The following is a 72,089-nucleotide window of genomic DNA, read 5'->3' on the forward strand; positions in this document are numbered from 1 at the left end:
AAAGTGGCAGAATACACTTTCTTCTCAAGTGCATACAGAACATTCTCTAAGATAGATTACATCTTGGGTCACAAATCAAGCCTCGGAAAATTTAAGAAAATTGACATCATATTAAACATCTTTTCTGACCACAATGCTATGAGATTGGAAATCAATTACAGGAAAAAAACTGTGAAAAACACAAATACATGGAGGCTAAACTGTGTGCTACTAAATAACCAAGATATCACTGAAGATATAAAACAAGATATTAAAAAAATACATAGAAACAAATGACAATGAAAACACAAGGACCCAAAACCTATGGGATGCAGCAAAAGCAGTTCTAAGAGGGAAGTTTATAGCAATTCAATCTCACGTCAAGAAACAAGAAAAATCTCAAATAAACAATCTAACCCTACACTTAAAATAACTAGGGAAAGAAGGACAAAGAAAACCTAAAGTCAGTAGAAGGAAAGAAATCATAAATCAGAGCAGAAGTAAATGAAGTAGACACAAAGGAAACAATAGCAAAGATCAATAAAACTAAAAGGTGGTTCTCTCGGGCTTCCCTGGTGGCACAGTGGTTGAGAGTCTGCCTGCCGATGCAGGGGACATGGGTTTGTGCCCTGGTCTGGGAAGATCCCACATGCCACAGAGCGGCTAGGCCCACAAGCCATGGCCGCTGAGCCTGCGCATCCAGAGACTGTGCTCCACAACGGGAGAGGCCACAACAGTGAGAGGCCTATGTACCGAAAAAAAAAAAAAAAAAGGTGGTTCTTTGAGAAGATAAACAAAATTGATAAACCTTTAGTCAGACTTATCAAGAAAAGAAGGGAGAGGATGCAAATCGATAAAATTAGAAATGAAAAAGGAGAAATCACAACTGACACCGCAGAAATACTAAGGATTATAAGAGACTACTACAAACAACTATATACCAATAAAATGGACAACCACAAAGGAATGGAAAAATTATTGGAAAGGTACAATTTTCCAAGTCTGAACCAGGAAGAATTAGAAAATATAAACAGACCTATCACAAGTAATGAAATTGAAACTGTAATTTAAAATCTTCCAACAAACAAAAGTCCAGGACCAGATGGTTTCATAGGCAAATTCTATCAAACATTTAGAGAAAAGCTAACACCGATCCTTCTCAAACTCTTCCAAAAAATTGTAGGGGGAGAAACACTCCCAAGTTCATTCTACAAAGCCACCCATCACCCTGATACCAAAACGAGAAAAAGATATCACAGAAAAAGAAAATTATTCATATTTCCTCCCTTCTTACACAAAAGGTAACATACTCTAAACATTGCTCTGTACTTTGTTTTTTCCTCCTGTTAGCAATATATCATGGAGATAAACTCATAGCAGTTTTTTTTTAAACTAATTAATTAATTTATTTATTTTTGGCTGTGTTGGGTCTTCATTGCTGCGTGCGGGCTTTCTCTAGTTGCAGCGAGCAGGGGCCTGCTCTTCGTTGTGGTCTTGCTTCTTTGTGTCCCACCTCTTAATCTCTTTTCTACTGAGAGTTTGCATCTTCTAAATTAATTTAGTACCATCTTATTGGCTTGAGGATGGAAAGGAGATGCAGTTGTGGCATTATTTCACCACTGTGATCCAGAAGTGCACCAAAAACATGTAGAGGGTGATGCTGAAACATTTGCAGGATATGAGGGATAGGGTTAGGAAAAGAGAGGATTTTCTAATAAGGGCTTCTCGGGACCATACATTAAGAGGTACTTTATGGTTTCTGAGAAACACAAGTGAAGGATTTGACTTATTTTGAAATTGCTTTTGGTTGCCAGATGGATGTATCATTGGCTGGGCCACCCGGGTTCTCAACACATAAAGGATTAACGAACAACTGAGTTAATTCTGAAAATAGAGCAGATTGCATGCTTAAAATTTGGGACCTGCTGAAATGTTTGATTCAGCCATCCTGTTACCTGACATACATAGAAGGCTTGAATTTTATTATAAAACAATAAAACAACCCTCCAAACAAAAAACCACAAGGCACCTGCAGAATTCTGTTACACTTCTGACAATTTGCTTGGGCCCCTGCATACACCATACATTTTCTCAGAGAACTTGCTTCTTCTAAGACTAAGATATGAAATGAACATTTGTCATTATGCACAATGCATGCCTCATTTGCACAGTCAATGATCTAACTACTGTCTATCCAGGGTCATAGTTGTATCAGCTTCTGTGCTAGGTACTGGGAACAAGACCATCCTTGTTGTCAGGGAATTTACAGTCTTTTGGGGGAGGAATGGGAGACAGGCCACAAAGAGATAATTATAAAATGTTGTGATATATGCTATTATAGTAGAATGTACAGAGGAGTCCAGGATTTCATTATCATAGTTAACAATGTACATTTTTATACATGCTCACTTTGACAGTGCATACATTAAAACTGGAGAAGTACAGAGAAAATTGGCTAGGTTCCTGAGCACAGATGACTTGGAAACTCATGAGGCACATATATTTTTGTGAAGCAGCCTGTTGGGGTGGAAATTTGTCTGTACTTAGTCTCCAAAGCTCTGGGTTTGATCCCCATTTCTACCTTTAGTTTGTATTAAACAAGTCCCTTCACTGTCTCTGGGTGTCAGTTTCCCCATTTTTAAAAACAAGGAGGAAGGTTAAATGATGACTGAGGCCCTTCCATGTTGAACATCCCAAGGGATGAATTCCAACTCTTCCCTGATGTGAACCCAATAGCCTGGTGAGGACATCACTGATTGCATTGCAGAGTTGGGCTAGATGTATCCAAATGACCAACCGGGGTCTTTGTTAGGTGTCAGGGTTAGATACACAAAGTGCCTTTTTGGAGGATAAACTTGACCAGTTTAACGGCAATGGGATAATGTTGCTCTTCATTTCTGAAGCCAGAGTTGCAAGGCTGTTTGGACCATACACACAGAGCAGAGAAAGTGCACACTCCCCAGTATTCATTGGCCAGGACAGGTTACCAACTGTTGGCTGTTAAACATCCTGATCACTCTAAATTTGTGGATGGAGGCTCAAAGAATGGTTGGGAACATGGTACTCAATATGATTTAGTCACTTGAAAGATAAAATGTATATTTTGGTTTTAAAAAACATTTTTGAAGATTGAGCATCTACCTTGCCCACATCCATGCTCAGGTCTATGGGAAACTCAGAGGTGAACCCAAGTCTATCTCATTTCAAAGTATATGCTCTTAAACATTCCTTAGTAGTCTAGTTGGGGCAGGAATTGAATGATGCTCTCGGTGGAGACTTATTTATTATTTTAAATTGTAGTAAAATACATGTGACATGAAATTTTCCATTTTAATCACTTGTAAGTGTACAGTTCAGTAGTGTTTAGTTGCATTCACACTGTTGTGCAAACTGTCTTCAAAACTCTTTTTATCTTGCAAAACTGAAACTCTATATCCATTAAACAATAAATGCCCATTTCTCCCTTCCTCCCAGCCCCTGGCAACCACCATTCTACATTCTGTCTCTGTGAATTTAACTACTCTGGTTACCTTGTGTAAGTGGCATCATACAGTATTTGTCTTTTTGTGACTGCCCCAGTTTCCACACTGCAACAGAGAAGAGAAAAATCTGCAGAGACAGGGCTTCCCTGGTGGCGCAGTGGTTGAGAGTTCGCCTGCCGATGCAGAGGACGCAGGTTCGTGCCCCAGTCGGGGGAGATCTCACATGCCGCGGAGCGGCTGGGCCCGTGAGCCATGGCCGCTGAGCCTGCGCGTCCGGAGCCTGTGCTCCGCAACGGGAGAGGCCACAAGAGTGAGAGGCCCGCGTACGCAAAAAAAAAATAAAATAAAAACACTTTCTTTAAAAAAAAAAAAAAAAAAATCTGCAGAGACAAAGATTGAAGCAAGCACAGTTTTATTTGGCCACTTCTCGAGATCCCTTTTCTACAGGGCTGAATGCCTTCAGTTCACCATTCCAGGCAGACAGCATGGGGTAAGGACCATCAAATCATTTACTTTATAAGATGTGCCATTATTCCTTCCAGGAACACTGGGGGCCATCTTCTCTTTGACATTGCACATTGCCAAAATTTTCCATTGGTCAGCCTAGATTTCTGGCTTTTTAAGGTTCAGTGTTCTTTCTACATTTTTACCCCATTTTTCATTGACAGATATGCATGAAAATACTAAAGGACAGGTGGACATGGTCCAGAGAAGCCAGTATTTCTGGAACAATGATTTAAGGGTATCTGCAGTGGACACTTGATACTCTGGAAATTCTCCTTTATCCCTCTTTCCCATGGCTACTTTGGGAGCTGCCATCCTGGTGCAATGTCACTTTCCCTGTGGCCACAGTGGATTGGTCTAGATTTATCTCCCAAGTTAAGCTGGGCCAGTTTGAGTTCTTTCCTAGAGAATTTCACTGGAGAGGCAGAAAGGATTGACGTTCTCTCTCTCTCTCTCTCTCTCTCTCTCTCTCTCTCCTTTTTTCATGTGGACCATTTTCAAAGTCTTTATTGAACTTGTTACGGTATTGCTTCTGTTTTATGTTTTGGTTTTCTGGCCCTGAGGCATGCGGGATCTTAGCTCCCCGACCTACACCCCCGCCCACATTGGAAGGGGGATTGAACCCACACCCCCTGCACTGGAAGGTGAAGTCTCAACCACTGGACCACCAGGGAAGGCCCTGACTCTTTTGTGAGGCTTGCTTGACAAGTGTCCAATCTGCAAGCTATTGGCAGCTTGGTGGATTAAGGGATAGAGGGGTTGATCTGTAGTGGCCAGAGGGAAAAGAGAAGCCAACATAAGCAAGAAGAGTAGAGGGTATATTTGTCTCCAAGGGCTGCTGTAACAAATTACTACAAATTGTGGAGCTTAAAACAATTGAAATGTATTTTTTCACAGTTGGAGGTTAGAAGTCCAAAATTGAGACATTGACAGGGCCATACTTCATCCAAAGTTTCTAGAAGAGGATCCTTCCCTTCCTCTCTTCTAGCTTCTGTTGGCAATCCTTGGTGTGTCTTGGCTTGTAGACACATCACTCCAGTATTTCAGTCTCTGTCTTCACATGGCATTCTCCACTGTACATCTTCACAACGTCTTCTTTCTGTGTCTGTTCTCCATGTCTTCTTATAAGGACACCAGTTACTGGATTAAGGCTCACCCTAACCCAGTGTGACCTCACCTTAATTTTAATTAATCACATCTCAAAGATCCTATTTCCAAATAAGATCACATTCTGAGGTTCCAGGTAGACATGAGCTTTGGGGGACACTACTCAACCCAGTACAGAGTGGGTGGCCTGAGGGCATCTGGAACCTTGATTCCAATGCGTTCACAAGATCAAAACCACACTCCACGCTTTGGGTGTTGTCAGACAGGCCCATATTCTGACAATAAATTCTCATTTGTGTTTAAACCTTGTTCAATTTGGGTGACTGTTACATGCAACCAAAAGAATTTTTAATATGCATAAAATAATACAGACCCCCATTGTTACAATTCTATTAGCTGCCACTATAAATAAAGTAATAAGATCTTTTTCTATGGGCCCCAGTAGGGGTGGGCCCCATATTAATCAACTTGACCAAGCACACATAGTGTATCACGCAGATGCCTGCACGCCCAACCTCAACTCAACCAGCGTAATAGGAGGGTCATAGGCAGGACAAACCCAGGGTGACACCGGGCTCCTGTTCTGCTTCTCTGTGAGTCTCTTGGCTTTGCACCTCTCCATGTGTCTGAACCATTCCTGGGCTGGAGTCCCTATGTGGTCACAGGGTGGCTGAAGCAGGTCCAGGCATCATATTCAGGTACAAAGTTCTGAGGCAGGAAGTGGCCATCTCTCCCTTAGGTCTCTTTATAAGGCCAAGGAGAACTGTCCCAGGAGTCGCCAGCAGGGACAAGTTTCCCACCCCTGGCCCGCCCCTCCCCCAAGTGACTTCCCCCACCCCAGTCCAGAGGCCCTTGACCCAGCCCTGTAGATCACAGGAAAACTGGGCTGAGGCTCCCCCTGTAGGGACTGGGTCCAAAGGAGATTCTCTTCCTGCTGCCAGGACTCAATGGCTTCCCACAAATTGACATAACAAGGCCTGGAGTATCATTGTGGTGGCTCATTTAGAGCCTCATTTAGATGCAGACTGACCACAAAGAACAGACAGGTTTGGTGGAACTTTGCATGTAACAGCTGCTTACCACCTGATTTTATGGCATTAAACCAACTGGCCTGATTGGAATCATCTTTTTGCCCAGCTGAAAAGGCAGTGAATGGGGCTTCCCTGGTGGCGCAGTGGTTAAGAATCTGCCTGCCAATGCAGGAGACATGGGTTCGAGACCTGGTCCGGGAGGATCCCACATGCCACGGAGCAACTAAGCCCGTTTGCCACAACTACTGAGCCTGCGCTCTAGAGCCCATGCTCCGCAACAAGAGAAGCCACTGCAGTGAGAAGCCCGTGCACCACAACAAAGAGTAGCCCCCACTCACTGCAGCTAGAGAAAGCCCACGTACAGCAACGAAGACCCAACGCAGCCAAAAATAAATAAATTAAAAAAATAAAAAGGCAGTGAATGGGATTTTCTGCTGAGGGGCCTACATGGAGGGCATCTGAGAGGATCTGGCCAAGGAAAGCAGCTGTTGAGTCCTTCAGGAGGTTGGGGGGTGCATCGTCTGGGTCCTGGTCCATGGACTTACAGCAGGAAAGTGTGCCTCTTATTTCATAGGTCTCCTAAAATGGTCTTTCACAAAGCCACTTCCAAAGTTATGCAACCATCAGGAAAGCTGACTGAGCTGTTTTTCATCCTTTATGCTACTGACATCAGAGGCACAGATCAGAACACTGGTGGGATGCTACATTCTGGCACTTCCTGCCAAACTTTGCCTACGACACATGGATGGGTGTTTAGGTGTGATCTAAAAAATCTGGTGGAAGGAGCCCTGCGGCCATACGGTATTTGGGGGCCATAAGCTTGCCAGGTGTAGCTGATACTGCTGGCTGCCCACTCGACATGCATTGCTCGCCCACCCCCTCCTCTTTGGATTCAGAACATGCATCTGTCCTCCTTCACTCAGCTTCAGGTTTCAAGGGGTGTTCATCTCAGCCCCAGCCCAAGGGGAAAATCCTGATAGGTCCAAGTCAATCATGGGTTTCCAAACCCTTTGTTGGTGATGTGTGTAGATACGGGCATATGGCATATTTTGGGCCAAAAAGACTTGAGAGAACATCTGCTGGGGACTCCTGGGACAGTTATAAAGATGTAAAGGAGAGATGACCCCTTCCTGCCTCACACTCCATCCTAGAGATTTCCTGCCACTCAGGAAAAGAGAAAGAGACTTTTCTATTGATCTCATCCTAACTGCCAATGATATGGCCGTACTGCCCTCAACCCTGCCCCACCAGTTTACATTTAAGGAGCCTGAGGTTCAGACAGGATGAGAGGTATACCCAGTTCACACTGCCACTGAGTGAATTCAGAGCCCATGAGAATCCTGAGAGACAATCATGTGATAGAAGAGGAAGGTCAAGGGAGACCTGGATCGCTACTTGGGAGGGCAGGCTGAGTGGTCCCCGAAGGAGACGATAGCCTGAAGGCACAAGAATTAGCAGGAGGCATTGCACTGGGAGGACGGAGGGGCAAGGAGGTAAACGGCGCCCTCCGACGTTCGTTTCTGGGAAAACATGGCACCACCAAGGCTGAGCTCTCTCACCACAGCAGCAGACCTATAGTTGGCTGGGATGTCAGACCAGCGGGGAACGGTTCTCGGGAAGCAGGAAAGCAGTAGGGGATGCTGGCAAGTGGGCGGAGTCTGGGTTGCAGTTACCTGCGGATGGGGGATGCAGTACTGGGAGGGGGAGGGGAGTCATGGCCGGGAGGAAGCCAGGTATGGTCAGGAAGATAAAAGCATGGATCAGATTTAAGGAGTGAGGCAAGGACGTACTGGGAAAAGGAACAGTGAATTGGAGGTCCAGTTGAGGAAGAGTTGGGCCAGCCAAGAGATGAAGGCTGGTCACGGGGGGCATGGAGGCTGCTTGAAATCCCCTCAGTATCCTGAGCAGCTGGGCCTGAGGATGCTGCATGAATCAGTGAGGACCTGGGCAGCTCACAGAGGGGTCCCCTTTGCATGTTTAATTTGAAGAGGTCTCATGATCTAGGGATCCAATTCTCCATTTTATAGCCAACTCTGGGTGGTGGGGGGTGTGGGCAATGGGGCAGGATCCCAGGGGCTCCCGCACGTGAAGATTCCACATATGTACAGACGTGAGCCTGTGCTGACCCCATCCCTTCCCCCACGTGGGAACTCTAGTGAGAGCTGGTGGGGTCTTTGGGCCTAAGAAGGCTGGCTTCCCTTATGATTGAAGCGAAACAAAGAACCTCTGGGCCAGATGGAAACTCAGTTCGTTTTCTGGCATTGCCAAGGGACACCTTTAATTGCAAATTTCAAGACCAGCCCTTGATGGAAATTGCAACGAGGCCAAGGCCGTATGGGAACATTTCTTGATGGAAATGAGCATCTGTTCTCTATAAGAAATGCAAATGACGCTTAATTGTGCCTTCAGAGGGATGTGTTCCGCCCCCAGCATGCTACCCACAGGCAGGGTAATCTGACTACCCTTCAAAGTCCTCCGCTCCATACCCACTAGATTGAGGCAGCACAAACCATATTGGACCAGGCAGCGCCCTCTGTTGATGGTCCATCCAAATACTCAGGGTACAGAAGGGGACCAATGCCTGCTGGGTTCCTACCACGTTCCAGGTTCTGGGCAAGGCGTTATTGTTTCATTTAATGTGGGCAACACCCACCCCCCTGCCCTGTGGGATCTGCTGCTTTACAGACAAGGAATCCAAAGCTCAGAAAATTTATGTAGTTTGCCTGATGTCATGTACTATGTGGTGGGACAGAATTACAGGCAGAACTGACAGTGTGAAAAGCCCCCCACAGTGTGCTCTAATATTTATTGAGTGCCTAGGTCATGTCTTTAGCAAACATTCTCTTATTCTGTCTGTCTCTCTCCCTTCTCACTTTCCTGTGAATGGCTGAATAAAGGGGGTCTGCAGAGGCAAGCGGTCTTCCTTCATAATGAACACCTCATTTCCTTCCCAAAACAGTAGAGATGTCTTACCCAAAGAGCACGTACAATAGGACAGGCAGAATGAAATAGAAAAGGGTTAAGAGAAAGCAGCCATTCCCTGCAGGAGGATGAGGGATAAGAATTTCTGCATTATCATCACCATCATTAGATTTGACGGGCGCTGGAGTCAATACTAAACCTTGTACTTCACAGGCTACAAGGAGCTCATGGGACAGCTCAGCACAAGTCCTGGCTCCGGAGTCAGATCATCTGTAAAATGGGATGATAGTTCCTATCTCAGGGGTTTGCTGCCAGAGTTAATGTGCTCATGTTTTTAGAAGACCATCTGACCCATGGTAAGTGCTTAATAAATACTAGCTGTTATTACTTTTCAAGATCTTACAGTTAGCCCTGCTCAGGGTTTGAAATGTCCCTGGAGGCCCTGGGGTGCAGTGTGGTTACTGCTCTTGCTTCTGCAATCAGAGACACCAGAGCTTTTATCTTTTATACACAGCAAGATAGGCTGCCTACAAGATATTTGAAAACTACCTTGGATTATAGGGGTCATATAACCTCTTTGAGCTCCCAGAAACAGTAGGGAATTTTTCTTACTTAGGCAGTGTTATGGGCTGAATTGTATCCCCCCCCCCCCAATTCGTATGTTGAAGCTTTAACCCCCAGCATCTCCGAATGTGACCGTATTTGAAGATGAGGTTTTTAAAGAGGTGATTAAGTTAAAATGAAGCTATTAGGGTGGACCCCAATCCAATAGGACTGGTGTCCTGGAAGAGACACCAGGGACGATTGTGCACGGGGATGACTATGTGAAGAAGCAACAGGACGGAGGCCGTCTGCAAGCCGAGGAGGGAGAACTCAGAGGAAACCAAACTGCCAATGCCTTGATCTTGGACTTGCAGCCTCCAGAACTGTGAGAAACGAATGTCTGTTGCTTGAGCCACCCAGCCTGTGGTAAGTTTTCTGTGACAGCCTTAGCACACTAAAACACACATCTTCAATGCCTAGAAGATGTCTGGCACGACGTAGATGCTCAATTAATCCACACCAAATAGGATGCAACCTCATTTTCCTTTTCTATGAAATGCAAAAGAACTCCTGGGTTCTAGGACTCGTGGCCCCTATAAGAGAGACGCCCTCCAGGAAAGTGTCTCATGCACATTCAGAGTCTCTGTGCAGATGCTCTGGAAAGTGGGTGCGAGACCCTTGATTGCTCCACTGTCCTGGGTTCTTCTCTACCTCCTACCCTCCCACCTTGGGCATGTTGCCTGGCTGAGGAGAGGAAACCAAGTCTTTCAGGAAAAGTAGACCCTGGTTGTGGCAAGGAAGCCAGTGGGAGTGGCAGGTGAGGCAGGAGGAGAGAGGAAGGGGCCAGTGTGCTCAGAGAGAGTAAATGGAGAAGAACCTCCAGCTGGCTCTCAGGAGGATGGGCAGATGTCCCTGGCTGGTGCAAAATGAGATCACAGTAAAAGAAGGGACTTTGTAGTAGCTGCTCCCCACCTGCCCAGCTTCATCCCACTGGCTACAGTTTGCGGGAGAAGAAATCATGGCATTGAGGTTACTGCTCGGGATGCTACTCAGGGGTTTTCCTGGAGCTTTGAAGACTCTGTACTCAGAATGTCATTCCCCAGGGACTTCCCTGGTGGCGCAGTGGTTGGGAATCCCCCTGCCAATGCAGGGGACACGGGGTCGAGTCCTGGTCTTGGAAGATCCCACATGCCACGGAGCAACTAAGCCCGTGCGCCACAACTATTGAGCCTGTGCTCTAGAGCCCGCGAGCCGCAGCTACTGAAGCCCATGTGCCTAGAGCCCGTGCTCCACAACAGGAGAAGCCACCACAATGAGAAGCCGCTGCACCGCAACGAAGAGTAGCCCCCGCTCACCGCAACTAGAGAAAGCCCGTGCGCAGCAACGAAGACCCAACGCAGCCAAAAATAAAGAAATAAATTAATAATAATAAAAAAAAGAATGTCATTCCCCAGAGGAAGGTTGTGGGGATGTTGGAGGTCAGGGTGGATTGGACACAGAGACCTCTCCTCCCCTTGTTTGCCCTGAGGAAGAGAATACTTCTGTCTTACAGATGAAACAACCAAGGCTCAGAGACGTTAAGTGACTTGTCTAGGTCACACAGCTAGGAATTTCAACCAAGTCTAGACGAAACCAAAGTCTGGGCATTCTTTTTCTGGACACAATACAGCATTGCCCGCTCTCAGACCCACAGGTTTGTATTTTGTTTATCAGGCTCTCCCTTCATGTATAAAAACCACACATAGAGTGAAGGCAAACCCACTTCCTGCATCCTCATGGTCTGCTCTGGGGCTCCCTGGACTGCCTCATCATGTGGATTCTAGTCATTGAGCTCCCCAGCCCCAGACAGCAGAGATTCGGAGAAATACAGAACTCATGGGCCACGGGGACTCATCTGTCCACCTGTCTGTGATTGTGAAATGGGGCCACATTTACGCTGATGCCCAAATGACAGAGGCCTCAGGCCGCTTATCTCCCCAAACAAGAAAGTTATCTGCTCTCCTCGCCCCGCCCCGTCCAAGTGCCTCCGGTCATTTTGGGGAGACTCAAAGGGAGCTTCACTGGTGCCCAGGCTGTCGGGGGCGCCGCCAGTCAGTGTCCACCCCTTTTTTCTTTCCTATTCTGGTTTCCACTTGCCCACTCCTTGCAGCTTTCCTGCTGTGAATTATTAATCATGTTATGGTTATAACCACGTTATTATTAATCATGAAAGCAGACCACCCGAAGAGTGATGTTTGTGTCAATGTCTGTGCCATTGGGGCTCATCCACTGCCTGGAAGGTCCTCATTCATTGGCAGAATCTCACAATGACTCTCAAGGGGATACTTGGAGCTCCCACCTCAAAGGTCTTGTCCAGAGGGCTAGGTGGGCACAGGTGGTCTGCCATTCTCCCATTAACCTCCAACCTCCTGATGGCATCTAGCTATAATCACACTCCCTCCCACGGCTGATCAGTGGATACAAAGAAATCTTAGGGGATGGTCTACACATGTCTCCAGAGTTTTTTTTGATGCACATTCCTATCAGTACATCTAAGAATCATGCACCCCTACAAGATGCCAATCTGTTTATTCATGTGTCACATACACATAGCACTGCATTTGCATATAATATGCATTAAAACCATGCACAAAGTAGAAATGTACAAGGATGATGTTTCTTCATAAATTAGAAACATTTATGCATTTCTGTGCTATGTCCATGAAAACCATATGTAAAAATTGAAATGTAAAGGGAAGATGTAGAATAAATATAAAAAAAGTTCTTATCTTTTCTTCCCCCCCACCCCCCATGCATCTGTTCCCCTCTGCACCCCAGGTGCATACACCTCATTTTAGAGATTACACTCTGTGCACATCTGCATGCTTACTAGACGCCCATTTCACATGCACGATTCAGTCGAGCTGCTGCTGCTCTGTGTTTTATGCATCAGATCAGAAGTCAGGCTCCAAGAGGCTGAGTCCTTTGGGACCCAGTGAGGAAGTTTGGAGCCTGAGGTTGACTCCTGCTCAGGCTGCTCTAACAAAATACCTTAGACCAGGTGGCTTAAAGAACGGACATTTAGGGCTTCCCTGGTGGCGCAGTGGTTGGGAATCCACCTGCCAATGCAGGGAACACGGGTTCAAGTCCTGGTCCGGGAAGATCCCACATGCCACGGAGCAACTAAGTCCATGCGCCACAACTACTGAGCCTGCGCTCTTGAGCCCACGAGCCACAACTACTGAGCCCACGTGTCACAACTACTGAAGCCTGTGCACCTAGGGCCCATGCTCTGCAACAAGAGAAGCCACCGCAATAAGAAGCCTGCGCACCGCAATGAAGAGTAGCCCCCGCTCGCCGCAACTACAGAAAGCCTGCGTGCAGCAACGAAGACCCAATGCAGCCAAAAAATAAATAAAGTAAATAAATTCTTTTTTAAAAAAAGAACAGACATTTATTTCCCATACTTCTGCTGGAGGCTGCAAGTCCAAGGTCAAGGTGCCAGCAGGGCTGGTTTCTGCCAAGGCTTTTCTCCTTGGCTTGTAGACAGCTGCCATCCCACTGTGTCCTCACATGGGCTTTTCTCTGTGGCTGTGCACCCCAGGTGTCTCTCCATCTTATAAGGACACCAGTCAGATTGGATTAGGGCCCCACCATTATGGCCTCATTTAACCTTATTAACCTCTTTAAAGACCCCGTCTCCAAATACAGTCACAATCTAAGGTACTGGGGATCAGGGCTTCGATGTATGAATCTAGGGGCCAATTCAGTCCACAACAACTCCCAAGCCTGCGTTCTGAGTCATTAGGCTGCCCTGCTTGACTGGTCTGGGTGTGTGACTTGGGAGCACTCACCCAGAGGGTAAGCTTGCTCTGACCCCCCAGGGGACAGCTCCAGCAGCATCTCCATGCTCCCAGTGGGAGCTCCTTCATGCCCACTTTCAGGATGCTGCTCCACCAATTCTTCTGCCTGGAATGCCCTTCCCTCTGTTCTCAACAGCCCCCTTCCACCCCACCTCCCCCATCTCCACCTACCAGTGTCCTATCTGTCCCTCCAGCAGACGCAAGTGCTTCTCCTCCATGAAGCCACCCACAGAGAAGCAGCCTGAGTCCTGCACCGGGATGCCCAGCTGAGAGGATGAAAAGGATGGTGTTAAAAGCCAGCTTGCTCCTTGTTTGCCAAACCCCGAGGCTATTACGCAGTCCATCCTCCTGTGTGGCTTGCTGTACGACAGGCCGATAAATCGAGAGATGAGTTGCTGGGGCAAGGAATGGCGACTTTATTTGGAAAGCCAGCTGACTGAGAAGACGGCACACTAGTGTCCCAAAGAGCCATCTTCCCTAAGTTAGAATTCAGGCTTCTTTTATACTAAAAGGGGAGGAGGGGAAAAGTCCTGGTACCAATCAGACTCCAGATGGGAAGGAGGGTTTGTGTTCATTTCTTCCCACCTAACAGCCAATCACAGGTGGGCCTGGTCAGGAGGTTTCCTGGGAGTCAAACAAAGGTATTTTAGCTTAACACGCATTACCTGGGAGGCAGTGGTTCCCAGAGATGGGCTATTATGTATAATTCAAGCTTGTAGGCAACATCCCTGTAATAGAGTACAAAGGTTCTTCCCTATCACAAACCCAGAGTGCTGGGCCTGTCAAGGTGGACTTCTTCCAATGTGCACCAACCTCCTATGGGCTAGGAGGGCCCTGAAACCTTGCAAGAAATGATTTTTCTCTCTCTTTTTTCATTTCCATAGAATTTTATGGCACCTCTTATACACAGCTGTATCATAGGAGTTTTGCACTTGAATCATCTTCCTGTCTAGGTGAGTTCTGAGCATGCAGGGATTCTATTTGTCTTATCCGTGTCAGTATAGTAAATCTTTTCCCTGTGTCGAGTCCAGGAAGTTCCCTACATACGAACCTTCAAGCTGCGAACTTTCAAAGATGCGAATGTGCATTCCATCAACGTCAGGCATGAGTGACATTGCAGCTTGCCCTCCGTCTCCTGTTGCTGACGGTCCTTCAGCTCTACCTTCTCCCACCTCCTCCCCCTCCTACAGTCAGTAACTCTTCTTGCCTGTTCACTCGATGCCAGCCCTTGGATGCCAGCTGTTGTACTGTACTGCTGTACTTTTCAAGGTACTGCACTGTCAGATTCAAAGTGTTTATTTTGTGTGTGTGTTTATTTTTTATATATTATTTGTGTGAAAAGTATTATAAACCTATTACAGTACAGTACTATAGAGCCAATCTTGTTAGTTGGGTACCTAGGCTAACCGTGCTGGATTTATGAACAAATTGGACTCACAAACACGCTCTTGGAACGGAACTCGTTCGTATGTAGGGGACTTACTCTACTTTGTCATTCATTCGCTCACTCACTCCATACATATTCTTGAAACTCAGCTGTGTTAATTCAAATTTGTTGAATGAACGTGCAAGTGAAATGTTCCCTCTGGAGCACGTGTTCTTCCCGTGTCCAGCCTCCCCAACCCTATCTGTTCTTCCAGCCAGTCTCCAGGATTGACCCCTCCCATAGAGCTGGCCTCAGGTGTGGGCGGGCAGGCAGCGTCTGAGGTGAATGAATGTGGCCATGCCCAGGGGCTCCTCTGGCCTCTTCGTGACCCTCAGGTGCAGGCTTTCCCCAGGCTGACCCGCCCTCCTCTAGGAGCACTTCCTCCCACTGCCTCACCCACCCTTCCACCTCCTAGGGTAGTCAGTTTGGAGCAGGTGAGCTAGATAGAGCCTATACAGTCCCTTGTTCCTTCAGAGGGTGGTCAGAAACTTGTGGGAGTGCGAGCCACCCCTTAAAGAAAGGAAATAGGCAGAGGCATCTTGGGGTGGGATCCTAGCTAGGAACAGATGCACCTCAGCTATGGCTGGGAGTTACTAGGAACTACCCCCAGCTGCTAGCCTTGGGGTGGGGGTTGGGGGTTGGGGGGGGCAAGAGGGAGGTGAGAGGCGGGGGGAGTGGAGAGAGAGGGAGAGAGGAGAATTGCACTCTGAGTTAAGAGAAGTGTGTTAAAGGTCCCCCATCACTCCCACCCTCCCCCCCAAAACCAAACAAAAAACAAACCAATAAGGGAATTGATATCGTTCAAGCCATTGCAATAGGTAGAGTACCCCAGATCCAAACAGAGTAGAAAAGTCCCTTAAACTTGTCTAGGAAGGAGCAGACAATTTATCCACGGGGTAATTGTACAGTCGGTGTTGTTTTGTGATCGGGGGGAGTCTCAGTCAACCAGACAGGATATGTTCACCTCTGTGTCTAGCTAGTTTCAGGGGGACCAATAGTTTGGGCAATCACTTCTGAGACAAAGAACAGGAGTCTGGAGGGACTGTGTCTGGCCTCATCACAGGTAATTAGCGGGGTGTCTGCGAGTCTTATGAGGAGTCATGGGAGAGAGTGGACAGCAAGTCTTATCTAAGTCACATGGGGAAGGTGGTCCTTTGTGGTAAGCTGTTTCCCAGAATGCAAAAGGATTAGGCGGACTTTGGAACACATGGGTTTGGGGGGGTTTCTTCACCATCTTTGTTTGTTGGAAGAACAGGCCTTGGGTAAATTTCAAATTGTCAAATTCTCCCAGTGACCTTGCCTGATGGGTGTTATCAGACTAATTTTATAACAGGCTTGGTAGGACTGAATAAGACCCCCTAGATCTCTTCTCAGAAGTGCTGGGAAATCACTCTAACTGGGAAGAAGTAGGGGTGGGAAAACTTAGGTCTCAAGACACCAGTGGTCTGAGGGACTCTTTTCTCTCTGCTTCTGAAGAGAGGGTGCTGGGAGGGGGGGAAGTTCTGTGTGGTGTTGGAGATGGGGAGGGGAGGGTGTTATCAGAAGCAGACTATGAAAGAGGGAATTTGCAGAAATGATGGCTTAGGTTGACTTATCTGCACATTTGTTTGAATTCTCCATTGACTTCACACTCTGTAGTCTTTTCCTTCATTAGCAAATAATTTTACAGAGAAGTGGAATGAAATTTCAGTGCAAGAAATCATTTCTTGCCACAGGAGCTGTAAAAAATTAATAAACAGAAACCTCAATTAAAATAGAGTCGGGAGAGCAGAGCGGGGAGCTCGTAGGCTCTGCGAAGAAGAAAGAACTCACTCTTCTTGCCTGCAGGAGCACAGCCAATGAGAGACAGTCACAACTCAGTCAATGAAAAGCCACAGACTCTGTTTACAGCCCTCCCACTTCCTTTTCCCTCTATAAAAGAGTGCTCCTCTCTGTTTTTGCTGGGGACTTGCATGTGGCTCACCATGGTTGCAGACCCTGAACTGCAATTCTTTGATGATCCTAAATAAACCCATTTTTGCTGGAGAAATAACTGGCAGTCTATTTGTTTTACATCAATGGAGCATAAAATCTCTGAATCTTAAATCAGACTTGAGAGAGTTTGGACTTGAGGGAGGATTCAAAGTGGGTTAGAAAGAAGCTTATAAAGGCCATTTGTCAACAGGCATCAGACACCTTGGAAATCTGCGCATCCTTCCACACTTTCATTTCTAGGAATTTATCTGAAGGAATTAATCAGATAATGTTCAAAGATGTTCATAGTGAGGGAACTACCCCAGCATTGTTTTTTTTTTTTTTTTTTAAACATCTTTATTTGAGTATAACTGTTTTACAATAGTGGGTTGGTTTCTCCTTTACAACAAAGTGAATCAGTTATACATATACATATGTTCCCATAACTCTTCCCTCTTTTGTCACCCTCCCTCCCACCCTCCCTATCCCACCCCTCTAGGTGGTCACTAAGTACAGAGGTGAACTCCCTGTGCTACCCAGCATTGTTTATACTAATGAAGAATTAGAAGTCCAATAACAGTTTGCTAAATAAATTATAGAAACATCAACATAATAAAAATATGTGACCATTAAAAAGAGAGCATGGATGTATGTTTGTTTATGCAGTGTAGTGTTTATGTGTACCTCAGTTGAAAACTAGGCATTGTGTGGAGCACAGCCAACTGGGTTAGGTGATTCTGATTCTATGGGGTTCTTCACCTTTCATGGCCTTTGGGCTGTTTTGTATCTCCACAACTGATAGCAATGCAAATAATTCTTTATAGACATGCAACTAAATTCTGTCTGGCGGAGGTTCATTTGACTAACTCCTCCCCAGTGGTCTAAGCCACTTTTGTGTTCATTTGTAAATCCATTTCAGTATTCCTCATCTATAAATGTCTCTGCTTTCTTGACTCCTCTTTTGTAACCTCTTAATTATTCCCTCGTTAATAACGAATTAAGTAAAAATTTTAACACGTGTTCATTTTATATATGTAGGAGAGTCATAATTTCATCTTTAAAAATTATCCTTTAACCATTGAAAGGTACTTGTGATCATTATTAAATAATAAAAACAAGTTATAAATAGTGTATCTTATATCGTTCAAAGAAAAATGGCATGTTTTAATTGATGCACAGAAATAGAAAGTTCAGTGCAGTACACACCAAAATGTAGGAGTGTTTATCTCAGGATGGGTTCATGGATGAATTTAATTGTCTTCATGCTCATCTTATTTCTTAGGCCTAACACGTATTATTGTGAATAAAAGTATTTAAACACCAAAGAAGCATTAATCAAAATCTGGGACACACCAGTCTTTCTAACCAAATTCCCGTGGTATTCAGATCTCCCCTTCTCCCAATCTGGCAAATCTAAAGTCAGGAGGTAACTTTTCTGGCATAACCCTGCTTCCCTTCTAGGGGAGGATAAGGTGGCTGACATTTAAGAAGCCCCAAGGAACATTTAGGGCTGGGGCTCCCTGCTGGGCTACACGCCCAGAGGCTCTGGGTTGGTCTGTTGGGTGGGGACATGGGGTAGAGGCTTCTGAAGATAATATTTGAGACGTTTAGGCTGTGACTACGCAAAAAAGAAAATCTGAGGAAACTACTGGTTTGTATAGAGTGGCTTTGAATGATTATGATTGAAAAATACCGAGGGATTGATAATTTATGCCTGAATCTCCGGTGGCTAGGGTACCAGATAGTCTCAGAAAGCTCTTCCATTAGAGGGAGCTGTGGATGGTTTGAGCTGAGGAAGGAAGGGTTCAAGGTTAACACTCCCCACCCCCTTCCCCAGTCCCACAGGAAGAAGCTGGTGGGCAGATCTGCGTGGGGTGGGCAGTCTCCCTGAAGATGCTGAGTGAGGTTGCTGGAAGCCACCACGAGGTGCTATCTCTGCGCAGGGGACACAGCTACTCTGAGTTCCTTTGCTGGAGAGGGGTGGGGTAGGGAGGAAAGTTGTCCCCCGAAAAGCTGCTCTCCCCTCGGAGAACCAGGAATTCCCTGGGCAGTCTCTACCAGGAGTGAAATGTAGATCCTTTGCACTTCAACTCCTGTTCTATTTTCAGACTGATTTATAACTAAAACATGAAATAAGTGATGGAAGGCATGGAGCACTGTCTGACACTTGCTCAACGCGCATTACTTTCTTCCCTCCCTCCTTCTCTTCTTTATCAGAATCTGTGGGGCCAGACTGTAGGCGCTGACTCTCATACTGTCCTGTCTGAAGGGCTGTTTTCTGCTCGAGGGAAGGAACCTGGCTTCCTGCCGCGCTGTCCACGCCTCCTTTCGAGCTCAGGACGCCACAAGCTCGCCCTCTGGCGGCGACGGCCCCGCATGTTCTCAAGCGGCCAAGGCTCCGCCCCGCCGGGGCTTCACTGCAAAACTTCGTTCCTGACGCCTGGTCACTGTCACCGCACAGTGGACACATGTCCCGCTTTGGACCGAATTACTCGGCAGGACTGCAAGGTGACTTGCTAACGCCATCAGACAAGAAAGGAGAGCATGTGAAGCTGGAGAGGGAGGGGAGAAGCATTTGCAAATTCCTTAAAATACAAGTGGTACCTCTCCCCCATTCTTCAAAATTTTGTTACGAAAAGTTTTAAAGATACCTAAAAGTTCAAAGAATTTTACAGTGAACAGACATATATCTATCACCCAGATTCGTCCATTAACATTGTACTCTACTTGTTTCATTACACACCTACCCATCACCCACCCTCTCTCTCCACCCATCAAAACAGCTTATTTTTCTGATACATTTCAAAGTAGGTTGCAGACACTTCCCTCTAAACATCTCAGCCCTCAGTTTTTAAAGAAACATATTGAAGAGGTTGCTAATATTTATTTTCCTGCGCAGTACATTTCTATTTTCATGTTTTGTTCTTATAACCCTGTGAATGAGTTATTTATTTATTAAACTGAGATATAATTGACTATAACATTATTTTAGTTTCAGGTACACAACATAATGCTTTGGTATTTGTGTATTTGTATATATTGTGGAATAATCACCACCCTAAGTCTAGTTAACATCCATTACCACACGTAGTGACAACTTTTTTTTTTTCTTGTGATGAGAACTTTTGAGATCTATTCTGGTAGCAACTTTCAAATATACAATGAGGTTGGAATTTTTAATCCCATTTTACAGGCGTGGAAACTGAGGGTCAAGATAGGTGAGTAATTTGATGGAGCTGTGATTCAGTCTGTGTCTTTCACAGCAGATGTCCTCCCCTCCCTAACTTTGATGGCTTCACATTTTACTTGGAATAAAAGCAGAACTTCTCATGCATACAGCCATCCAGGACCCTGCACTGTCTGTCCCCTCCCTCCCTCACCAAAGCAGTCCAGTCTGCTTGGAGATGCATTCCCAGACCACCCTGTCTGAAGTTACCTCCCCCAGGGATGCTTTATTATCACCATATTTTATTTCTTTCTTAACATGTTTCACAATTAGGAATTACCTTGTTTTTACATTTGTTTGCTCATTATCTGATTCTCCGAGTAATGTAAGGATCTCCAGTATCTAGAACTGGGCCCAGAATGAGTCAGCGCTGAAGGAATATATTCATTAAGTGGATGAGTGTAGAATTCTGCTCAGCTCACCTAGTTGCTAACTCTCTAAGATATGAGATCTTGGGACATTAGGGTGTCAGGCCTACAAGCACTGCTGCCATCTTGCTTCTGGTCTGAAGAGAGAGCTAGCCCAGGGAAGGGTAGACTCGAGCAGGAGGCCTGACTGGACCTCCTGGTCCCCACTGTCCTTCAGCAGTTTTGTGAGAGTATTTTCAGTTATTTGCAGCTGAAGTCATCCTTTGCCGTTAGCTGACCACTTACCATGTACCCTCACTTTGCTTAGCATTTTAGAAATAGTATTTCTAGGCTTTGTAACATTGGAGGCTGGCATTAGCTCCAAGGGTGCCCTTGGGACAATTAGTAGCAGAGACCCCCTCTGAGCAGATGTAGCCGTGGGTCCCACTCACCTCTGCCCAGGATGTCCCTGGTGAAGGTGCAGCCTGAACCCCATTACAAGGTAGCATAGGTGCCATTGCTCCCGTTTTGCAGTGAGGAGACCCAGGCCCAGAGCGGAAGTGACTTGCCCAACGTCACATGGTTTAGCCACAGGCAGAGCTGGGAATCAAACCGTGTCTTTCAAAAGCTCATACCAAGTTTTAAAAACAATGTTTAGTTTTGACTTTAAATGACACATTTGAATAGAATGAAATAAAACCCCAAAATAAACATTTAAAATTGAGCTGTGTTGGTGGATTCTTTCCTCAGGCAAAGCCTACCAAAATGTTTTCAGTATTTTATTTTATTTGTGGCTTCGACAATAGACAAAATAAGGAATATGTCATAGATGTGCGTGTCACTCTTGCACAGGGGCCGTGGTGATGTTCCTTGTATCGTTCCAATTTTAGTATATGTGTGGCTGAAGTGAACACAGTATGGGTTTTTTAAAAAAGGCTTACTGAGATGTAAGTCACACACCATAGAGCTTACTCATTCCAAGGGTACAATTCAATGGCTTTCCGTATATACACAGAGTTGTGCAACCACCACCATAGTGAATTTTAGAATTTTAGAATTTCATCACTGCAAAAATAAACCTTGTACCCCTTAGCCCAGTCTTCCCTCCCCCTGGTCCCTGGAAACCACTAATCTGCTTTCTGTCTCTACAGAGTTGCCTGCTCTGGACATTTCACATAAATGGGGTCACATACCACGTGGTCCTTTGTGACTGGCATCCTTCACATAGCATAAGGATTTCAAGTTCATTTATGTGTAGCTTGTATCTGTACTTCATTCCTTTTCATGGCTGAATAATATTCTACTGTATGGGTATATCACATCTTATCTATTCATTTGTTGGTTAGTGGGCATTTCGTGTGTTTCCACTTTTTTTGCTATTACGAATAATGTTGCTATGAACATTCATGCCCAAGTTTTTGTATGGACATATGTTTTCATTTCTCTTGGGTACATACCTAGGAGTGAAATTGTTGGATCATATGATAAATCTATGTTTAATCATCTGAGGAACTTCCAGATGGTTTTCCAAAGTGGCTTCACCATTGTATGTTCTCACCAGCAGTGTCTCAGGGTTCCAATTTCTCCACATCCTCACAAACATTTTTTACTATCTGACTTTTTGGGGTTTCTTGTTTGTTTGTTTGTTTGTGTTTTTTTTTTTTTTTTTTTGGCTGTGCCGTGCTGCTGGCAGGATCTCAGTTCTTCAACCAGGGACTGAATCCAGGCCATGGCAGTGAAAGTGCAGAATCCTAACCACTAGGCCACCAGGGAATTCCCTGCTATCTGACTTTTAATGACAGCCCTCCTAGTGGCTGTGAAGTGGTATCTTGTTGTGGCTTTGATTTGCATTTCCCTGATGGCTAATGATGTTGAGCATCTTTTCATGTGCTTAATGGCCATGTGCATATCTTCATTGGAGAAATGTCTTTTCAGACGCTTTGCTCAGTTTTTAACTGGGCTATTCATCTTTTTATTATTGTCTCAGTGGGTTTTAGTAAGGGAATATGGGGCTGGCTGCATTAGCTCAGTGTCTGAACCACCTGGATACAGTGTATTGGAGAGCACTGTCTCTCATCTTAGAAAATCAGATTTTTCACATACAGTCTCCAGTAGATCCCAGGTCAAATAAAGAAAATTGGAGTAGGATACGCCAAGCCTTCGTAACACTGAGGAAGAACGCTTTCTGGCTGTGTGATCTTGGGTAAATTACTTAACTTTTTTGAGCCTCAGGTTTGGGTCCATTTTATAGGCTGATACTCTTCCTCTCAATCTGTGCGTGTCAGATGATTAGGAAAGTAGCACCTCTCACTCAGCACTAGCCCTGCGGCAGGCAATGCACTCAGCTCCAGGATGGATGAATGCTGTTTCCCTTCTCTTCCTGCTTCTCAAAGCTCAGCTCCAGTTCTCAGGGCTCAAAGGCTCAGATCACTTGAAGGAAAGTCACAGTTATTTCATCAGATTAACCACAATAACTACAGCTCACAATGGTTGAAGGAGAGGATGACATATCCAGATCTGATTTGGCCACGAGAGGTACTAGGGCCCTAAAAGGATGTTTCAGCAACATCTTCTGAGAGAGGATACCTGGTGGGCAGAGCTTCCTGGACCAGGGTTTTGTCTTTCCACTAGGCATAGCCTGCAGGTGATGCTGGCCGCCCTGGGGAGATGCTGGCCCCCACCCCCTCCACCTAGTCTGTTGGAAGGAAGGGCAGAAGAGGAGGCCACAGGGATGTGCACAGCGTGTGGACACACGTCACCCTGTGCACTAGCACACACGACTCGGTCAATGCCCTGGAATCGGACTCAACAAGATTACCCCTTTGTGAGGAGCACTCAGGGAAGCAAGAGATGTGCAGGCATTTCCTCTGTTCCCTACAGACTTTCTCTCATCAACCCAGCCTGGATTTAACTCAGCATTCCTTCCTTCCTTCCTTCCTTCCTTCCTTCCTTCCTCCCTCCCTCCCTCCCTCCCTTCCTTTTCTTCCTTCCTTCCAACTCAGCCTTCCTTCCTTCCTTCTCTTTCTTTCTTTTTCTTTCTTCCTTCCTTCCTTCCTTCCTTCCTTCTCTCTCTCTCTCTCTCTCTCTCTCTCTCTCTCTCTCTTTCTCTCTTTCTCTCTTTCTTTCACGTTTGTGGAGCATTTCCTCTGCACCAAGCATTGTTCTAGCCACTGAGGATTCAAATATCAATCCAACTCCAATGTGCTCATCACCAAGAAAGGGAGAAGTAGATGTTTGTGTATTGAGGTACCAGGTGAGCTTGGATTTAGAAGCTGTGCCAGCATCTTCAATGTCTAGGCAGATACAAAAATCACCTCAAGATGGGTTCTTCTGATCAGGGAAGAGCCACGGGCATAATTCCTATCGATATGCAAGGGGAGGGACAGTGGTACTCACATCCTGGGGGAAGAAGGGACAGGATGTTCGTCTGACCCCCACCCCCGGGCTGCCTCCCCCTCCAAGCACAGGTCTGTGGGGGATGCAGCTGGGGCAGGGGCAGGAATTGGGAAATGCACCAACTTGCCTTAGAAGCCTGGAAGCCTTGCAGAAAAAGAAGGAGTGACATTACAACCCTCTCTGGAGTTCAAGGACAGGGAAATTGAGGAGGAGTGTCTAACAGGGGGTCCCAACCAAGGCCTATGAAAGGAAGGACACCAAGGGTGTCAGAGTGGGAGCTCACAATGAGGGGAGGAGACACAGTGCCTAGTCCTGCCCCAGGCCCTCAGCATTTGTGAGCAGGCTCAGGCTGTCCCTGGATTGATGGTGACTGTGATCCAAACTCCTCAGTGTGTCCTTGTGCTTTGGGGGAACAGTGGTAGAGCTTGTGAGTGTGAACTAGAACAGTATGACCTTGAAGTTCAAGTGTGGAACCCCACTCTTTTTTATTTTATTTATTTTTTATTCAGCAGGTTCTTATTAGTTATCCATTTTATACATATTAGTGTATATATGTCAACCCCAATCTCCCAATTCATTCCACCACCACCACCCCTGCCACTTTCCCCCCTTGGTGTCCATACGTTTGTCCTCTACATCTGTGTCTCTATTTCTGCCCTTCAAACTGGTTCATCTGTACCATTTTTCTAGGTTCCACATATATGTTAATATACGATATTTGTTTTTCTCTTTCTGACTTACTTCACTCTGTATGTCAGTCTCTAGGTCCATCCACATCTCTACAAATGACCCAATTTCATTCCTTTTTATGGCTGAGTAATACTCCATTGTATATATGTACCACATCTTCTTTATCCATTCGTCTGTCGATGGGCATTTAGGTTGCTTCCATGTCCTGGCTATTGTAAATAGTGCTGCAATGAACATTAGGGTGCATGTGTCTTTTTGAATTATGGTTTTCTCTGGGTATATGCCTAGTAGTGGGATTGCTGGGTCATATGGTAATTCTATTTTTAGTTTTTCAAGGAACCTCCATACTGTTCTCCATAGTGGCTGTATCAATTTACATTCCCACCATGGAACCCCACTCTTGCTTGGACATATCTGGGCTAGCAAGACTCTTAGCTGGAAACAGGCAAGAGTGCCTTGCAGCTGTGCACTGGGTCAGTGTCCAACAGGGACAACAGGGGTCGGTCCAGAAGCCATTGTGCCAGTGGACCAGTCGGACTTCTGCATTCTCTCCTCTCCTTTCCTCTTCTCCTTGTCCTCCTCTTATTCCTCCTCCACAATCGCCTCTTTCTCCTCCCCCCTCCTCTCTCCCTGGTATTAGAAGTAGAATATCCCTTTGGATCAAGTAAACCCTTAAGTCCTTGGGCAGTTTAAGCTGGGGTAAGGGGAGAATGGGGGTAAGCTTCAAAAGGAGATGTTGGAATTCCCATAGGATCAGGTGGATGCTTAAATGGGTCATTAGAAAGGCAAAAACTAAATATAACTGTCCTTCTTGTCATCTGTGAAATGATTTTGCCAGAAATCCAGGCCTATGATTGAGTAACTTGGCCACTCTATTAGTCAGGAAATGTTAATTTCTTTAACAAAAAATCCTCAAGTCAGTGGGGTTTAAAATATATATACATGTAATATATGGCAATAGTGGTACAAAGAACTGGAGGTGGTTAATGGAACCATAATGTTGCAAGTTTCCCACATTTTATGTGAAACCACTAAAAATGTGGTTTTAAAAAGCCAATAGGGGAATTAAAATGGAATACTAAAAAATAATTGATTAATCCAAAAGACAGTAGGAAAGGAGGAATAGAAGATCAAAAAAGAGACGGGACAAATAGAAAACAAATAATAAAATGGTAGACCTAAACCCAACATATCAATATTTGTATTAAATGTAAGTGGTCAAAGCAGACCAATTAAAAGGCAGAGATTGTCAGACTGATGGAAAAGCAATATAGGTATTCCCACTTTTGGAAAGTTCACTTTACCCCACTTTGCTTTTAAGAAATCCCTGTATTAGTACATGTTTCTGCTAACTGAAAGAAATCTGAAGAGGATTTTTGCTTTTATGAAAAAAGGCAAAAAGTGATAATAGTGTTCAGCATTTGTTCTGCAGTGAGAAGTTATAGAGGCAGCATGCACCCCGAGGCAGTGAGGGGGCACTGCCAAGCTGCTGCCCTGGAAACTACACTCAGCACCTCAGCATCAAGCTGCCACATCTTTGAACTGTGTCTGTGAGCATCTGTGTTTTATCTCAATTTATCTTGTGTATCCATTAGCAAGATGTGTCCTGAGGTAATTGCTTCTTTGCTTTATGTCATTTCAGCTTACAAAAGGTTTCATAGAAATGCCCTACTTTTGGATAGCAGAGGAAACCTGAATTCTTCTTCATGCTGTTTATGAGAGACACTTTTTAAATGGTTTATTACAGGATATTAAATATAGTTCCCTATGCCATATAGTCAGGTCTTGTTGTTTATGCATTCTATATATAATAGTTTGCATGTGCTAATCCCAAACTCCCAGTCCATCCCTCCCTGACCCCTCTCCCCCTTGGCTACCACAAGTCTGTTCTCTATATCTGTGAGTCTGTTTCTGTTTCATAGATAAGTTCAGTTGTGTCATATTTTAGATTCCACATATAAGTGATATCATATATTTGTCTTTCTCTTTTTGACTTACTTCACTTAGTATGATAGTCTCTAGGTCCATCCATGTTGCCCAAATGGCGTTATTTCATTCTTATTTATGGTTGAGTAGTATTCCATTGTATATATATACCACATCTTCATTATCCGTTCATCTGTTGATGAACATTTAGGTTGTTTCCATGTCTTGGGTATTGTAAAGAGTGCTGCTATGAACATAAGGGTGCATGTATCTTTTCTCACACTTTTAATTTAAATAAACAGGCTGAAAGTAGAAGAATGGAAAACAATACCTTATGAAACCCGTAGTAAGTATAAGAAAGCTGGAGTGCCTATAATAATATTAGCCAAAATAGATGTCAAGGCAAGGAGTGTTACAAAAGATAACAAGGATCATTTCATAATGATTAAAGGACCAATTCATCAGGAAAACATACCCATCCTGTATGTGTATGTGCCTAATGACAGAGCATTCAAATGTATGGAACACAAACCAGTAAAATTGAAGGGAGAACTAGGCAAGTCCACAGTGACAGTTGAAGATTTTTAACACTCTTTTCTCAGTAACTGATAGAACAACTAGACAAAAATATCAGTAATGATACAGAAGATTTGAACACTATTAATTGCCTTGACCTAACCGATATGTAAAGACACCACATTCAACAAGAGCAGAATACACATTCTTTTCAAATGTATCTGGAAAATTTCAATAAAAGTCAAAAGACTAGAACAAAATAAAGGCTCAGCAGTGCAGGTTGCTGGGCTGATATTCAAACAACTCACTGGGTCATGACCTCAAAGCAACTGTGGGAGAGATGAGTAATTGGAAAGGGACATTTGCAAGTCATGAGTTAATTCAGGCAGCATTTTGCCTAAGAGATGAGTGCACATAGAAACTGGATTTGAAATAAATCCCTCATATTGTCCAGTCTGCCTGTTTCAGTCCCTGAGAATATTTGATAATTTACTTATCACTGAGTTAGGAACAAAGGGAGCTTAAAGTGGCCTGAACCTCAAATTTCCAGCTCTAGACTCTTCGGTTTTCGTTTTTCCCCAGTGCCTGCGAAGAATACTAATTATTCATAATGGAATCAGTCACGTTGACACACAATATTAAATAATATATGTTTTATTGAAGGGGCACATTGGGTTATAAAATGTGACATTCCAGATTTCTCTATAAGCAGACCTGATGTCTTATAACTTCTAGTCATGGTAAGCCTTGCGAAGGTTAGTGGTGGTTGATAACTGCCTCTCTTTCTCCCAGAGTGGGACTTTTCTGCCCCGATTCTCACCCATTTCCTTATCTTTCTGTGCTTTTATATCATCATCAGTGTGACTGTGAAAAGTGCTTTGGTTGTTTTAATAATAAAACAGCTCAGTGTGATTGAGGCCATGGAAACTAATTGTTAAGGTTACTGGAAATTCATAGGACCAGCTCCTTGGAGTAACTGTAAAGAACAATTTTATTCTGACACTTGAGCATCATATTCTGTCTTCTTTTTCTCCAAGTTTCTCTTTCTCCATCTATGCCCTTCCTACCCCCACCAGATGCAGACTCCTCAGTCACTGTGATAATGTGGGAAAGTGATAGCAGGGAAAAGTAGAAGTTCAAAGATAATCTCCCACCTGGGGGTCAAGTTGTCTAGTACTGGGGAGTCTAAAAAGGTGGGAAACAAAAGGAGAGTCTGAGTGTCTAATATTTTTTTTGTTTTTGCAAGAAGCTTTGGAATTTGCCTGTGGTGGGTGCAGGATAACCTCAGAATGTCAGCTCAGCTGTTCAGCCTTGGATCTCTTCTCTTAAAGATGCTTTCCCTGTAAAGTGACTCCACAGATGCCTTGTGTTTGATTCTTTATCATCCATGGCACTGGTGTCTGAGAGGTACTTGTCTCTTCCATGACCTTTCTGAGTCTTATTCAAAGTCATTTGCAGTAGCTATAATATGATCTATGGACTATTTCCAAATGTGCCTAATTGATATCATGGTGGCCAAAGAATGACCAGGTTACCTCAATTATTCCTCTTCCACCCACACCCTTCAGCGTCGTGTAGACTCTACCATTATCGCCATGTTAACCCAGACTTCAAGTATAACTCCCTTTTGGAGGCTCCAGTAGTAGGTAGGAAACTCGCCTGTTATCACAATAATTGCCCAAACCTATTGTCTACCTAGGCAAATTTATTTATTAGAATATATCTAATGAACACAGGGCAAATTTTCATTATGTAAATGAAGTATGTGGCAAATGGTACAAATTAGACTATTAAATGAAATAAGCTTCTCTCATTATGTTTAAAAAAATAGCTCTCTCTTTTTGAGTTCAGGGCCAGCTTCTTAAGCTCAGATTGCTAAGGTGCCATTATCCTCATTTTACAGATGAGAAAATGGAAAGGCAGTGAGTTTAAGTGATTTGCCAAAATTCATCTAGTAAGTTATCAAGTTATCCAGACTCCTTGCTTTTTCCACCACACCATGCTGTCTCAAAGCATTAAAGTGGGAGTTTGAAAGTTTTTTGATTACACAAGTCAGTTGACGTGGCCCTTGATGATATGAGTCATGAACTCTCATCTGGCAATTCAAGCCATGAAATGTTCCAAGATAAGATATGAGTTGGTAGGGCCCTTTACTTTGCAGTATTTGTGCATTTGATCTTCACTGATGTGCCCAGCACTGTTAACCCCTTTGTGACAAATACAATGAACTCTATTCAGTCTATGAACTCATGCTCTCCTGAACATCATTTTGATTGTTATCTGTAGGTGGGGTTTCTTAAGCAGAACAGTGCAAATCCCTGAAGATGTGTGTGATCTGACTCAGCTGCTCAGTCGACCAAGAGAATCATCCAAAGGTGCAGATTTGTGCCTCTAAAAACGAACGGTGGTCCTTCCACTCCTTTTGCCACCTGCTTCAAAGCTTCACTGCTTTGATTCCATTTTAGCATTTAATCTTCCATTTTTCTGCATAAAGAAAATTCAAGCCAACAGTGTGATTTCCCCCGACTTCCTGCCCACTTCATCTCTTCTCAAGACACATCTGCATCTCCACTCATTCTTGCTTCTTTCTCTCTAGTCAAAGTGAAAGAGGTATCCCTCCTCCTGGATGCATCAGTAGGGTCCAGACAGGAAGTGGAATTCATTCAGATGGTTTAAACGAGGAGACTTTTAAGGAAGGGTCTAATTATAGAGGGCATTTTTGGACAGGGTTTAAAGGAACAAACAAAAGATGTTGAAACACCCAGAGCTAGCAAAAATGAAAGTCATCACTGCCCTAGGGTTGAAGACACCATGGGAGGAAATTTTGTTACTAGAGTCTCTGAGATCTGGAGTTCTGGGAGGGCTTATGGTCATGGAGGGACAGGGTGCTGCCAGAGGGATGGGGCAGAGGCAGGTCTTGGCTGACATTGGCAGAACCCAACTGAAAGGTAGCTGTATCAGTCAGAGGAACAGAACAGTTATTTATCTACTATAGGAATTGGTTCGCACAACCGCGGAGGCTGACAAGTCCTGAGATCTGTAGGTGGCAAGCTGGAGACCCACGAAAGCTGATGGTGAAAGTTTTAGTCTGAGTGTAGGAGAGGACTGCTGTCCCAGCTCAAGCAGTCAGGCTGGAGAAGTTCCCTCTTATTCAGGCTTTTGGTTCTATTCAGGCCTTCAACTTGGATGAGGCCCACCATATTGGGGAGGGCAATCTGCTTTACTCAGTCTATTCATTCAAATGTTAATTTCATCCAAAAATGCCTTCACATACACACCCAGAATAATGTTTGACCAAAGATCTGGGCACCTCCTGGTCCAATCAAGTTGATAAAATTAAATCATCATGGTGGCCATCTTGGGAGACAATATGCTGCTCTCTGTAGGAATCAGTCTCCGGGAGCCCTGAGCAGAGCAGGGAAAGACACAGAACAAACAAAACTGTTGTACTAAATGGATTGAACTCTGTAGACTGGTTTCTGTTCTCCTCATCACTATTTTCAGTTATGCTCCAACTGGTCTTGGGCAAAACCGATTCTTTTTTAGCCACTCTGGGGTCCAATTAGCCTCTCATTTTCAGGTATTAAAAATCCAGTCCAATCTTAAACAAGACATTGATTTCTCAGGCTGTTCAAATATTCTTTCTTCCCCTCCCGACTCAGCTTCATCAGCCACCAGGGGGAAGTGGGTTCATGCCTGTCCTTTCTCTCTCCTGTTCCATGTCACACCCTCTGCCTCATGGCTGGCGTTCCCAGGGTGGATCCCAGAGGTAAGATGAGTGGGACTCTGGTCAAAGGTCTTTTGACTTAGCTGAGCTTTTGTTCCTACTTCTCCGTTGGCTGTTGAAGGCCCTCTGTGAGTCACACAGCTTGTATGAGGCATGTATTAGCTTGCTCTGAGACACCCCATGGTGGCCCTGGATCTACCATTTCCTGATGCAGACAATTCACCCTCTGAACCTCTTCTGACTCTCCCCAGCTCCTGTCCCCCCAGTGGTACACCCCACAGCCTCCTCTGTTGGAGTTTCCTCTCTGCAGCTGGCACTTAATCAGAGCAGGGTCCCTTCAGCACTTCTCTAACCCAGCTCCTCCCTCCAGCCTACACCTGGCCTGGGGGAACCCATGTACCTCTGTTTCCCAAATGGTGGTGGAGAATGGGCCCCTCTGCTGCCCCCTTTCAAGTGTCCCTTGGTGGGCTGCTGTAGCCAGGCCTGCAGGAGACTTCAATCTCTTTACCCCCAAATACCGGGGCATACATGTCAAACTCTCCCTTCTACTTCCTCAAATTAAAAAAAAAAAAAATTCTCTCTCACCATAAGGAAATCCTCTTTGAATCTCAGCCCAGTCTCACACAGGCTGTTGAGGGTGATATCAGCTGACTGGCATGTACTCTCTAGAACAGCAGTCCCCAGCCTTTTTGGCACCAAGTACCAGTTTCATGGAAGACAGTTTTTCCATGGATCAGGGTAAGGGGGGATTGGTTCAGGCGGTAATGCGAGTGGTGGGGAACGGCAGATGGAGCTTCACTCACTGGCCCGCCATCACCTCCTGCTGTGCAGCATGGTTTCTAACAGGCCGCGGATGGTACCGGTCCATGGCCGGGGGGTTGGGGAACCCCTGCTTTAGAAGGTAGAGGCAGGGCTGGGGCTAGGGTGAGGTGAGTGAGGCACTGTGTGGGTGTAAAATTTAAGAGAGCGCCAAAAACTTGGTGATCCAGGTAAGTGACATATTTTTATTTATTTATATATTTAAATTGAAGTATAGTTGATTTACACCATTGTGTTAATTTCTGCTGTACAGCAAAGTGGTTCAGTTATACAAACATATATATATATATATATATATATATATATACTCTTTTAAAAAATTTTCTTTTCCTTATGCTTTATCATAGGGTATTGAGTGTAGTTCCCTATGCTATACAGGAGGACCTGTTGTTTATCCATTCTGTATATAATAGCTTCAGGTAGGTAATACTTTAAATTTATTATTTATTTATTTTTGGCTGCGTTGGGTCTTCACTGCTGCGCGCGGGCTTTCTCTAGTTGCAGTGAGCGGGGGCTACTCTTCATTGCGGTGCGCGGGCATCTTATTGCGGTGGCTTTTCTTGTTGCGGAGCACGGGCTCTAGGCACGCGGGCTTCAGTAGTTGTGGCGCACGGGCTCAGTAGTTGCGGCGCACGGCCTCTAGAGCGCAGGCTCAGTAGTTGTGGCACACGGGCTTTGTTGCTCCGCGGCATGTGGGATCTTCCCGGATCAGGGCTCGAACCTGTGTCCCCCGCATTGGCCGGCAGATTCTTAACCACTGCGCCACCGGGGAAGCCCTAGGTAATACTTTAATGCAGTTAAAAAAAATCAAAATTAATGCAAAAAATTCCATGATGAACAAAATAACAAAAATTTAAAAACAGGATCAGAATGGCTGATTTTCCCTTTTGCCTCAGGCTCCAAGGTGGCTCATCAGGGCACCATAACTGATCATGTCTTTAGTTAAAACTTTGATATTTGGGGTCTTAATTTTGAATTTTTAAATACTACCCTATTTTGATTACTTACTTATCTTGATTACTGAGTTTTTGACACGCCCTTCAGTTTTGCCCAGAGCCAGTGCCTTGCATGCTTTATCCTAGCCTCTGTTCTCTGTCCAGGGCACCTAGCACACTGCCCCAGGCTTTGAGGTTTGGTCAAATTCCTGAGAAAATGGTTAAATTTCCCTTGCATCGCCTGGTCCATGTAGCCATCCCTGCTTTAGAGCTGGGCTGCCATTCGTCTTTCCAGACTCCTTTTCCAGCCTCCCCTGTCCCCGGGCCTGGTCATGCCACGGTCCTCCTAGTGCATGGGCACGCCCTGCCTCTGCCTCTGTGTCTGTGCTCATCCTTACCAGCTGCCTGGAATGCTGTTTGGAACTCCCCTGGCTTTGAGACTTCTCCTTGCCCTTTGGGAACAGTTCAGTCACCTTCTCTGTGAGGCCTTCTGTGGCCTCCCCAGAAAGAGAGACCCTCGTCCTGTTCATACTCCCTGAGTTACCCACATACTTCTGTTCCAGCAATGCTGACGTGGGCGAGGGAGTGTTGATAGTTTACCACAAACTTAGGGCCTTACAACAACCCAAATTTATTCTCTCTTACAGTCTGGAGGTCAGAAATCTGAGATCGAGGTGCCAGCAAGGCTACATTCCTTCTGGAGGCTTCAGAGGAGAATCCATTTCGTTGCCTTTTCCAGCTTCTAGAAGCCACCTGCATTCCTTGGCTCACGGACCCCTCCCTGTATCCCTCTAACCTCTGCTGCTGACTCAGACCCTGCTACTGACTCAGACCCTCAGCCTCCTCTTGTCACCTTTGGGATGACACTGGGCTCATCCTGATAATCCAGGATCATTTCCCATTTCAGGGTGCTAGGCTTAGTCCCCTCTGCAAAGTTGCCTTTGCCATGTAAGATCACGTGGTCACAGGTTCAGGGGATTAGCAGGTGAGCGTCTCTGGGGGCCCTGTTTTGCCTCCCTGAACTATCCATCCTGCCATGCTGGCCACGCCAGAATTGCAGTCATGGTTTTACTCTCCCTGCTTAGCACAAGGCTGAACATGAAGTTGGTCCTTCAAGTGGTCTTGCTGCATTGAAGGGAATTCACAAAGCTGGAGCCTTCCTTCCTGGAAGCTTTGCTATTAGCGCCCAGGGGCAGCCCTGGGAGTTCTCTGCAGGCCACAGCCCAGTCCCTCTGAACTTGAGTAGATGCCATCATAGAATCCTTCCCAGTTGGGGTGGCGGGGAGGGAAGCGTCCCAGATTGACCACCTTCTTCCATTTTACCTCGGTTTCTTTTCCTGGGTCTAATCGCTTTCATGAAAATCCACCGCACGTCTCCAGTGTGTTAAATATATATTTGGTTTTATGCTGTGCGTGTCTTCAAAACCTGAGAAAAAAACCCACGTTGAACCAATAATATGGTTTTACTTTCCCACGGTTTGTAGGAAATAGAGTTCCCAGCAGTTCAGGGTGATTTATCCAACCTCAGAGAACAGACCTGTTCCAGAAATACCCCCATTCTGCTTAGTCCTCCCCCAGCTCTCCGCATTGCCTCAGCATCTATTTACAATGCAGGGGGTGGTTTTGTCTGCCAATTTCTGAGCAGGCTGGGAGGCAGGAGCCTGAGCAGAGCATGGCCTGCCCCTTACTCCATGCAAGTCCTTTGGGGTCTTATATTCTGGATTTTGGATCCAGTCTTTCTGGGGAAATGTGGAAGAAGTGCCGAAATGGAAGCCGCATTTAGCGATGGAGGGGCGATGAATGTTCGTGGAAGTGTTTGCATGCAGTGCCAAATGAATGTGTTTTAAAAGATTTATGGATCAGCTAAATATTTTGACAGAGAAGCAAAAATAACTGTGGAGACCCTTCCATCTGGCTCCCCCTGTTTACTGCATGAATATTTACACTGCTGCTTTGGAAGTTTCAGCAATTCGAGAATGAACGTACAGAAACAGATTCTGTCTCCTGGCCAGAGTAGGAGACAACTTTTTATCCTGTGAGTTGAGGATAAGGAGAGAAAAATACAAGCACAGGCCACCCTGAGGGGTTTTGTCTCCTCTCCCTTTCTTTTCATGTACAGGACTAATGTCACACCCTCAACCCTCCCCCGCAAATTCTTGATGCATGTGTTGCTGTTCTTATCACTAGTTGCAGATGTGGTTGTACTTGTAGGGGTGTGAGTGGCTGTAATTGAAAAACCTTGAATAGGTGTTAGCAGATAGTACCAAGGAGAGACGATGTTGCTTGTGCTTAAGGAATTTCAGGTCTATGGATCAGAGAGGAAACATATGGAACTTTTTTTGGAATGTCAATGCAGCTCACGTAGGGGAGGGTGGGCGATCAGGGAAGGCTTCCTTCAAAGGCGGAATTTTGAGGCAGGGCTGGGGTGTCCAAGGGTTGAGGATCTGGCTTGGAGGTCCCGGCACACTGATTGCCCTGACACGCTGGGCTGCCCTCACCTGGGTGCCTGTACCTGGCCTCCCTCCATCTGCAAGGCTGCCACCTGGCTACCCGGCCAGCTCTCACTTCCTGATCTCACCTCAAACAAAAGTTTTTCCTTTTTGATACTAAACCTCATTTGGTGGCAAATCCTTCCTGAGCTGCCATGAGGTCTTTAAAAGCTGTTGATCGTCTTTATTTCACTTTTACTCCTGAGTTTTGCTGCAAAAATAGGTGTGGTTGACTGCAGGTGACATCCCAGACCCTGATGGAGATAGTAGGAAATATACAACCTATAGACTGTTTACTTTCCTAATATCCAACAAATTCAGAATTCCAAACCTATCTGGCCCAAGCATTTTGATTAAGGGTTTGTGGACCTGGGTCTTCCTTGCAGTAACTGCCCCGAGCCTTCCTGTACTTTGTTGGAAAATCTGTCTCCCCAGGAGCCCACGAGCTTAAGAAAGGAGCCTAGTTTCTTCTTTATATACCAGGACCCCCAGATGGGTCATGCCCATAAGCATGACAAATATTGGTTGACAGATTATTAATTGGAGATATGCACTGAGGGTGTCCTTCTTTTACAGTACCACCAGGGAGGATGACAGGGCAGAGCTGTACAGGGTGACTTTGGCCATGAGATGTTGCATGGCTGGATCAGGCAGATGTAGCATGCTCTGCCTGTGGGTGGGGTCATAGCCCAAGATGAGCAGGAAGATTGGGGTTTGGACCCTGAGGACCCACCCCTACCCTGACCCTAGACTCAGGATAAAGTGGGGGCAGGAGATCCTGAATTTACTGATACCAACTCTCTGCTCCACGGTGGAATGAGTAAGTTCATTTATAGAAAAACAGAGAAAATCTCCTTCTTGCACATCTACATTTGTGGAGTAGGAGCCACACTGGCTGAACAAATGAATAAAATGATAAAAGAGGACTTCATCATTTATTTTAAATCCCCAATGAGTTTTGTTCTCCTACATGCCAGGCATTGGTTTATATTTGTCATTGTATGTGACATCCAAGGGACCTCCACAGCTGGTCCTGACTTATTTAGAGCTAGGTATGCGACAGTGGGGCAGAGCATCCAGGAAATGAGATGGAATGCTAGTGCCAGCTCTGACGTTGGAGTCTATTTCTGCATGTGGGAAGCAAACAGCTTAAAAAAACTTGGTTGAACAAACAAACTCTCAGAAAAAGAGATCAGCTCTGTGGTTACCAGAGATGGGGGTAGAGGGAGGGGGAATTAGAAGAAGGTGATCAAAAGGTACAAACTTCCAGTTATAGGATACATAAGTACAAGGGATATAATGTACAACATGATAAATATAATTAACACTCATGTATGTTACATAAAAGTTGTTAACAGAGTAAATCCTAAGAGTTCTCATCACAAGGAAAAATACTTTTTTCTTTAATTTTGTTCCTATATGAAATGATGGATGATCACTACACTTATTGTAGTAATCATTTCATGATGTACATAAGTCAACATCTTGAATTTATACAGTGCTGTATATATGTCAATTATATCTCAAATGAAACTGGAAGGAAAAAGCCCCTGGTTTAAATAGATATTGGTTTAAGAGATCTCTAGAAATCTTGAAGGGGAACCCCAGATAGCTAAAAAAGAACAAATGAAAAAAGAAAAAAGAAAAAGGAAAAAAAAATCATCTCTCATCCAGCATTGCGGTTGGGGGACTGCAGGATAACCGGTAACCCACTAGGCGGCACTGCTGATCCACACTTGAAGCACCCCAGCGCCTGTCTCTATGGTAACAAGTTTACAAATTTATGGGGAGAATTGGCCTTGCCCTCTGGGTGTGTGCGTGTGTGTAAGAACCAGTTTTGAGTGTTCAGAAAAGTCAGCTCTGTGCAGCAGCGACTGTCGATATGCAGCTGTCAAAGAGATAGAGACAGAATCACTCTGTGCAAGGCAATAAGGAACGTGAGAGCAGAGAAATCGCTCCTTCTAATACACTTACAGCCTACTTTCTTACTACCTTCCCTGACTGATGCTCTTTAATGCAGGTGGCTAGGGAGCAGGGATCCGAGGCATGCTGGGAGCCTGAGGGTGGGCTGCAGGCTGGATTTGCTTTTGTGCAAGACAGCACTGCAGGAGCTCAGCCTGGGGAGAGCTGGGGTTGCTTGAACTGTGGGTGTTCCAGGGTGTTCTATCACATAAAATATCACATAAGCCCAGACATCCAGTTCTACTGTTATTTTATGTCTAGGCTTTTATGATTGCTCTCTGTCGAATGTGGGTATCCCACACTCTCTGTATAAAATGTGTTTTCAGAATGCGGCTCTGTTAGCCCTCGAGACCCCTCTTGCATGATCAAAAGCCCAGCTCCCTGATCTTTCTTTCCCTGGTACTGTACTTTCTCACCGCAGAGTGCCAGGCGCTCCCTATTCACTGTGTGCTGTCAGGACTTCTTGGTTTGTGGACCAAGATGGCGGGGGCGGCTCTTACACCTGCAGGGATGCAGAGATGCTTTACATGCTGACAGTGGGTAAATGCTGCTCTGGAGCAAAAACACCCACCCCAAATCCAGTTTCTTAGCAGCGAGGAAGTTTTTTGGAGGTGCCTCCTGTGTGGGTCCTAACTGGTGCCCCACAGGTGACCTGCAGAGGGCTTGCTTGCCTCAGTGTAGAATTTGTGTTGGCTTTCAGCCATAACAGCCTATTCAGTGGAGCCAAATTATTCTTTAATTTTAGTTTTCATGGAGAGAAGGGAAAGAGAAAAGAATGACAATACAGGACCCGGGCAATATTTTTGCAGACCTTTGCAAAAATACGCTCATCATTGGAGTTTTGTCTGGAGAGCTGTTCTGGATAGTTCCTAGAATATTTTTTAAATTGCAAATATTTTGAAGTAATTTCAGAGTTAGAGAAAAGTTATAATAGTACAAAGAATTGCCATATATCCTTCATCCATAGCTCCCCAAATTTGCCCACCATCATGAAATAGATATCTAATGCATTTTTTAATACTTTTAAGGGTACGTTACAAACATGATGTCTTTTTACCTCAGAGTTTCCTTAAAAACAAGGACATCCTCTCACATCACCACAGTACAATTATCAAAAGCCAGAAATTAGCATCGATACAATACTGTTATTTAATCAATGGACTTAGATTTCATAAATTGTTCCACTAGTGTTTTTCATGTCATATGGGAACATTTTTCACAGTTCAGGAGCCAATCCAGGATCGCACATACATTGAGTTGTCATGTATATGTGTATCTTTAAAAATGATTAAAGTTAAAAAAATGATTAAAGTTGCTTTTTACTTGAGAGTGGCCTTTGTTTTTTTCCTTCTCTTGCTATTGTGAGTCAGTGGCTTGCAGTTGAAAGTTGTCTCCTTTGAGGAATCATGACCATTTCTTAAGTGGCTGGCAGACGGAAAATACATAAATCCACACAAACCTAGATTCAAATCTCAAACCAGCCAGTTCCTAGCTGGGCTACCTGGGGAAAATTTCTTCACTTCTCTGAGCAGCAATTTCCTTTATAAAATGTAGAAAATAATCTGAGTCTTGGAAAGTCAGTATAAGGATAAGTGAGATAGATAATGTCCAATAAAGACTTATCCACCACAGGTCCTGGTGGAGGAAGCTCTATATGCAATTTCCCCTATTCCCAGAGGAAATTCTTTTATATTAAAACTATTCAAGAATATTCAAAATACTTGAAGATGTATTTTCATTTTCTTCGATTTAAACCACAAAGTAGTTTAAGTAAACTTTTAAAGATTGTTCATTACCTCAACTTTTTCAACCATTGTAAACATCCAAAAGATCTCTAACTTTTTTTTTTTGGTATATGTTAATCCCTCCCTCCTTTCCCCACTGGTAACCATAAGTTTGTTTTCTAAGTCTGTGAGTCTTTTCTGTTTTGTAAATAAGTTCATTTGTATCATTTTTTAGATTCCACATATAAGTGATATCATATGCTATTTGTCTTTGTCTGGCTTACTTTACTTAGTATGATAATCTCTAGGTCTATCCATGTTGCTGCAAATGGCATTATTTCATTCCTTTTTATGGCTGGGTAATATTCCACTGTGTGTGTGTGTGTGTGTGTGTGTGTGTGTGTGTGTACCATTTCTTTTTTATCCATTCATCTGTTGATGGACATTTAGGTTGCTTCCATGTCTTGGCTGTTGTAAATTGTGCTGCAGTGAATATTGGGGTGCATGTATCTTTTCAAATTAGAGTTTTCTCCAGATATATGCCCAGGAGTGAGATCGCTGGATTATATGGTAACTCTATTTTTAGTTTTTTAAGGAACCTCCATAGTGACACATTTTTTTAATTAAAGTTTTTATTTTGAGATAATTGTAGATTCACATACAGTTATAAGACATAATACAGAGAGAGCTCATGTGTGCTTTACCCATGTTCCCCCATAGGGAACATCTTGCAAAACACTAGTACAACATCACAGCCAGGATACTGGCATTGACACAGTTGAGATGCAGAACATACCCATCACCACAAGCATCCCTCCTGTTGTGCTTTTATAGCTACACCTGCTTCCTTCCCTCCTCCATCCCCTCCTTCACCCTGGTCAGCCATGAATCTATTCTCCATTTCTATAACATTATTTCAAAAATCTTATATACATGGAATCACACAGTACGTGATTTTTTGGGATTGGCTTTTTGCACTCAGCATAATTCTCTGGAGTTTCGTGTTGCATAGAGAAATATTTGTTGCTTGTTTATTGCTAGGTAGTATAGCATGGTGTACCACGCTCTATAGCTTCCTTTGTAGAGCTTAACTGACTTGAGTGTCATTAAGTTGGTCACACATTAAGGCACACAGACTTCTTCAGGCCAGAAAGTAGTCAGACTGGTGTGTATTTCCACCAAAAGTACAATACTTGAGAAAAAAAAATTTTGGAAAGACTTTTCAAAATTTGAAATCAGAAATTCTAATATGTTTATTATTTCCCAATAGTGAGAGAGTTAAAAATAAAAACAATTCTCAAGAAACAAGATTGTTGAAATATGAAAATTTCTCAACAATTGATGAGATATCATTCTGGACTGTCACCTCTAACAATATGTAACGTTGGGACATCATGATTTTTCTCAAAATTGCTGATTCTGTAAAATTAAGAGAAACAAACCCAGGGAGAATTGTTTGGCAAGTTCCACGAATCTATCTTAGGTTTTGCATTTTTGGTGCTTATACCTTGCACCTCCTTCAGCTACAGGAGCTAAGAAAGACACCATCAACCCCAAGTATAAGTAACTCTAAAGGAAGCTGTGATTGACGGACAGATGAGTGCCATGAAAGAGTTATGGCTCCGATTGCAGACTTACATGATAATACATGATGTAAAAACTCCAGTTATGCCACTGCAGGACATTTAGCACCTAAGTGAATAAGTGAACTACTTGTAACTGCACATGTGACTCTTCCTTCCACATCCCTAGAAAGTTTGCATATTCAAGTTGACCCCAAACTTTTTTTTTAATTAACATATTCTCATTAGGAAAATGGGAGATCACTTTGCATTTGGCTGTCAGGGAAAGGCTTCTGACCTTCTCTGCTCTGGGATAAGAATTTAACTACTTCTCTTACGGCCATTTAACTTCCAACACAGCCAAGGTAGCACTAACAGAAATAAATGTGGAAGCAGGGCAGCAGGTTGGGAGCTGATTTACATTAGAACTTCCCTGAACATCCTGAGTTTGCAATTTTTAGGATGCCCTGAGTTGATCTGCAGGAAGGTAATTTGACTCTCGTTTGCTACCCATTCAAACCTCAGTCATGTTTAAGTTGTACTTTTTTTTTTTTTTTTAACAGGATTCTAACAGTGTAATTTATTTTCTCCCTTAGTGTTCACTCCTGAATGCTGGTTTGGATGCTTCTTTCTCCACCCTGGGAAGATGGAGCCACTTGACAGTGTGGGTTTTGGCTTTGCCACTCATTAAATTAGTGGCCCTGGGAACCAAAAGGTCTTTCTGATCATCAAGTTTTCTCATTTGTTAGAAGGAAGGTGACTGTACCCTTCAATATCACTTCAGGTGAGTGAGTTGACGCATGTGTGGCAGGTGTGTCCTGGGCTTGAGCAGAGTCCCCAAGGGCCCATCACCTGTCCTTTGCCCACAGACCTCTGGTCCCCACCCAGAGCCCTGCCTGGCCTTCCCTCCTGCTGAAGACTCACTGGCAAAAGGAGAAAGAGCTTATGTTTCCTAGGCCAGCCCTTTCCCAGAGTTCCCAGCAGGATGTGTGCATGCAAGTGTGTGTGTGTGCGTGTGTGTGTCTAGTGGCTGAGTTCTTTCCTCAGAACCCAGTCCTTTTCTCCCCAGACTTGCAGACACTGCAGGTGCAGGTGGAGACAGTGAGCATCTGGCCAGCCTCGCTGCACCTGGACTGCCCACTCTTAGCATCCTGGCCCTGCTCTCAGCCAGACATCTGGTGCACCTGGGCTCATTTTTGCCTTGGGTCCCGAGGTCAGCCTCACCTAGAGGCACCCCCAGCCTCTACAGAAGAAGATCTGTAGGGGTCTGAACCCCAAATGTGAGACAGGCTCAAATCTTTTCCCGCAGGATGCCCAGAACTCCAAGCACATCAGGGTAGTGGCAGCCCCTGGGTTTCGTCTCCAGGATTCAGTGACAGTCCTCAGTTGACCTCTAGGGGGCAGTATGACCTGACTCCTCCTGCCCCCTTGTCTCCCTTGGCCCAGGCCCTCACGGCGGAACGCACTGGGTATTGCAGCTCAGAGCCACAGGACGACAGCTGTGATCACAGCTGCCACAACTGCTACAGTTACTATTTCCTTCTTCTCCCTGATCCATTGCAATCACAGGTCAGAAACGCCTTCCTGCCTCTCAGCCCGGGAACCTCTCCTTCATTGGGACTCCATAGCGTTGAGCATCTGGAAATCTTGCTTGACATTTAGCATATTCTGGCATTTATTGCGGTTTTTGTTTTTAGTATAACTTATCTCTACATTTAGTTTTATGTCTCTGGAGGGAAGGAATGCATTTTCAGTTTTCTTTGATTCATCCCCATCTCTGCCAGCCAACAGTCCCCCAGCGGCCGAGCAGCAGTTAGCTTGGCACTAGGTCCCAACAGGGTCTTGATGCATACGTGTAGCGATGGGGTGATGGTGGCAGCGGCGGAACGCAGAAACCGTGAGGGCCAGGGCCCATGCTCTGCCTGGTATTTCTGGGTACACCCAGGGATTCCTAAATCCATGGCCCTTCTGTCCTGACTCACACCTCACCTTTATTCCTCCACCCTTCTGTTTCCTCATCTATTGAATGGAGACAGTGCTAAGTCATATTTGCCTCATTGCCCACAATTTGAAAAGGACATGCTTTCCCCATAACCTCTTCAGGGGCTGTAGGATGAAAAGAACAGTCAAACATAGCAGTTAGCAGTTGAGGGCCCAGGAGGCGACCAGGCATCCCTTTCGAAAGCCTCTTGCCTCCGGTATGACCACATCGATGGGGTCATGAGCTGCGCACACAGCACAGCTCCTCGGCAAGTGTTGGGGGCTTCTCTGGATCACTGATGGTGACTGATGCCCAAGGGGCCTGTGCAGCTGCTCATGAGAGCAGAGCCCAGCAAGGATGCTGTGGGCAGCACGTTGCCCTAAACCTCCGAGCTGGCTCGTGGTTTTTTGGGCTTGCAGTGTGTCTCTGTTTTGTGATTTTCGACACCCCCTCAGATCTCTTTTTCTGTTAGCTGGTATCCAGCCTGTTGTGGCAGCTGGGCCTCAGGAAGACCCGCCTGGAGTCACTGAGCTGACAGTGGAGGAATCAGGATGGGAATGGGAGCCTCTTGACACCTTCCGTGCTCTTTCTTCTCCATTTCACTCCCGCTCAGAAATGGACGGTGTCCTCAGGGCAGGAAGGCACAGTGGGGCAGTGCCTTGGGCACCGTAACAGTGCCGTGCCTGTGTCCCTGTCACCCACACGAGTGGCCGGTCGCTTCATCATTTGGTGGCTGCTGAACTGGCTTCAGTAACTCAAAGTGTGGTCCATGGGCCAGCAGCAGAGATATCAGCTGGAGTGTGTTAGAGCTGCAGGGTCCTGGCCGCATCCCAGGTCTGCGCCAGATCCTAGCCCTCCTGCGCTCACTATGCCTGCTTCTCCCAGGGATTGCAGTGCCGGCACGAGACCTGTGTCGTCAGAGCTGTCTGTTGAGCGAATGGTCATCAGTCAAGGTATGCGTGTCAGTGGTCCAAGGGGCCCCCTTCCCAGGCACTCAGTGATTGAAGGGAGGACCCCCAGGTGCGCAGCGCTGTGCTCTGAGTGCAGGGGTCAGAGTCACTGCATGATAACCACCCCCAAGGGCCTCCCTAAGACCCATGGACTGACTTTAGGTCCACATGGCAGGCATTGAAACCCAGTGGGGCCCACTGCCCTGAGGACACCGTGTCTGTGGCCTCTCCCCATTCACAAGACCACCTTTGACCCTTCGTTCTCCTGCTGACCCTGTCCTCCAGGTGGGCAGTCTTCCACAGAGCTGATCCAAGCCAGACACTCCGCAGAAAGCCTAGTCATTTCCCCTAATGCAAAGAAAAAGGAACCCGCTTTATTAATAGCATAAATTCCAGAGGGCATTCATCTTCAGGCTTAACGCCTAAGCATGGAGGGCCTAAGTGTTCTTAAAAATGCTCTCAAGAGGTGCCAGGAGTCCCTCTACCATTGACATGCTCAGGAGTGGAAAGCATTGTCTTAGAGAAAATGGCGTCAGCTGGAACCTAAACTGAATTCAGCCTAATGCAAAATTCATGCCAAAGGATGGTAAATGAAAGATAGTTTTTTAATCCAGCTTATTCAAGGCTCCTAAGAAACGCTCAGGCAGCAGGAGCAGTCCATGAATATTCTCCATGCTAAGTGGAACTGTGCTTCAGGCCTCTGTTGGGCAGAGGGGTAGAAGGGGGCAGAGGGTTCAAAATCCCCTTTGGAAGCTGAAGAGTGGCAGGCTTCTGTGCAGTCCACCTCCTGTTGTGTCCTCACCCCGTCTGGACGACTGGATCTCGGACCTCTGTGACACGCACTGGTCAGTCTGTCCCCTGTGCTCCTTCCTACAGCTGCTCACATGTGGGCAGGATCTGTATGGAGATGCTGTCTTGATGAGGACCAGGGACAGGTGTCCATGGCAGTGGGCTGGGGGCTGGCATCCCAGCTCTGTACCTACCAGCCATATGGCTTCAAGGACATTTTTCCCTTGTTGGTTTTAGTTTCCTCATCTATCACAATGTTGTAAGGACTACATGAGTTAGGAGTGCAAAGTTCCTATAAGGGGGTCTGGTGAGTGCTCAGGATGTGGTAGCTGTGTCATGTCAACTCCCATATGATGGTCCCCACTGATCCCCTTTCTTGATGGTGGTCTAGGCTAGTCACTTGCTTTAAAACGTTTTTTTAGACTTTTTTTTTTTTTTTTTTTTTTGCGGTATGCAGGCCTCTCACTGCTGTGGCCTCTCCCGTTGTGGAGCACAGGCTCTGGATGCGCAGGCTCAGCGGCCATGGCTCACACGCCCAGCCACTCCGCGGCATGTGGGATCTTCCCGGACCGGGGCACGAACCCGTGTCCCCTGCATCGGCAGGCGGACTCTCAACCACTGCGCCACCAAAGAAGCCCTAGACTTTTTTTAAGATTAGTTTTAAGGTCTCAGCAAAACTGAGAGGAAGGTGCAGAAATTTCCAGAGATACTCCCACCCCCCACCTCATTCATAGACTCCCTGACTATCAATATCCTGCACTAGAGTGGTGTATTTGTTACAACTGATGATCCTACACTGACATGTCATTATCACCCAAAGTCCAGAGTTTACAATAGAGTTCACTCTTGGTATCATACATTCTGTGGGTTTGGACAAAGGTGTAATGACATGTATCCATCATTATAGTAGCACACATGGTATTTTCCCTACCCTAAAAATCCTGTGCCCCATCTATTCATCTCTCCCCCCCTTGTAACTCCTCACAACCACTGAGAGGATCTTTTTACTGTCTCCATAGTTTTGTCTTTTTCCAGAATGACATACAGTTGGAATAATACTGTATGTAGCCTTTTCAGATTGGCTTCTTTCACTTCGTACTATGAATTTAAGGTGCCTCCATGTCTTTTCACATCTTGATGGCTTATTTCTTTTTGGCATTGAATAATATTTCATTGTCTGGATATATCACAGTTTTTTTCTTTATCCATTCACCTATGGAGGGACATCTTAGTTGCTTCCAAGTTTTGACAGTTATGAACAAAGCTGCTGTAAATCTGTGTGCAGGTTTTTGTGTGAACATATGTTTTCACCTCCTTTGGATGAATGCCAAGGAGTGTGATTGCTGGATCATATGGTAAGAGTACGTTTAGTTTTGTAAGAAATCACCAAACTGTCTTCCAAAGTGGCTGCACCATTTTCCATTCTTACCAGCAATAAGAGAGAGTTCTTGTTACTCTGCATCCTCCCCAGCATTTGGTGTTGTCAGTGTTCTGGATTCTGGGCTTTCTAATAGGTGTGTAGCGGTCCCTTGTGTTGTTTTAGTGACTCGATTTAATACATAGAACACCACAAAGGTGACAGGGTGTCCCTTCTGTGATTAGGTTACGAGAGACCGTGACTCCCATCTTGTTAGCTCTCTCTCTCTCTGGCTCTCTGTTCACCAGCTGCCCTCCAGAGAGGTCCATGTGGCAAGGACCAGGGGAAGGTCTCCAGGCAACAGCCAGTGAGGGACTGAGGCCCTCAGTCCAACAGCTTGAGAGGAACAGAATCCTGACACCGATCACTTGACTGAGCTTGGAATCAGGTCCACCCCTTGGCCTGGCTACAGATGAGTGCAGCCCCAGCCATACCTTCAAGGCCGCCTGGGAGAGACCCAGACCCAGAGGGTCCAGCTAAGCCACACTTTGATTCCTGACCCACAGTAACTGTGAGACAACAAATGCAAATGTTGTTTTTGAGACAGTAAGTTTGGGATAATTTGCTATGCAGCAGTAGCTGACACAGTAGCCATTACAGTATGTTTATTATTATAATTGTCCTAACCCCAGTTAGGGGTGCATAAATAAATCACAGGGAAGGGGAATTTCTAGAATACTGATTCTCAGCCCCCATACTTATTTAGTACACTTGGCTTGAGCCCCAGAGGAGGTTAACATGCATCCCCAGCAGAAAAAATATTATTATAGGTCACTGGCTGACTACTGAAATGAAGCAAGGAACTTTGAAAAAATGCTGAGTTCTGGGCCTCATTGGAGAAGATTCTGATTCAGTAGACTAAGAGTCAGACCAGTGGCCTGAAGTTGAAAAAAATGGCCTCAGGTGTTCTTTTTTAAAAAATTTATTTATTTATATTTTTGGCTGCATTAGGTCTTCGTCATTGCGTGCAGGCTTTCTCTAGTTGTGGCTAGTGGGGGCTACTCTTCATTGTAGTGCACAGGCTTCTCATTGCTGTGGCTTCTCTTATCAAGGAGCACGGGCTCTAGGCACAGGGTCTTTAGTAGTTGCAGCACATGGTCTCGGGAGTTGTGGCGCATGGGCTTAGTTGCTCTGCTGCATGTGTGATCTTCCCTGACCAGGGCTCGAACCCGTGTCCCCTGCATTGGCCGGCAGATTCTTAACCACTGCGCTACCAGGGAAGCCCAGGCCTCAGGTGTTTTAATGATCATTCTGGGTTGGGAACTCCTGGGTTAAGTGATATTTGCACTATTTAGCTAATGTGCACATTTCCTGAAGTGTCTGCCTCATATTAAAACAGTGGATTTTATTCCTGACTGCACATTACAATCACTGGGGGAGCTTTTAAAAAAATACTTTACCTGGGCCCCACCCCAGACCAATTAAATCAGAGTCCCTGGGGTGGGGGGGCTCCAGCACTAATATTTTTAAAAGCTCCCTTGTTGAATCTAATGTGCAGCTAGGGTTAAGAACTTCTGTGTTAAACCTTTAAAGAACACATAGAATTTAATCATCACCTGCCTTTGGAGGCTGCTTTTGATTATTGTCTGTTTTTAGTCTCTCATAGAGCTAATTTGTTATTCAGGATGTGAGTTTTCCAATCTAGCCTGATCTGTGTAAACCACTTTGGGTCTGTATCTCCCTTTGATCTGAAGGCTAGACTTCCATAAAGGTGGCTGAAGATGGCTCTTGCTTTAAAAAGGTTTTTTGGGGCAGCTTCACTCATCACTGGTTGATTCATTGGGCTTATGGAACAACTGAGCCCTCAGGTCTTTTCTGCACACACTGCTCTTGAAATGATCTCCTCTACCAGGTGTTTTTGCTGGTGATCTTCTTGATGGTTGTGACCAGGGACGCAGTGGGTCTGGGTCCTGGAGAGCTGATGGGGTGGCCCTTTAGGGCAGGTCAATAAAACAACTGTGCCTGAAGCCACCCATGCTTGGTCAGCAGAGCCCAGCTGGATTTCAGCCCCACTCACTCCCTGGACCACACACCTCTGTGTGGGGGCATGAACTGTTCAACCTCCCGTAGCAGGAGTGAGGCCCACATGAACCACAGGGACTGGGGTGTTGGGGAAAGAGGGGTTCCCTAAAGAGAAATTGAGATGCTGTTCCTCCGAGATGGGGACATGGGTGTTGGGTAGGCAAAACAGTGCTGTCTTAGACCTGAGCAAGAGGGGCCCACAGCCTGGTCCCTGTGCTTTAGAGGGCCCTTCTTAGGTCCTGCTTCAGGGTGGGGTCCCACAGGGTGGGGGCCAAGGGACTGCACCCTATACACCTGTGCCATACCACTCTGTGCCTGATGTCACCTGCCTGGTGGCCCAAACCCACTTTCAGGGCCCATGTATGTCTCTTCCCTGGGGCCAGCTCCTGAGGGCAGACCGCACCTCTAGTGTGTATACCCTAGGCCTGTGGGGCTGATCTAGGGGTGAAAGGTGGTAGAGGGTGCAGATGGAGCTTGGACCTGTGGGCTGGGGTGTCCGCTTGCATGCATGCATGTGAGGCCCTTTGAGGAGCAGGGTGGGGCTCGGCTGAGCAGGGGTGGGCTGGGTGCTGTTGTGCAGGAGTTAGGGGCTGGATTTTCCTAGGTTGCCATAGTCCAGAAACTAATCCTAATGAGTCCTGAGATTTGGAAGCCAAATCTGGCTTTCCAGTCAATATGAATGTGTATTTGTTAAGGCAGGAGGCTAGAACATGTCGTTTGGTGGTTTGTTGGCTTGATTTCTTTTTTAAAAAAATATGGATCCTTTAGTATACTTTTTAAAAAAGTTTATTAATTAATTAATTTATTTCAGCTGAGTTGGGTCTTTGTTGCTGTGCGTGGGCTTTCTCTAGTTGTGGTGAGCAGGGGCTACTCTTCGTTGCAGTGTGCGGGCCTCTCACTGCGATGGCTTCTCTTGTTGTGGAGCATGGGCTCTAGGCGCGCAGGCTTCAGTAGTTGTGGCTTGTGGGATCTACAGTGCAGGCTCAGTAGTTGTCGTGCACGGGCTTAGTTGCTCCACAGCATGTGGGATCTTCCTGGACCAGGGCTCTAACCCATATCCCCTGCACTGGCAGGCGGATTCTTAACCACTATACCACCAGGAAAGTCCATTGGCTTTTAGATATTTATTTACATGAGGGGCGGCCTCCATTTGGACTCTGGATCCAGGTACTATACATGTGAGGGAAGGGCTTTGGCACAACCAACACATGAATCCAAAAGATGTCCATCCAGGAAGAACCCAAGGAAAGGCTATCTTGAACAGGAGGTCAAGGTAGAAATGAAGAATCATGCAGATGGTGGGTAAGTTCCTGGCTAATTCCAGGCGGGCTGCCATCTTCTTATTTATAAAACCTTCTGGAAGGAGCCTTGGCAACTGATCCTGCCAGAAACCTACAGTTTCCCTGGATTCTTGCTGATTTATTGGACCCCAAAGGACCATAGAGTTGGCCAAAAGTTTCCTTCCTTTCTCAACCCTCCAGCCTCACTCCCTAGTGAAATCAGCATTTACAAGAATTTAAGCCCTTGATATTCATCCCCCTTGGCTGGCAGCTCTGGATTTCCTATTGGGGGAAGATACAGCTGGATGCTGCATCCTAAGGATGGACAGAAGGGTTTCTCATCATGAACCATGTTTTCCTACATTCATTTTCAGCTAAGACTGAAGTCAGAACCACTTTCTCCTTTGGGCCTCAGGTGTAGGAAACTGGAAAAAGTTCAAAAAACAGGGATCCAGAAGGGCTGTCTTGCTTTGTCTTGAAGATATGCTTCCACCAAGGAGATGGACTTGCCAAAGTTACCTTAGGTAAGACAAGCATCAGAAGAAAACTGTAGGGGGAGGTTTGACATGAACCTGGCTTTGACAGGAAGCCTCTCCCTCCTCAACCAATTAAAATGGATCTGACTATAGGCCCACGGATGGAACCTGGAGGCTGATGGTCAGTAAGGATTTCAGGGATAAATGACAGAGAGGAAAATGTACAGAACACTGAGGCAATGGGGCAGTTATCATTTATGGGTGGAACCCTCCTAGCATGTTGGAAGTGAGGCTGGATTTACAGAAGTTTTAAGAGTAGATGAGTTACCTGATGCAAGATAACTGATGTTATCACCATGGTTGTTACTTAGAGGGGCCAAATCATGTCCCCTCTGACATAGTTCTGCACATAAAACCTAACATTTTTTGGATGCTCCCCCCCACCCCACCCTGGCCACCACCATCATTATGGAGGAGTTCTGCACCCAAGCTGTCTCGGTGGCCGTCCTTTCTCCATACCCGATAAACTGACTCTGGTTTCTCCAGATTTGCCAGCTCCTGGAAGGTGGGAGCCTGCCACCTGTCTCTTTCTGCGCAAGCACAGAGTGACCTGCTGAGAGGGGTGGTCCACTTGGGATGGAGGTGAAAATACTAGTGAAGGTTAAAGGCATGGAGACAAGTCATCTGGATGAGTAGGTCTGGGTTACACTCCTGTTTCAGGCTCCTTGGGGAAGGTGCTAGAGCTGAACCAGTCAATACTAAGTGTTTCTTCTAAGAGGCTGTGTATGAGTTTCCTTCAGCTGCTGTAACAAATGACCACAAACATAGTGGCTTAAAACAGTAGAAATTGAATGTCTCACAGTCCTGGAGGCCAGAAGTCAGAGATCAAGGTATTGGCAGGGACATGCTCCCTCTGAAGGCTCTGGAAGAGAGTTCTTCCTTGTCTCTTCCCACTTCTGGTGGTTCTTTGGGTTCCTTGTTTTGTGGAAGCATCACTCCAGTCTTTGCCTTTGTCTCCACATTGCTGTCTTCCCTCTGTGTATCTCTTTATGTGTCCTTTTCTCTCCTAAGGACACTCTCATTGGATTTAGGAGCTGCTCAACCCAGTATTATCTCATCTTGGTCCTTACCTGAATTACATCAGCAAAGACCCTACTTCCAAATAAGGTCACGTTCCGAGATTCCATGTGGACATGAATTTTGGGGGGCAGTAATCCACCCACTACATGCTGTGAAGTACCTTTAGGAAGAACTTTGCTGCATGCTCTTAGAGATGGCCTTGGTCTCAGAAATGCTTGTATCAACTCCAAGGTTGGAACAAAGGTGTGTAGGGTGGAGTGGGGTGAGATGTCAGGAAAACATTTTATTGCCTGTCAGTTTACCTGCTAGGTGCTCACCTGATATTTGTGGTGATTAATCCTTAAAACAATGGTTCCCAAAACATGAACCAAGATCATCAGCATCACCTGGGAACTAGATAGAAATGCACATTCTACTACTCAGCCATAAAAAAGAATGAAATAATGCCATTTGCAGCAACATGGATGGGCCTAGAGATGATCACACTACATGACATAAGACAGAGAAAGACAAATACCATAAGATATCATTTATATGTGGAATCTAAAATATGACACAAATGAACTTATCTATGAAACAGACTACACACATAGAGGACAGACCTGTGGTTGCCAAGGGGAGGGATGGATTGGGAGTTTGGGGTTAGCAGATGCAAACTATTATATATAGGATGGATAAACAACAAGGTCCTACTGTATAGCACAGGGAACTATATTCAATATCTTGTGATAAACCAAAGTGGAAAAGAATATGAAAAAGAATGTATATATGTATAACTGAATCACTTTGCTGTACAGTAGCAATGAACACAACATTGTAAATCAACTATAGTTGAATGAATAAAATACATTAAAAAGAAGAAGAAACCACTCCTTCTTACACCTTGATCTTGGACTTCTAGCCTCCAGAACTGTGAAAAAATAAATTTCTGTTGTTTAAGCCAAAAAAGAAAGAAATGCACATTCTTAGGCCACCTGGGATCTGGTGAATCAGAAACTATGGGGGTGGGCCCAAAAGTCCATGTTTTAACACTCCAGGTCTTCAAGTTTGAGAAGCGCTGCCTAAAACATCCTTGATCCTTTCAACAACCCTATGTGTTATCATCCATGTGGATAACGAACCCTTAGGAAGGTAACATGTTCAAAATGACCCAAATAGGAAGCGGCCTTGCAAAGCTGAAATACACACCCAAGTAATCCCAGCCCCTAAGTCCTCAGAGCCTGCACCACATTCATCCTGCCTGAAAAGAAAATCCAGAATCTACTTTTATTTCCAGCTCCACCTAACACTCTTTTTTTCCAAGGCAGTCTACCCCTTCTCCCTCTCGTGGTCATGTCTTCATCAAGGGGAACCTTCCTATTCCTGTTTTCTGAGTTTGTCTGTGAACTAGTTAAGGTTTGAAGAGGCAGTATCAAAAGTGCCCAGTATCATTTTGAGTAGCCTTCGCAAATAAGAAAACAACGCCAACAAGTCAATCTAGTGTACAAAGGGCAGTAAAATCCCACTAACTGGCTCCCTGGCTCAGGTTTTACATAATAAAATCAATGACAGAGGGGCTTCAAGATGGCGGAAGAGTAAGACGCGGAGATCACCTTCCTCCCCACAAATACATCAGAAATACATCTACACGTGGAACAACTCCTACAGAACACCTACTGACCGCTGGCAGAAGACCTCAGACCTCCCAAAAGGCAAGAAACTCCCCCCGTACCTGGGTAGGGCAAAAGAAAAAAGAAAAAACAGAGACTAAAGAATAGGGACGGGACCTGCACCAGTGGGAGAGAGCTGTGAAGGAGGAAAGGTTTCCACACACTAGAAGCCCCTTCGCGGGCGGAGACTGCGGGTGGCGGAGGGGGGAAGTTTCACAGCCACTGAGGAGAGTGCAGCAACAGGGGTGCGGAGGGCAAAGCGGAGAGATTCCCGCACAGAGGATCGGTGCCGACCGGCACTCACCAGCCCGAGAGGCTTGTCTGCTCACCCGCCGGTGTGGGCGGGGGCTGGGAGCTGGCGCTCGGGCTTCGCTTGGAAGCCGGGAGAGGGCTGGGGTTGGTGGCGTGAACACAGCCTGAAGGGGTTAGTGCGCCACGGCTAGCTGGGAGGGAGTTCGGGAAAAAGTCTGGAGCTGCCAAAGAGGCAAGAAACTTTTTCTTGCCTCTTTGTTTCGTGGTGCGTGAGGAGAGGGGATTAAGGGCGCCGCTTAAAGGAGCTCCAGAGACGGCGTAAGCCGCGGCTTTCAGCGCGGACCCCAGAGACGCATGAGACGCAAATGCTGCTGCTGCCGCCACCAAGAAGCCTGTGTGCGAGCACAGGTCACTGTCCACACCTCCCCTCCCGGGAGCCTGTGCAGCCCGCCACTGCCAGGGTCCCGTGTTTCACGGGCAACTTACCCGGAAGAACACACGGCGCTCCTCAGGCTGGTGCAACGTCATGGCGGCCTCTGCCGCCTCAGGCTTATCCCGCACTCCGTGACCCTCCCCCCTCCCGGCCTGAGTGAGCCAGCGCCCCCAGTCAGCTGCTCCTTTAACCCAGTCCTGTCTGAGCAAAGAACAGACGCCCTCAGGCGACCTACACGCAGAGGTGGGGCCAAATCCAAAGCTGAACCCCGGGAGCTGTGCGAACAAAGAAGAGAAAGGGAAATTTCTCCCAGCAGCCTCAGGAGCAGCGGATTAAATCTTCACAATCAACTTGATGTACGCTGCCTCTGTGGAATAACTGAAGAGACAGTGAATCATCCCAAATTGAGGAGGTGGACTTTGGGATCAACGATATACATATTTTTTTCCATTTTCTTTTTTTGTGAGTGTGTATGTGTATGCTTCTGTGTGTGATTTTGTCTGTATAGCTTTGCTTTCACCATTTGTCCTAGGGTTCTGTCTGTCCCCCTTTTTTTTTATTACTTAAACAAAATATTTTTCTTAAAAATTATTTTTTATTTTTATTTTAATAACTTTTATTTTATCTTCTTCTTTCTTACTTTCTTTTTTTTTTTCATTTTATTTTGAGCTGTGTGGAGGACAGGCTCTTGGTGCTCCAGCCAGGCAACAGGGCATTGCCATTGAGGTGGGAGAGCCAAGTTCAGGACACTGATCCACAACAGACCTCCCAGCTCCATGTAATATCAAACGGCAAAAATCTCCCAGAGATCTCCATCTCAATGCCAAGACTCAGCTCCACTCAACGACCAGCAAGCTACAGTGCTGGACAACCTATACCAAACAACTAGCAAGACAGGAACATGACCCCATCCATTAGCACAGAGGCTGCCTAAAATCATAATAAGTCCACAGACACCCCAAAACACAACCAGACGTGGACCTGCCCACCTGAAAGACAAGATCCAGCCTCATCCACCAGAACACAGGTATTAGTCGCCTCCACCAGGAAGCCTACACAACCCACTGAACCAACCTTACCCACTGGGGGCAGACACCAAAAACAATGGGAACTATGAACCTGTAGCCTGTGAAAAGGAGACCCCCAAACACAGTAAGTTAAGCAAAATGAGAAGACAGGGAAACACACAGCAGATGAAGGAGCAAGGCAAAAACCCACCAGACCCAACAAATGAAGAGGAAATAGGCAATCTACCTGAAAAAGAATTCAGAATAATGATAGTAAAGATGATCCAAAATCTAGGAAATAGAAGAGAGAAAACACAAGAAACGTTTAACAAGGACCTAGAAGAACTGAAGAGCAAACAAACAGTGATGAACAACACAATAAATGAAATTAATAACTCTCAGGAATGGATCAATAGCAGAGTAACTGAGGCAGAAGAACGGATTAGAAACCTGGAAGATAAAATAGTGGAAATAACTACTGCAGAGCACAATAAAGAAAAAAGAATGAAAAGGATTGAGGGCAGTCTCAGAGACCTCTGGAACAACATTAAATGCACCAACATTCAGATTATAGGGGTCCCAGAAGAAGAAGAGGAAAATAAAGGGACTGAGAAAATATTTGAAGAGATTTTAGTTGAAAACTGCCCTAATATGGGAAAGGAAATAGTTAATCAAGTCCAGGCAGCATAGTTAATCAAGTCCAGGAAGCACAGAGAGTCCCATACAGGATAAATCCAAGGAGAAACACTCCAAGATGAATATTAATCAAACTATCAAAAATTAAATACAAAGAACAAATATTAAAAGCAGCAAGGGAAAAACAACAAATAACACATAAGAGAATCCCCATAAGGTTAACAGCTGATCTTTCAGCAGAAACTCTGCAAGCCAGAAGGGAGTGGCAGGACATATTTAAAGTGATGAAGGAGAAAAACCTAAACCAAGATTCCTCTACCCAGTAAGGATCTCATTCAGATTTGATGGAGAAATTAAAACCTTTACAGACAAGCAAAAGCTAAGAGAATTCAGCAGCACCAAACCAGCTCTACAACAGATGCTAAAGGAACTTCTCTAGGCAGGAAACACAAGAGAAGGAAAAGACCTACAATAATAAATGCAAAACAATTAAGAAAATGGTATAGGAACATACATATCGATAATTACCTTAAATGTAAATGGATTAAATGCTCCAACCAAAAGACATAGAATGGCCGAATGGATACAAAAACAAGACCCATATATATGCTGTCTACAAGAGACCTACTTCAGACCTATGGACACCTACAGACTGAAAGTGAGGGGATGGAAAAAAATATTCCATGCAAATGGAAATCAAAAGAAAGCTAGAATAGCAATTCTCATATCAGACAAAATAGACTTTAAAACAAAGACTATTACAAGAGACAAGGACACTACATAATGATCAAGGGATCAATCCAAGAAGACATAACAATTGTAAATATTTATGCACCCAACATAGGAGCACCTCAATACATAAGGCAAATACTAACAGCCATTAAAGGGGAAATTGACAGTACCACAATCATAGTAGGGGACTTTAACACCCTACTTTCACCAAAGGACATCATCCAAAATGAAAGTAAATAAGGAAACACAAGCTTTAAATAATACATTAAACAAGATGGACTAAATTGATATTTATAGGACATTCCATCCAAAAACAACAGAATACACATTCTTCGCAAGTGCTCATGGAACATTCTCCAGGATAGATCATAATCAAGGTCACAAATCAACCCTTGGTAAATTTAAGAAAATTGAAATCATATCAACTATCTTTTCTGACCACAACGCTATGAGACTAGGTATCAATTACAGAAAAAAAATCTGTCAGAAACACAAACACATGGAGGCTAAACAACACACTACGTAATAACCAAGAGATCACTGAAGATATTAAAGAGGAAATAAAAAAATACCTAGAACAAATGACAATGAAAGCACAATGACCCAAAACCTATGGGATGCAGCAAAAGCAGTTCTAAGAAGGAAGTTTATAGCAATACAATCCTACCTTAATAAACAAGAAACGTCTCAAATAAACAACCTAACCTTACACCTAAAGCAATTAGAGAAAGAACAAAAAAACCCCAAGGTTGGCAGAAGGAAAGATAAAGATCAGATCAGAAATAAATGAAAAAGAAATCAAGGAAACGATAGCAAAGATCAATAAAACTAAAAGCTGGCTCTTTGGGAAGATAAACAAAATTGATAAACCATTAGCCAGACTTACCAAGAAAAAAGGGAGAAGACTCAAATCAATAGAATTAGAAATTAAAAAGGAAAAGTAACAACTGACACTGCATAAATACAAAGGATCATGAGAGATTACTATAAGCAACTATATGCCAATAAAATGGCCAACCTGGAAGAAATGGACCAATTCTTAGAAATGCACAATCTTCTGAGACTGAACCAGGAAGAAACAGAAAATATGAAGAGACCAATGACAAGCACTGAAATTGAAACTGTGATTAAAATATTCAACAAACAAAAGCCCAGGACCAGATGGCTTCACATGCGAATTCTATCAAACATTTAGAGAAGAGCTAACACCTATGCTTCTCAAACTCTTCCAAAAGATAGCAGAGGGAGGAACACTCCCAAACTCATTCTACAAGGCCACCATCACTCTGATACCAAAAGCAGACAAAGATGTCACGAAGAATGAAAACTACAGGCCAATATCACTGATGAACATAGATGCAAAAATCCTCAACAAAATACTAGCAAACAGAATCCAACAGCACATTAAAAGGATCATACACCATGATCAAGTGGGGTTTATCCCAGGAATGCAAGGATTCTTCAATATATGCAAATCAATGAACGTGATACACCATATTAACAAATTGAAGGAGAAAAACCATATGATCATCTCAATAGATGCAGAGAAAGCTTTCAACAAAATTCAACACCCATTTATGATAAAAAGCCTCCAGAAAGTAGTCATAGAGGGAACTTTCCTCAACATAATAAAGGCCATATCTTACAAACCCACAGCCAACATCATCCTCAATGGTGAAAAACTGAAACCATTTCCACTAAGATCAGGAACAAGACAAGGTTGCCCACACTCACCACTGTTATTCAGCATAGTTTTGGAAGTTTTAGCCACAGCACTCAGAGAAGAGAAAGAAATAAAAGGAATCCAAACTGGAAAAGCAGAAGTAAAAGTGTCACTATTTGCAGATGACATGATACTTTACATAGAGAATCCTAAAGATGCTACCAGAAAACTACTAGAACTAATCAATGAATTTGGTAAAGTAGCAGGATACAAAATTAATGCACAGAAATCTCTTGCATTCCTCTACACTAATGATGAAAAATCTGAGAATGAAATTAAGAAAACACTCCCATTTACAATTGCAACAAAAAGAATAAAGTATCTAGGAATAAACCTACCTAAGGAGACAAAAGACATGTATGCAGAAAATTATAAGACACTGATGAAAGAAATTAAAGATGATACAAATAGATGGAGAGATATACCATGTTCTTGGATTGGAGGAATCAGCATTGTGAAAATGACTGTATTACCCAAAGCAATCTACAGATACAATGCAATCCCTATCAAACTACCACTGGATTTTTCACAGAACTAGAACAAAAAAATTCACAATTTGTATGGAAACATAAAAGACCACGAATAGCCAAAGCAATCTTGAGAAGGAAAAACAGAGCTGGAGGAATCAGGCTCCCTGACTTCAGACTATACTACAAAGCTACAGTAATCAAGACAGTGTGGTACTGGCACTAAAACAGAAATATAGATCAATGGAACAGGATAGAAAGCCCAGAGATAAACCCACGCATATATGGTCACCATATCTTTGATAAAGTAGGCAAGAATATACAGTGGAGAAAAGACAGCCTCTTTAATAAGTGGTACTGGGAAAACTGGACAGCTACATGTAAAAGAATGAAATTAGAGCACTCCCTAACACCATACAGAAAAAGAAACTCCAAATGGATTAAAGACCCAAATGTAAGGCCAGACACCATCAAACTCTTAGAGGAAAACATAGGCAGAACACTCTATGACATAAATCACAGCAACATCCTTTTTGACCCAGCTCCTAGAGAAATGGAAATAAAAACAAAAATAAACAAATGGGACCTAATGAAACTTAAATGCTTTTGCACAGCAAAGGATACCATAAACAAGATGAAAAGACAACCTTCAGAATGGGAGAAAATATTTGCAAATGAAGCAACTGACAAAGGATTAATCTCCAAAACATTCAAGCAACTAATGTAGCTCAATGTCAAAAAAACAAACAACCCAATCCAAAAATGGGCAGAAGGGGCTTCCCTGGTGGCACAGTGGTTGAGAATCCGCCTGCCGATGCAGGGGACACGGGTTCGTGCCCTGGTCCGGGAGGATCCCACATGCCGCGGAGCGGCTGGGCCCGTGAGCCATGGACGTTGAGCCTGCGTGTCCGGAGCCTGTGCTGCGCAACGGGAGAGGCCACAGCAGTGAGAGGCCCGTGTACTGCAAAAAAAAACAAAAACAAAAACAAAAACAAAAACAAAACAAAACACAAAAATGGGCAGAAGACCTAAATAGACATTTCTCCAAAGAAGATATACAGATTGCCAACAAACACATGAAAGAATGCTCAACATCATTAATCATTAACGAAATACACATCAAAACTACAATGAGGAGGGAAGAGATATGGGAACATATGTATATGTATAACTGATTCACTTTGTTGTAAAGGAGAAACTAACACACTATTGTAAAACAGTTATACTCAAATAAAGATGTTAAAAAAAAAAACTACAATGAGATATCACCTTACACCAGTCAGAGTGGCCGTCATCAAAAAATCTACAAACAATAAATGCTGGAGAGGGTGTGGAGAAAAGGGAACCTTCTTGCACTGTTGGTGGGAATGTAAATTGATACAGCCACTATGGAGAACAGTACTGAGGTTCCTTAAGAAACTAAAAATAGAACTACCATATGACCCAGCAATCCCACTACTGGGCATATACCCAGAGAAAACCATAATTCAAAAAGAGTCATGTACCAAAATGTTCATTGCAGCTCTGTTTACAACAGCCAGGACATGGAAGTAACCTAAGTGTCCATCAACAGATGAATGGATAAGGAAGATGTGGCACATATATACAATGGAATATTAGTCAGCCATAAAAAGAAATGAAATTGAGTTATTTGTAGTGAGGTGGATGGACTTAGAGACTGTCATACAGAGTGAAGTAAGTCAGAAGGAGAAAAACAAATACCGTATGGTAACACATATTTATGGAAATTTAAAACAAAAAGAAAAAAGAAAAATGGTCAGAAGAACCTAGGGGCAAGATGGGAATAAAGAAGTAGACCTACTAGAGAATGGACTTGAGGATACAGGGAGGGGGAAGGGTAGCTGTGACAAAGTGAGAGAGTGGCATGGACATATATACACTGCCAAACGTAAAATAGATAGCTAGTGGGAAGCAGCCGCATAGCAGAGGGAGATCAGCTAGGTTCCTTGTGACAACCTAGAGGGGTGGGATAGGGAGGGTGGGAGGGAGGGAGTTGCAAGAGGGAAGAGATATGGGGATATATGTATATGTATAACTGATTCACTTAGTTATAAAGCAGAAACTAACACACTATTGTAAGGCAATTATACTCTAATAAAGATATTTTTAAAAAATAAAATAAAGATGGCTTCACTCACACACAAAAAAAGAAAAATCAATGACAATTCTGTTAGGCCTGGTAATTTTAAAGGCAAAAGACGCTGGGCATATGGAGTTGAAGGATGGAGGTTGTGTTTCACTGGTGCTCATTCTGGAAGGAAGTTAACAGAAATTGCTTAAACCTTTAACCTCCAGCGGGTTGGTCACCAGGAGGAGGAGCGCAGCTCATTAGCATAAGGTGACCTTGAAGGTTTGGCTTCCATCCTCTCCACGACTCTGAGATCCACATGATGGCAGCAGCCACTAAAACATTACACACCTTGTCCCTGCTGCTCTGGGAATTTCCAAATTAAAAAAATATCTGCAATCTGGAGACCAAGAAAGATCCTTCATTCTGGTCCTGCCCCCATCCTTCCAGAACTGTCCACATCAAAATCAATGTGAACACCCTGGTCATAGAGCTGTTAAGGAAAGAAACTTCTCAGATCTCTGTTTAATCAACTGATTCATTTGTTTACTTATTTCCCATCCTCCCAATTTTTTATTCTAAAAAATTCAAACCTATAGACAAGCAGGAAGATTAACACCTGCTTGCTCTTCACTTGGATTGGTTGATTATTAACATTTAACTACATTTATCTTATCTCTGTCTCTTTCTGTGTCTCTGTCTCTCTCTGTCTCTCATTCTGTCTCTCTCTCACTCCCTGTTTTTGGCTGAAACATTTTAAAGTCAGTTGCAGACATCCTGCTGTTTCACTTCCCAGCAATTCAACATGTGTCTCCTAAAAATGAAGACATTTTTCCACATGAGCACGACATCATTGTCACCCTCAACAAGTCTATCATGGATACATTAATATTATGTAATATACAGTCCATATTTAAATAGCCCCTGTAATCCCAGGTATGTTCTTTGCAGGGATCTTCAAACCCCCTCCAGACTCCATTCAAGAACTCTGCACTGCATTTAGTGGTCATGTCTCTTTAGTCACACTTTTTTCTAGAGCTGTCCTCCAGGATTTTGAGGTTTTTTTTTTAAACAGTCCGGTTTGTCTGTTTTGTGGAATGCCCATCACCCTGGATCAGTTTCGTTGTTTCCGTATGACTAGATTCAAGTTTAACATTTTGGCAAGAATGCAACCTGGGTGATTTGGTGTCCTTCCTGTTGCGTCACTGCAGCTGACACGTGTTGTCATGTGGTCCTGTTCCTGGAGATGCTGAGCTGGAACTCCTGGCTGAGGTACCATGCCTTGGGCAGGGAACCCTTCCTGTGGCTCCTGCAGCTATGAGCTGTACCCTTCCTACAGTCTCTTCTCTCCCCACAGTGGTCAGGGGGATATTCTGATGGTGTCAATCACGTCAGGACCTTCCTTTGCTTACCCCCTGTTCCATGGCTTCTCATCACTCCCAGGAAATTCCAGACTCCTTGCCATGACCTTCATAGTTCAGCACAATCTGCCCCTGCTTACCTTCTGACCTTGTTTTGCATCACTCTCCTCCTTGCTTACTGTGCTCCAGCTGCCTGGTCATCTTTCTGCATTTTTGGAGACACCACCCCCTCTGCACCCTTGGTTCCCTGTGCCCGAGAAGCTCTGGCAGGGCTGGATCATTCTTATCACTCAGGTTTCAGTTCAGACACCACGTTTCCATCCCTATCTTATTTTTTTTCCTTCATTTTGTTTATGAAGCACTGATCACCATTTGAAATTATCTATTTACCTATTCATTCACTGACTAGTTTACTGTTTGCCCCATCCCACAGGCCCACAAGCCCCAAGAAGTCCAATACCTGGGTTGTTTTGTTCACCACAGCCTCGGCAGCCCTGAATAAAGCTCAGCACATAGTAAGTGATCAGTTAACATTTGTGAATGGATGGATGGGTGAATGAATGAAGTCAACATGACACCATATTGGGGCATTGTTTTAGATTCGGAGATGGAAAAATAAAGAAGATATGGTTCCTGCCCACAGGTGGCTCCTGGTTTAGTGAAGACAACTTACACATAGAGAGACAGCTGGAGTCCTATCTGGAGTCCTATCCTAAGTGCCATGTGCCCTGGGTGTACGGAGGAGAGGGTGGCTGATTATCCTCTGAGCAAGGGAAGCTTTCCAAGTATGATGACTGCAGAGCTCATTGGCATGTTTGTGGCACAGATTTTCCTCAAGAGTGCAGTGGTGGCCCCACTGGAGCAGTGTGCTGGGAGGCACAAGACCCAAAGTACGGGTCCAGCTGTGTGACTGCAGACCAGATGCTTAACCTCCTGAACGTGAGTTCTCTCCTTTGTAACATAGAGGGCTTGGACTTGAGAATGGGTAGATTCATTTGACTCCAATGTTATCTGAGACCAAGCTCTACTGTTTGTGAGCAGCTGACCCTAAACAGACCTCTTCCCTTTGTGTCACTCACCTTGGCTGTAAAATGGGTCTAATAACACCTACCCCATACAGTTGCTGTGAGGAGTGATGTGATGGTGAATCCAAAATAAGGGGTTGTTATGGAGAACAGTATGGAGATTCCTCAAAAAACTAAAAATAGAGCTACCATATGATCCAGCAATCCCACTCTTGGGCATACATCCAGAGAAAACCATAATTCAAAAAGATACATGCATCCCAATTTTCACTGCAGCACTATTTACCATAGCCAGGTCATGGAAGCAACCTAAATGTCTATCGACGGAGGAGTGGATAAAGAAGATATGGTGTACATACATACAATGGAATATTACTCAGCCATAAAAAAGAAAGAAATAATGCCATTTGCAGCGACACAGATGGACCTAGAGATTGTCATACTAAGTGAAGTCAGCCAGAGAAAGACAAATGATATTGCTTATATGTGAAATCTAAAAAAATGGTACAAAGGAACTTATTTATAAAACAGAAATAGAGTCACAGATGTAGAAAACAAACTTCTGGTTACCAAGGGGAAAAAGCGGAGGAGGGATAAATTGGGAGATTGGGACTGACATATACAAACTACTATATATGAAATAGATAACTAATAGGAACCTACTGTATAGCACAGGGAACCCTACTCAATACTCTGTAATGACCTATATGGGAAAAGAATCTAAAAAAGAGTGGATATATGTATATGTATAACTGATTCACTTGGCTGTACAGCAGAAACTGACACAACATTGTAAATCAACTATACTCCAAAAAATTAATTTAAAAAATTAAAAAAATGAGTGAATATGAAAACCACACACACAAAAAGAAGGGGGTATTCTTATTCAGGGGCAGTTCTACTGAAACGAAAGAATCTCAGATTGCTTTTGTCCTCAGAACTTTCTTTCTGCAGCTGCCCCAGGAAGAAAAACTAGCATCTTAGCCCAGACTGCTTCTCTGGAAGCCTTGGCATTTTGAGCTGAAGGGTCTTTAAAAGACCAGATGGCAGAGAAACCTTTTAGGCTACTGTTTCCAGAAGCTCCATGGTTCAGTTAGAAACCCCGGTGACCTGGCAGTGCCCTGCAGAAATGAAGATCAATGATGGCACATGCCATCAATACATCTGTGCCTGTCCTGGACACAGCTGCCCACCTGCTTTGGAGACAAAGAGCAGAAACGAGGCTTGGACCTGTCACATGTCACCATGGCAACTGCTGTGTATGTGTTCCCTTGTTACCCACCAACCAGCTGTGGGGCAAGGACAGTGCCAGGGGCCTATGGAGGGGGCCAATGGGGATAGCAGGGAGCTCTAGGGCAGGTGTGGGAGGGTCTGGGTGGGGAGCAGAATGGCAACTTTTCCTTCTCTTTCTCTCTCTCTCTATTTTTTATTGAGACATAATTCACATAGTATAAAATCCATCCAATAAAATTCAATGGTTTTTAGTATATTCAAAAGTGATGAAACCATCACCACTACCTAATTCCAGAACATTTTCATCACCCCAAATAGAAACCCTGTACCTATTAGCAGTCATTCTCCATTCCCACATACCCCTCCATGGATTTCCCTACCCAGGGTATTTCATATATGTGGAATCATGTAATATTTGCCCTTTTGTGCCTGGCCTCTCTCACTTAGCAAAATGTTTCTAGATTTCATCCCTATTGCAGCATGTATCAGTACCTCATTTCTTTTTTAATGGTTGAATAATACTCCATTGTATGAATATACCACACTTTGTTTATCCATTTGTCCATTGATGACCACTTGGGTTGCTTCTACTTTTTGGCCCTTGTGAATAATACTGCTTTGAACACTTGTGTTCAAGTTTGTATGTGAACATGTTTTCATTTCTCTTGGCTATACATCCAGGAGTGGAGTTGTTGGGTTCTCTTCCTTTTTTTCCTGCCACCCCACAATATTCTCATGTTTTAGCCCTGGTACGTAAAGGATAAGGAGGATAAGGGGGGCATTTGGACCCTCTGACCACTGAGGGTCCTACTTAAAAAAATTTTTTTTATTGGGGTATAACTGATTTACAATGTTGTGTTAGTTTCAGGTGTACAGCAAAGTGAATCTGTTATACAAATACATATATCCATTCTTTTCCCACATAGGCCATTACAGAGTATTGAATAGAGTTCCCTGTGCTGTACAGTAGGTCCTTATTAGTTATCTATTTTATATATAATAGTGTGTATGTGTCAACCCCAATATTCCAATTTATCCCTCCCCACCCTTACCCCCGGTAACTATAAGTTTATTTTCTACATCTGTAACAATATTTCAGCTTTATAGATAAGTTCATTTGTAGCCTTTTTTAAGATTCCACATATAAGTGATATCATATATTTGTCTTTCTCTGTCTGACTTACTTCACTCAGTATGAGAATCTCTAGGTTGCAGCAAATGGGATTATTTTGTTCCTTTTCATGGCTGAGTAATATTCCATTGTATATATGTACCTTTCTTTTGTGTGTGTGTGATACGCGGGCCTCTCACTGTTGTGGCCTCTCCCATTGCGGAGCACAGGCTCCAGACGCGGAGGCTCAGTGGCCATGGCTCACGGGCCTAGCCGCTCCATGGCATGTGGGATCTTCCCAGACCAGGGCACGAACCCGTGTCCCCTGCATCGGCAGGCAGATTCTCAACCACTGCACCACCAGGGAAGCCCCCATATCTTCTTTATCCATTCCTCTGTTGATGGACATTTAGGTTGCTTCCATGTCCTGGCTACTGTAAATAGTGCTCCAATGAACATTGGGGTGCACGCATGTTTTCGAACCATGTTGTTCTCTGGATATATGCCCAGGAGTGGGATTGCTGGATCATATGTTAGCTCTATGTTCATTTTTTAAAGGAACCTCAGGACTATTCTCCATGAGGGTCCTACTTTTATGACTAATGAGTTCTGTAGGCAGAGGAGAGCTGCACGGCCAGCCAATGACCCGTTTCCCATTCTGCTTTGGCTCACAGCTATATCAGCTGTATTTTCCTGCCTCCCCAAGGTTAGATTTTGCCATGTGACTGATCCAGCCGGGCTTCATCATGAAGCCCACTGCCAGGCCTGACACAGTTCTCTTCTCCTCTCCCCTTCTGTGTCTGTGACTAAGCAGAGGACCCGGGGGGATTCTGCCCTAAAAGGTGCCAAGCCTCTCCTCAGAGAGGGGCCCACACCCCTGAATGTGGACCAGGGCCCCCCCTGCCAGCCCCCACTGCTTTGTGATGTGAACAAGGAATAAGCCTTTACCACCTTAAGCCACTGAGACTTGGGGACTGTTTGTTACCCCAGGGAGTCTATCCTGCCTAGTACGGGTTCTTCATGTAAGAAGTGACTGTTCAGTTTCTAGAACTGTCCGCAGAGCTTCTGGCCCTGCTTCCTACCTTAGACCCCAGCTCACTCCATGGTGGTGGTTTTTGCACTGGCCTCGTTGGATGTGATGTCGTCTGCTAAGATGACCAACTGTCCTGGTGGTCACCTGGGACTGAGGGGTCTCCTGGGATTCGGGACTTTCAGCTTTGAAACTGATGCTCTCACCCTGTCTCTGATCTGGGACTCAGTCTGAATTCCACTAACTTTGGCCCAGCAGGAAAGAATGCCATGTCTGTTGCAGGTAAAATTTGGGAGAGTTGAGGCATATCTGCAAGGAGATATTTGCCAGCCCTGGACCAGGGTTTGGAATCCCACCTGCACCCTCCCAGTGGTGGAATTAGCCTTTCTCAGGCTGTGCTGGGGGTAAGATGCGGGGCATGTGAGGTCAGCGTGTCCTCAGCTAAGACTGACATGTAGTGGCCCCTTAGATGTGGCAAGTGAGACTTGCTGTAAGCAGGGAGGAGGCTGATCAACATTTGGGAAATGAATCAGGAACTCTCAGAAAGGGGTGAATAGGGCAGACAGCATGTCAGCGGGAGGCATGGAGGAGGAAAGCAGGCAGGCATGGATGGAGGACCAGAAGCAGGTGTACAGAGGGAGAAGTGTCCAGACCTATGTCTGCAAATGTGTTCCACCTGCCCCTGGGCATGCCTGTGGGACTGGGGCTGTGCTCTCCTTCAGGCTGTGTATGCAATTTGGAGACTTCGGCTTTGTCCCTGCTGTGACTTCTCGGTTCAGTTTTGTTTCTAGCACCTGAGGTTTTCCAGTGACCCCTCCCCTGCAGAACAACCCACCCTGGTTGCTTCAGCAAGTGGGACGCACACTTGTCGGCACGTAGTCAGAGCTCAGTGGGAACACACCAAGATGGCAGGCATGATTCCTGTGTGTGTGGGGTGCAGTGCAGCATCCCTGGCCTCAGCTTCCATCTGTGACCCAGGCCACCTCCTCAGTGCTTATCTCTGGTTGTGGGGAGCCCAGAGAGCGGGTGGACTGGCACTGGCCACCACCACCATCAGAAAACAATCTCAAGCTTTTCTGTTCACAAGCCAATGGCACCGTTGTTGGGAATGAAGGTGAGCTTCTTGTCTGGCTCTGCTGTAAGTCAGAAAATGAGAACTAAACACTCATTAAGGTCCTCCAGGGATGGAGACAAGCTCTCTCACTGGCCATTCATAAAAGTGAATAAGCTATCCATAGAGTCAGATACTAGCCTTGAGTCCCTTTCTCTGAGTACCAAAGGGTTTTTTTTTTTTCTGGATCATGAAAAATAAATGCCCATTTTTCTTTAATCAAGTCATCATGAGAGATCTATGGGGGAGAGACTTGTTGCTCTTGTGATGGAGGATTTGCTGAATTTTCTGCAGCCGAATATTTCTAGGTTTGTTTCCACATGGCTGGCTGGAGAAGACATTGCAGCTGGTGATGCAATGTGGGGTTCTGTAGGCGGGCCACCTTCTTAGTAGAATGGTCTGGTGGGGAAAGGGGGCAGGCCTGGATGGTGGTCTGGGGTAGAGGGGCCACCATAGTGCTGATTGCCACCAGGTATGTGCCTGCAATTGTGTCAGACACTTCAAACGCCTTCTTTCGTTTGAGTTCTCCTGGCAGCCCTGTGGGGCATCTTACAAAGGAGGAAACAAGAGACTCAGAAAATTAAGTACCTTGCCCCAAAATACAGACCTGAGATGCAAACACAGTTTTACCTGGTTCCAAATCCCAGCTCTGAAATGAGCTGCTATCGTAGTCTGCCTCCTGGCTATGGGGTAGTGGGGGTGGCTCAAAGGGATATTTTTTAGAAGCTGTCCAGTGAGGAAGAATAAAGCTGGGCTTGATTTGCGAAGTGGGTAGAGGTAAGAGGAACAGCCCTGTGGGTGTGGCCAGCCATAGGGATAGACCCAGGCACAGGGAGCAGCGCTCTGTCCTGAGCACTCATTGCTTCAGAGCCCCAGCCAATGACAGGGTGGCAGAGATGGTGGAGAGGACTGGAGCCAGTGGGAAGGGTGTCTGAGCACCAGCTAAGAGAGTGCAGAGCTGGGATTCCTTACCAGTGGGGACTGAGAATGCTAACCAGGAAAGCATGACAGAAACTTGCTTGAGTAGACTTGTCAACAGCACAGGGCTTATTAAAGCTGGGAATCCTGGCTCCACGAGGTGCCAGAGCTTCACCTTGGCTCCCCAGACAATGGGTCTATGACTGTATGATTTGTTCCAGACAATATGCAATTATCCTGCCTGCTCTGATAAGGCCAGGCAGGGGCTAAGAGACGGAAGACAAGGGTTAGTTTTCTTCCGAATGTACTGAGAGCCAGAATTCTTGACCTTTGGTGAGCTCTGCAGGACCTTGCCATAATGAGGCTCTCTCTCAGTCTTCTGTGTGGGGCCCACTGTCAAATCATGAACTTGGTTGGATCCATAACAATGATTTGAGACTGAGCTGACTCTAATGCATATGAATGGTGTGACCTTGGGTAAGTCACTTTCTCATCAGGCTCATTCATAGAAATCAACAAGCGGATTCTAAAATGCATATGGAAAAGCAAAGGAACTGGAATACCGAAACAACTCTGAAAAAAAAAAACACTCAGAAAATAAATCTGGAGGACTCCCACCACCTGATTTTGAGACATACTATAACACCACAGTAATCAACACCATGTGGTATTGGAAAGAGGATAGACACATAGATCAATGGAATAGAATAGAGTCCAGAAACAGACCACACATATATGGTCAATTGGTTTCGACAAAGATGTCAAGGAAGTGAGATGGAGAAAGGCTGACCTCTTGAACAAATGATGCTGGAAACACTGGATATCTATATGCCAAAAAATGAACTTTGAACCATTTTTTTGCACCCTGTGCAAAAATTAACTAAGATGAATCATAGTAATCGTAAAACCTAAAACTATAAAACTTCTAGATGAAAACATAGGAGAAAACCTTTGTGACCCAGGGTTAGGCAAAGATTTCTTATATAGGACACAAAAAGCATGAACCATAGAAGAAAAGAAATGATAAATTGGACTTCATCAGAATTAAAAACTTATGCTTTTTGAAAGACACTCTTTTTGTTTGTTTGTTTGTTTGTGTTTTTGGCCATGCCATGTGGCTTGTGGGGCTTGTGGGATCTTAGTTCCCCAATCAGAGATCGAACCCGGGCCCTCAGCAGTGAAAGTGTGGAGTTCTAGCCATTGGACCACCAGCGAATTCCCAAAAGACACTGTTTTCAAGGAAATGAAAAGACAAGACAATCTTGGAGAAAATATTTGCAAAACTAATATCTGATAAGGGACTAGTATTCTGGTATTAACTTTTGTGAATAAAGACCTTGAATAAAGGACTGTAACAATTCAAAATAGGAAAGCAAATAACCCAGTTTTTTTAAAAAAAATGGGCAAAAGACCTGAGCAGATACTTCACCAAACAAAACATATGGGTAGAAAATGAGCACATGAAAAGTTGTTCAGCATTAGTAGTTATTAGGGAAATGTAAATTAAAGTCACAATCAGCTGCCACTCCAATACCCATTAGAATGGCTGACCATCCCCAGTCCCTGCCAGTCTGACCAAGGTTGGTGACGATGTGGGACTGGGACCCTCAGAAGCTTCTGCTGGGAATGCAAAGTGGAGCAGTCACTTTGGAAAATAGTTCAGCAATTTCTTATAAAGTTTAAGTATACTTATTTGACCACCCAGTGGCCCCTGCTAGGTATTTACCCAAGAGGAATGAAAATATTCACCCACGCAAAAACCTGTTTGCAAATGTTTATAGTGGCTTTATTAATAACCACCCCAAACTGGAAACAACCCAACTGTCTGTCCACTGGTGGAGGAATAGAAAATGTGGTGAATCCATACATTGGAATTCTGCTCATCAATAAATAGGAACAAACTGCTGATATCTGCAATGACATGGATGCATCTCAAGTGTATGATGCTAAGTCAAAGAAGGCTACCTACAGTATAACTCCATCCCTATGGCATTCTAAAGAAGGCAAATCTATAGGGATGGCAAACTGATCAGTGGTTGCAAGGGGATGGGTGTGGGGGGAAGGGACTGATTACAAAGGGGCATCAGGGAATTTTGGGGGTTCCGGCAATGTCTTATATCTTGATTGTGGGTGTGGTTATTGACTATGTGCATTTGCCAAAACTTATAGAACTGTGTATAAAGAAGTTTGAATTTTACTGTGTATAAAAAACCTGACAAGGGCTTCCCTGGTGGCGCAGTGGTTGAGAATCTGCCTGCCAACGCAGGCGACACAGGTTCGAGCCCTGGTCTGGGAAGATCCCACATGCCATGGAGCAACTAAGCCCATGCGCCACAACTACTGAGCCCACATGCAGCAACTACTGACGCCCGTGCGCCTAGAGCCTGTGCTCCGCCACAAGAGAAGTCACTGCAATGAGAAACTTGCGCACCACAACGAAGAGTAGCCCCCACTCGCCGCAACTAGAGAAAGCCTGCACAGAGCAACAAAAACCCAAGACAACCAAAATTAAATAAATAAATAAATAATTTTAAAAAAACACAAAAAAACCTAACAAGAAATTAACACTTTTCTTGAAATTGAAGTTTTGGTCGATCAAACTAATCAAATAGCTGCAGTTGCATGTGGTCTAATATGTAACATGATAAATCACATGGGGGTGATATAAATAGCAAAGCTTCAGGTAACTGACATAGGGGAGAGTGTTATGTAGTCCACAGTATAAGAAGGGTGACACGGGCAGAGGCTGGAAGGGAATTCTCTGTTCATCAGAGTGACAGGAAAATGCTGTCCACGGCTCTGACTTTTCCTGAACGGAGTCTGGTCATGGATACACATCTTCTAGTCCTTTCTCCGAAGCCAAGTCCCTCTCCTGGAGGTGGCCAGCCCTCACTGGAGCAGAGTCAGGAGTGTATTCTGGACAACACCATTCCCTGTGGACTCTAAGCTTCACATCTCAGTGCCCTTTTGTCTGCCAGCTGCCACGGCTGCCAGTTATCACATAGCCATTTCCTCGGAGCTGACAAGTAAAAAGCCAATAATTCTCTGTCAGGCCGAGGCTATTCTCACAGCAAACCACTGAATGGTCATTTCAAAGGGGTAAAGCGTAGGAACGATCCTTAAAGCTTCCCTGACAGGAGAGATTTAAGGACACGGAAGGGTATTCTTGGGCTGTCCCATGACTGGATGAACGTTCAGTGACAGGTATTACATGGTTAGAGATAAAATCCCTAATATCTTCGTGCTTTACCTGCTAGTGGATTTGATCTTCCATGGCAGACAAAGTCCCTATCAAGAACTGTTTCCTTTCATGAGGGTGGGCAGCTGCGGAGAGTATGCTTTTGTCTTCAGAAAAATAGGTCCAGTTTTGAACTACTTTCTTCAACATTGATAAAGAAAAAAGCCCTTTTATCTACCTTGAAGTCCTTTTCTGCTTTGAGCTCGGGTTAGCTGGATTTGCAACGTTCTCTGACCCCACTAAAACCAGGCTGCTTCCCGAGGAGTCTCCATCAGAAACTTAATATAAGGCAAAGAACAGACACAACCCAAAAAACTCTCCCCGTCTTGAAGGGGTCTTTCTTTCTAAAGTCATAAAAATATCTGATAGACGTGGTCTCAGGAAATAGAAATCTGTTTTGGGAGAACATCAATTTTATCATATTTTACGGAAAAATTGAGGAAGAGAAGGCATTTGCTCATTGCTTTTCTTTTCCATGGCTCCTGTTAATTTTTTACAAGGGACCTAGGACTTGAACTGATGTCTTATAGTTCTTTTTCCACCAACCTGGAAGTTCCTCTGAAGTTTATTTGTCTCTGTATTCCCACTGTACAGCACAGTGTTTGAAACGTAGTAGGGAAAGGGAAGGAAATTACTATTTATTGAGCATCCACTATATAGTTGGTTCTATGGGAGATGCTTTATGAGTATGTGTTTATAGATACAAGCATATCGGTTAGCTATTGCAATAGTAATGCTGTATAACAAACCATCCCAAAGCTCAATAGCTTAAGAAAGCCTCAATCATGTATTCTTTCTTTTTTTTTTTCTGTTTCAGGGATGTTATTTATTTATTTACTTTAACTTTTATTTTATATTGGAGTATACTTGATTTACTGTGTTGTGTTAGTTTCAGGTGTACAGCAAAGTGATTCATTTATACATATACATATATCCATTCTTTTTCAGATTCTTTTCCCATATAGCTTATTACAGAATATTGAGTAGAGTTCCCTGTGATACGCAGTAGTCCTTATTGATTATCTATTTTATATATAGTAGTGTGTAATATTACTCCCAAACTCCTAATTTATCCCTCCCCCTCACCTTTTCCCTTTGGTAACCATAAGTTTGTTTTTGAAGTCTGTGAGTCTGTTTTTGCTTTGTAAACAAGTTTGTTTGTATCATTTTTAAGATTAGATTATAAGTGATATCATATGATATTTGTCTTGGTCTGACTCACTTCACTTAGTATGATAATCTCTAGGTCCATACCTAGAGGTTAATTATTATTAATTAATAATGGCATTATTTCATTCTTTTTATGGCTGAGTAATATTCCATTATATATATGTACCACATCCTCTTTATCTATTCCTCTATCAATGGACATTTAGGTTGCTTCTGAGGAAGTTTACAGCAATACAATCTTACCTCAGGAAACAAGAAAAATCTCAAATAAACAACCTAACTTTACACCTAAAACAACTAGAGAGAGAAGAACAAACAAAACCCAAAGTTGATCATTTATTCTTGTTCATATTGTCTAGGGTTTTTCTGATCTCATTTGAGTGGGGCTGGGCTTGGTTGAGTGGTTTTTCTTGATGAAGGTCTGTGAGTTAACCAGGATGGCTCTTTTCCAGGCTCTGGTCATGGGGTTGGCTCTGCTCCATGTGTCTCTCATCGTCCTGGGACCAGGAGTCCAGCCAAGGCATGCTCCTCTCTTGGCTATGACAGGGGGACAAGAGGCCAAGTGGAAACACGCAGGGCCTCCATGACCTATGCTAGGAATTGATACCCTGTCATGTTCACCTCATTCAATCTGTCAGAGCAAGTGACATGGCCAAACCCAAAGTCAAGGGGTGGGGAATCAAGGGGAGGGGGTGGGGGGTGGGAAGTGGGTGTTTCAAACTCACATGGCAAAGCATGAGGGAGAAATGAAGAATGAGGCCAGTAATATAGTCCATAGTAATGTTTAATCCTGACACCAAC

General features: G+C 44.6%; 1 long non-coding RNA gene and 2 other non-coding genes across 3 annotated transcripts; 2 read left to right on the forward strand and 1 right to left on the reverse strand.

The window, feature by feature from the left end:
- Positions 1 to 2,382: 2,382 nt before the first annotated feature.
- On the forward strand, positions 2,383 to 2,487 carry LOC131753916 (U6 spliceosomal RNA). Its single transcript, XR_009334974.1, has one exon. It is a non-coding gene; the product is annotated as a U6 spliceosomal RNA (small nuclear RNA).
- A 1,428-nt stretch (positions 2,488 to 3,915) lies between these two features.
- LOC136793831 (uncharacterized) lies at positions 3,916 to 14,365 on the forward strand. The gene is made up of 3 exons (XR_010839767.1): positions 3,916 to 3,951; positions 9,239 to 9,381; positions 14,295 to 14,365. It is a non-coding gene; the product is annotated as an uncharacterized lncRNA (long non-coding RNA).
- A 6,804-nt stretch (positions 14,366 to 21,169) lies between these two features.
- LOC131753903 (U6 spliceosomal RNA) lies at positions 21,170 to 21,276 on the reverse strand. Its single transcript, XR_009334967.1, has one exon. It is a non-coding gene; the product is annotated as a U6 spliceosomal RNA (small nuclear RNA).
- Between the last annotated feature and the right edge of the window lie 50,813 nt (positions 21,277 to 72,089).

This window comes from Kogia breviceps, chromosome 3 (genome assembly GCF_026419965.1).
Source record: "Kogia breviceps isolate mKogBre1 chromosome 3, mKogBre1 haplotype 1, whole genome shotgun sequence".
Classification (NCBI taxonomy): Eukaryota; Metazoa; Chordata; class Mammalia; order Artiodactyla; family Physeteridae; genus Kogia; species Kogia breviceps.